The sequence below is a fragment of the Hippocampus comes genome, unplaced genomic scaffold (assembly GCF_001891065.2).
Source record: "Hippocampus comes isolate QL1 unplaced genomic scaffold, H_comes_QL1_v1.1 scaffold406, whole genome shotgun sequence".
In the NCBI taxonomy this organism is placed as follows: Eukaryota; Metazoa; Chordata; class Actinopteri; order Syngnathiformes; family Syngnathidae; genus Hippocampus; species Hippocampus comes.
Window position 1 is genome coordinate 164,648 of NW_017805934.1, and position 66,740 is coordinate 231,387.

The following is a 66,740-nucleotide window of genomic DNA, read 5'->3' on the forward strand; positions in this document are numbered from 1 at the left end:
TCCTGATCACTTCTTCCTTCTTCCAGCCGGGTGGCAGAGCCGGACAGTCCGACCTCCTCTTCTCCATCAGCACACACTTATCGATCCCAGGATTCAGATCCGTTCAAGTCAACTGATCTCTCAGTGGCCCGGCAGTCAAACTGTGGAGGCAGAACGGCCAACCCGGAGGCGCAGGCGCCTAAGTCTGTCGACAACCTGGTGTGGTTGCGCTATCACCCAGATTAGTTTCTTTATTTATTTATTTTTTTTTAATGTCAGGTGAAATTGATGTAGAATTACCATTGACTTTATTTTCTATCTCCACTTGAGAACGCTTATTGGTGCTGTTCTGAGAGTTCTTGTTATTCCTTGGTGAATCTTTACCCAACAGCCAAGAAATTACTTATTTTATACTTTTATTAATTTCTTTTAACCGAAATAAATGACGTTTATGCATGCGTGGTGGATCTTTTATTTTGAAGGATGCCAACGCCGCTCGCTGGCGACAGATTACCGTAATGCACAGTATTGACAATCGCAGTGCCGGCTCACTTGACTTCGATTTTGCGAGTGCGTGCTGGCTTGACCGCAGTTTCTTACTAGACTATTGGCAATAGTGAACAAAGCAAGCGGCAGAACAACTGCGCGAGTAGAATGGATGATTCGTAGGGGGGGGGGGGCTGTGGCGTTAATGCAAAATGACATTTCATGAGGCTATTAATACGAAAGCATTCACAACCCTGGACTTTGTATGCACATATCCGGGGCAAAGATAACGTATTACTTCATTTAGACAAATGGTAATTCTCATCACTAAATTTTAGACTGGTCTATAAGTAATCATGGAATTAAAATACATACATTTAGTATGGGGGTCCATATAGCAGAGTCCAATGGTGCCTGGACAAGAAGACAGAGTGAGCACACTTTCCATTTTTTCTACATCTCTGCTTTAAACCCGTGACATCATGGGAGAGGTTAAAGGAGCCTCCAGCGGCCATGAACCTTGACAGGACTGTCCCATCAGCCTTCTGCATGGTCGTTGAGAAATGCTGTCAAATATCCATCTATTCATCCATTTCTAATCCGTTTATACTCTGAACTGGTTGCCAGCCAATCGCAGGGCACACATAGACGAACACCCATTCGCACACACAATCACACTTGACATGCAAACTTCACACAGGAAGGCCGGAGCCGGAATTGAACCCTGCACCTCTGCACTGTGAGGCGGACATGCTAACCACTAACGATAAGCGGATTGGAAAATGAATGAATGGATGGATTCAAGATGCAGAAGACAAAAACAAAACAAAACAAATTTCCACTTAAGAATGGTCAACTGTAGTTGAGTAGATTTCTCAGGTGGCTGTACCCAACTATTTTTCTGACATTTTACCTTTACATTTCAAAACAGGCATCTGTACTTTTCTACTCTGTACAACACAATCCGGCTGGTACTATTTTTTATTTTCTTCTCTGGTAACATTGTTTGCATTGTTTGAAATGTAGTTTATGGTCAATGTACGCTTTAGCCTTCAATATTTGTTTTAAGACATTCCGCCCTTTTAACCTCTTGTTGGCCCGAGTTAGGTCTGATACGTTCCCGACACAAAGTCTGTACTTTATGAAGTAGTCAAATCAGAACTTAGATTTTTACATAGGTCTTTACATAAGCATCAGTGTGAATATTTTTGAAAGTTCTACATCTTACCACTTGGCTGCAAACTTTTGATCATAAAACAAGCAGATATTTTATGCATATCCATATCATGCATTTTATATGTAGGTCATGGTAAAATGTGTAAAATACTATTGTATTTCTATTTCTCCCTCAACTTTTATTTTCCTGCCTCAACGTCACAAAAGTGTTTTTTAATCATTATTATTTTTAAGAAGAAGAGCCAGGGGCACTTAAATTACACTTCTTGTTATTAGACTTTGAAACCGCACAGTACTGCTTCGTTAATTGGTTTTGGGGGACGAAATCTGGATTTTTTTTTAACGTCAGAATGTTTGTTTTTTTTTAACGTCAGAAAATTGCACATGCGCTTTAAAAAGATGAATTACGTCACGGACACACCAAGCAACGCATTCCGCTCAAATCTAACCAATCGATGAGGCAAAGGGGTGGGGGAAAAAAAAGAGACTGACGAGACAACTGCTGAGCCAATAGGAGACGTTACTGTACTTCATCAACCGTCTTCATTGGTTGAAAGTGCTCCCGGCGCCTCCTCCGAGCAGCGAGAAGTAAGATTTTTTTTTTCCCTTTCTGTTGCTAATGCTTAAAAAGTGAAAGGAGGCCTGATACAGTTGAGCGTAAGTTTTCTTCTTACCCGATGTAATGTAACGTTTAATTGAGCGTAATACTTTATTACATTAACATGCAGCACGAGTTTTGCACGTCCTTTCGGTGTTACCTAAGCGATCATTAGCAAAACAACTTTGCAGGCATATGACCAGAAGTAGAATAAACACTTATCTAATCGATAAAACAAAGTAAAACGCTATACACTGGACTGCCGAGACAGTACAAGTACATTTCATGATTTCAGATGCAGTGTTCAACACGTTGTCCATTCAAACGGTTTGCCCACGTCCCCCGTTCCCCATTCTCCGCACAAAATTTGAATCCATTGTCGTCACCGCAGTTTACGAAGGTCACCGCCGCGTTTACCAGTTGTCCAGATGGTGCAATAAAATGAGATTTGAAAAAGATGTGTTTATTTTGTAATGTGGTGGAGGGGTTTGCCAAGCAACTGGAACATCTCTTCCGATACGGATGTTTACTTTAGTGAAGTCTTCAAGCAAGCAGTATGTCAATGACTCTTGCCAGCCTTTTGAGGATATCGTTCCCAACCAACCTTGAGCGTTTTACACAGCTCGTCGTGTGCATTTTTCCATTGTGTTTTTGGTTTAGTCACTTATAAATCTTAACCTTGGAGATTGTTGTTGCTTTTTTTTTTCCAGCATGGACTCCACCAGACCTTTAAGTGACATCATCTCTCCAGAGTCGACAGTGACAACACTGCTGTCAAGTTCTGGCCACTTCAGGAGCAGCCTAAGGTCTCCCGGGTTCAACACAACCTTCAGATACAGAGATAAGGTCGATTCAGCCTCTTCAGTTATATCGTACTCAAACATGATTTTTTTTTTTAAAATCCATTTTCATAACATAATCCAGCCAAAGATAGCCATTCGTCACCACAGTAATGGAAAAGTGAACAATTTGTAGACCATGGACCAGGTGTTATGACCCTTTTGACAATTTGTGGAATCGAAAAGGACTGCTATTAAAATAACAATGTATAATACTGGTGATATAATTAGGAATAGCCGTGTAGCAGCGGGTAGAGTAACAAACAATACCCAAACAAATGAAATACAACCACATCTACAGAACGTTGAACATCAAATAATACAACACATAAAATAAAACCAGATGTATACAGCACGCTATACGAACTGAATTGACTCGGAGTAACTTTTCAACTTGTGATTTCCAAAGGAATACGAGTCAGCCTCTGCAGCGTTGGATGCCTACATCGCAGACTTTGACAGAAGACGAAACGTCGAGTCACCGGGAAGTCTGGTTCTGCCACAGAGTCCGTTGTCCACCCCGAGAAGACCGCCAATGAGCTCACGCAGAAACAAATGGGGTAGGTCAACACCGTGTCGTCTGCTAGATTCTGATGTATTTGTTGAGACAAAGTTATTCGGACACGTGGCCATTCCGCCCCCACCATATTGGGTCGTCCTTGCTTGGCAGTTAGAAGAGATGCAACATTTTTGAGTGGGGTTGTGGGAATGTATTTCTCTTGATCCTTTAGGAACCCTTTTCAAGATTAGAGGACCAGATTAGGATCTCTGTTTTCGTAAAGTTTGATGGGGCAGGGCTTTAAAGTTCTTCCAAACTCGTCCAAACGTACCTGATTAGACCTTCCATTGTGCACTGTGACACAATTATACTGGATTGGAAAAGGACCATCTTCAAACTGCTACCACAAATTCGGAAGGTTCAAACCGTCCAAACTACGCTCCACGGGCCACATTGGGCATGGGAAAAATGGATGACTGGATGGATTTTCCCGGTTCACAGGATATGTTTTGTGTTTCGACTTGTAGTTCTCCGGGAAGCTTTAACCGACAGAGAGGTGGATTTCCTGACCCTCCCCGTCAGTTCCCTCCGTCACCGCGACAACCGCGATAGACTTTCGATGACGACCGACGAACTGCTGTCCATCCCCCGCGATGGCTCCATGCCTGTCACCCACACAACCGCCTTTATCCAAGGTTTTCAAAATACATACCCGACATCACTTGCAATGTGATGCGTGCGGGAAACATTTGAACCTCATCAGCGCGATTGTATTTAGCAATCTAACCTAAAGTGTGGTCGCCTCCTTGTTTGTTTGCCGCTGCAGGTCGCTCGTTTCGGTCTTCGGCCTCTCAAAGCCGTGGCTCGTCCAAACCGGGGTACAGAACAGGGGATAACGTATCCCACCCACATTTAAGAAGCAATTGCCGCAGCTGCAGGTTGGGGCTGTTGTCTTCCTTATTTCATCATTCCGTGTGTCGTTTGGGATTTTGACGGATGTGCATCATCCCCCCTCAGGTGGAACGTAGAACCCGAAGTCTCCACTTTGAAACAGGATGTCCCCTTTGTCAGATGCTTAACAGTAATTGCCCTTCACTATTTTTTTCTCTTGGAGTCTCGGTACACTACTTGAGGCGCATATTCTAACGTGAGCTTGTCTTCTTCTGCGAAGTGTGCCCACAGGGCGGCGAGGGCAGAGCAGGCGTTGCTGTCTTCGTCGCCCCATTTACAACGCGGGGACGATGAGAACAAGGCAGATCTGGGCCGCTCTGGGATCAGCAGCGTGCCTGCCTGGATCCAAGATTGTGACCTTGTAGGGCCACTACCCCCATCAGAGGTCTACTTTTCTGACAAGCCTGGTAGAGCATCATTCACTCTGTTAACTAAGATCTGAGAAGTTTTTATACAGCGCCCATCATTCCCTCACTATTGTGCAAACCCAAAGTCTTGCCATGTTTTTTTTTTTTTTTAGCTTAAGTTTTTGTCCTTTTTTTTTGTTGTTGTTGTTGTTCTTAAAGGTGGTGTACCTCCAGTAGCATCAATAAGCACTGCACCCTCTCGGTTTGCAAACACAAAGGATGATGCTGGCAGGACACCTGATCAGGTATAAGATCAAAATGCCTTTTCTTGATCGATTGTTGCATTGCATTAGATTTTCCTGGACTGCTCAGGGTTCTGTCAGATCATGTTTGTGCATTCGATTCTATTGCATACTGAGTTGGGACACTTTGCACATGTGATCACTTTAAGGAATGACTAATTAAAAAAACAAAAACATTTCATGGATTGAGCTTCGACTTCAAGAAATGAAAGAAAAAAATTGAATGATGGGTGATTTTATTTGTTTATTGTTTGTAAAAAAAAAAAAATCAGGGTGACACCCAGCAGTGTCTAAAAGATCTGAGGATCCAGTTTGCCGAACAGATATCTTTGCTGGCTTCAGAGAGAAAAAGCTCCGACTTCTCAGAATCTCTTGTGAGAGGTAAATCATAGAAAATGATATGGTGACGCTTAACCGCCCCGCCATCTGTGCTGACTCCTCTTTCTGTGCTCCTTATGTCAGACCAGCGGCTCGAGTCACTGATCCAGAAAGCGGATGAAGTGCTGAGCTCGCTTTCGCACAGTTTTGCAAGAAGAGAAAGTCTTGCAGATTCAGGTAATCTCGGTATTTCGTAGGGGTGCCCAACCCTTTTTTGACCCAAGATCTACTTTTCAAGCAGCCAACCTTCCGTGATCGCACGCACGCCACGATGAGCAACAGCCAGAACGTCCCCGAACATGACTAAATCGGGAAAATAAAGTAGATACAATAGTTTATGTTGACTCATTTTCATATGCATGTTTCCTTTGCTCACATAGAATTGAATATTGAAGAAATGAAGCTCTGTTCAACTTTACGAGGTCCTCCTGCCCCTATGTAAGAATGCCTACATTCACACTTTTGCTTTGATTTGCTTTCATTGATGAACAATCAATACCGTCCTGCATCTCTAATGGTTTTATTGATGGCGCAGAGAATCGGAGGGAGCGGCAGACGTCATCAAGGGGGCTCTGCCAGAGGAAAGCGAGCAGGTAGGGCTGACCGGTGATTCCGGAAAACCCTCACGACGCTCATCCTTGAGTGGTTTGAGAGAATTAACACAACAGACCAAACGAGAGTCTTGGTTGGAGAACGCGCGTATGTAAGGATGGAAACATTTGAACCAGCCCTTGAAACCCTCAGATGTGCAAAAGACAAAGGGACACATTTGACCGTAAAGCTGTATTTCGTCGGGCTTTTGGCTCTTCAATAACCTTGCCGCACGATGGTTGATATTGTCCTGCAAGGATTCCCTCTGCATACCTTGTCTCCTTTTGACTCAGGATTTCAGTTGCGACGGGAGCAGCGTCTGCAAGCAACCCGGCCCATTGGAGGCTCTGAAACAGATGATGTTTCGACTGCAGGCCGTGGAGGCGGAGCTTCACCGACAACAGCATTTACCCATCGCGGCGCCTTGCAGGAAAGACACTCAAAGGGTAAGCTTTTTGTTGACTCTCCCCATAAAAGCTCAAAATTCCTCCGTTTGCGGCCAGCTTGATGAAGCGCACTTTCGTTGACTTTCGAAACCTCAAAACGAAGCCAAGCTTGGACCGCATTAACATGAAGAGTGTAAAGAATGTGATTCCCTAATGGGACACTCGGGAGGCTTCTTTTCTCTTCCACTCTATTCCATAGCTTATTTGTTTTGCAGAGGCCCAAAAGTGAAGCGGAACAGGATTTATCTGCTGCACCGTCACTACAAAGGTAACGTAACTGACCGCGTCAATCATCAATCTCCCACATTTAGTCATTAAACATCCCTACAATGACAAACGACAGATTTGGATGGGCGATAGTAAAATGAAAAAAAGCGAAATAATTATTTCAAGGCATCATCAAACATCTTATTTTGGTAACATAATTGCCATATTCAATAATGGCTTATCTGGTCGTTGAAGGCAATGGGCTGATACCTGAATTGCGAATAGTACGTCTGTCATTGTGGATTTCTTCTGCAAACACGAAAGAGGTCCTTTCAAGCATGGCAACACCACCGCAGCAATTTTTGGGAGTATGAAATGTGCATTGCTCCTTTCACGGTTCCACACTGCTCTCGGCCAACTGAAAAATGACCGTCGTGTTCGCTGGCAAGACGCTCTCGACATTCTTGAGTGAATGTGCGACATGTTCTTGCCCGTCCAATTATTGTGGCCAATGATTTGTCGTATGATTCTAATAGAACCATTTTCATTTCCCTCACACGCCAGTCAAAGCGTGCTAAATAACATAGCGATTTAACAACCGCTTAGCATATTTTAGCCTTGTGCACCACTGTGACCTAATCCAGACAAGTTATAATATTATGTCGGCATATTTTCATTTCGGTACGAGCCTGCAGTGCTGCAAATTTATGTCGAACTCCCCAAGCGAAACGTGAAATGTTAATTGCGCCCTCTACAGAAAATGATTGAGCCCATACATGTTGTATGTAACTGATAAATGCAGTATTATAAAGCCCATTAATTGAAAAACAGTTTCCATCCGCAGGGCCCTTCATCACCTCAATCGCCTGAAGCTGCTGTTGGAGGAACCGAGAGAAAAACATGAGGAAGAGGAGGATATAGACGAAGGACAGTACTCTTCTTCATCTGCAGGATTCCCGTTCAATATGGAAACCGTGTCAGACGGAGACGTTTTGAATCAGTGTCACCGGTAGCGCAGGGTTCCCACTGTCGTCGCAAGAGTTTCAGTTCTGTGAAGCTGGTCGTTGCCAAGAAGAGCAGATGCTGAAATATATTTGGAATTTGTTTCAGATAGAAGTCTAATAGAGCAGTGGTACGCAACCACCGGTTCGCAAACCGATACCGGACCTTGGCCCATTTGGGACCGGGACACACAAAGACAGACCTGCGAACTGTGAGCAAATTTAAACCATCTGACGTGTCGGAAATGCGCGCGACTCTAGCCAATCGGAGCCCCCCTTCTAACTTTGGTTTGCTCGCCAAAAAAAGAAAACAGGAAACAGAACTTAATCGTAACAAATTGAGCAAACGTACACAGCTCAAGGCGCAGCTGCTGGGCAGCCGTGACTTCCGAAGATGAAGCTATTTTGACAAAGAGAAGTTCCTCGTCAAAAGGATGTCGTCAAAAACAAGACACGACAAGAAACCCGTTGACTCATTTGAACAAGTAGCAAAAATGCGAGCGGAGTTTGCGCAGCCTGCCCAAGTAAACATGAGCGGCGTAGTTGCTAATAGCGAGCCGCAGCAGCCACCGGATGGAAGCCGCAATCGCTAGTCATCTATTCATCAGTCCCATTTGCAAAAAGCAATGATGCTAACGCCGTATGAAGGATCATAAGTTTAAAATGATTATTTTTACATTATAATGCGGAATTCCTGATCGGTCCGTTTCTTCGTAGCTCACTGTGTTCTGTTATTTGATTCTACATTTGTTGTGCAGCAGAATAACACTGTTTGAAATGAATGAATGTTCATAAAATATTGAATCACTCGAGAATTGTCTTTGTTGGGCCTTAAAACAAAACATTTAAAAGCAATGAAGAAAAAAAAAAGCTTGCCGGTCCGGGAAAAGCATGTACTTGTCTCAACTGGTCTGTGGCACAAAAAAAGGTTTTCAATGTACTCTAAAGGGGAGTATGGAAATTTTTTGTATAATTGGAGGTTAAAATCCATCAAATAGCATTTGACTGCCCAGTATTATGCGAAACTTGATTTTGATCAGCACAACGTCCTGTTCCCCTTGACTGTCTTACATCCATACGTTAATGAGCCCATTACTCCCTGCAGACATGACCGTTTTTCCCGTGTGGTCAAAGGTGACGCTCTGCACACTGTCCCTTTGTCCGGACAGGCTGCTGACTTTGCATGAATCCACATCCACCAGTCTAACCAAACTATCGCTGCTTGCGATTGCCAGCATCTTCCTCGATGGATTGAACGCCACCTGATTGGCACTCAGGGGCCCGGCGTCGATCGTGCGAAGGGGCGAGGCGGGCCTCCGGATGTCCCACAGGTTGACGATGCCGCGGGTGTCGCAGGAAGCGACAACTTCCTCGCCAAGGCCCAAGGTGGCGTGATTGCAGGGATGCTGGTGTCCGACGAAGGATGCGGTGCACACTCCGAGTCTGATGTCCCACAGGGCGAGAGTTTTATCTGCCGAACAAGTGAGGAGAGTGTTGGAGAAGGACTGGAAGCAGACGCTGTTGACGGAGGCGGTGTGGCGACGCATTGTCAGCCGGCAGCGCTGGCTATTCAGGTCCCACAGTTTGGCGGTTTTATCGGAGGAGCAGGATGCCAGGAAGTGACCGCACGAATGGAAGGAGCACCCCCAGGTGGGTTGGCTATGACCGGAGAATGTCAACACACAACGTCCGCAAAACAAATCCCAGAGCTTAACCTGCAGAAAAAAAAAATGTAAAGGTCAAACGTTAAAGACGAAATAAGCACAGAAGGCTTCGGCCTGATCAAGAAAGAGCAAACAGGTGAGTTTGTCAGTGAATATGGGAGCACTCTCTCTCTCTCTCTCTCTCTCTCTCTCTCTCTCTCTCTCTCTCTCTCTCTCTCTCTATATATATATATATATAAAAAAAAAGCTAAATGTCAGTGACAACCTGGTGGAGCCAACTAAATGAAACGTTAGTCCAGTGTAAAGAACGTTCTAATGAGCGTCTCGTTGACAAGGCGACAAGTAACCGTCAACTGACTGTGGTGTCTCCACTGGTTGTTGCCAGTTTCGTTCCTTCTGGGTGAAAACTGCAGCTGGACAGCCAATCGGAGTGACCTTCACCTGTCAGGACCATCTGGCCCACCTGATGACACAAATAGTACAACAGCAAGTGAGCGTATGCCAACGATTTGATTCAATTATGATCGGATCACGTCTAAAATGTCACTTTACACTGATTATTGTGACAATATTTCTGACTGTGTTCTGTAGACAAGTGGGACCACATAGAATACCCGTCCATCCTTATCTTAAACACCTACTAATACCATAATTTAATGTTAGTCATGATCAGTGACACTATGGCAGTCAAATATTAAGGGGTGGGGAGTAGATCCATGCTGTGCGGAGAGGCATGTGTGTTCCTACCTTCTCCCTGCTGGCTGGCAGTGCCCACAGCCTCCAACTGCAGTCATCACTGGCACTGGCGAGGATTTTTTTCCCGGGAAGTTGGCTGATGCAGCTAATGGGAAGAGCGTGGGCTTTGATGGAATAGAACAGATTGAATGAATTCAGGCTTTTCTGTTCTCCGGGATTTCCCTGAGCGCGCTGAAGGTTCACTGGCCTGCTGCAGACGGGAAACTCGGTGTCCTTTGGGTGTCTGGGGAGGGTTGGCAGTTGGGCGCTGCTCTTCTTGGTGCGTCTCTCCATCTTGGTTCGGGTTTTGTCCAGAAGCAGACCGGCGTTCAGGTTGTTCTGTATCCGTTCACTTTCCAAACCGAGAAGCATCTTCTGTCTCAGGGCTGCCTCATATTTGTCATCCAGCTGCCTCAGCGCCGGCTCATAGGCCGCCAGGCGTTTCTTCAGCCGCTTAATGTCCTCCATCAGACGGCTTTTGTCAGCGACGAGTTTCTGGCAGTGCAGCCGGTGCAGATCTCGGTCCCTCTGCAGCCTCACGAGGCTGTCCCCCGCAGACAGCACCTCCTCTTTGAAATGGTTCGTCTCTGTGTAGACCTTCTGCAGTTCAGACTGAAGGAGTTGTTTGTGCGTGAGGGCATCGGGGATGACAAGGGCGCCCGGTGGTGGGGGAGCTGTCAACAAGGGCTCTGTCAGGAGTTTCTGAGCTGAGCTGTACCACTCGACCTCAAAACAGTCCAGAGTCCGGCTCAGGCCAATTTTCTGCAGGAAGTTCCTGATAAAGTCGTCGACCGCCTCTGGGATGTTGGTGTGTTCTTCTTTGAAGGTTCCAAAAAGAGGAGCGGAAGTGGAGGCAACAGACATCTTCGTCGTCTCCATAAAGTTCACCTCTGAAATGCTCTGCTTGCCCCTGACTGGAGAAAGCTCACTGGTCCCCTCCATTTCCCTTTCTTTGGCCTTTGCCGACGTTCTTGTTGTGTGGTTGCTAAAGTAACTACACTCAGCAACTGATTGGAAGGAGCGCAAGTATATTCTGTGCCTTTGTTACAATAGCATCGTTTAACTTATTGAATATTCCTTATAACAATATATTTTTATTCGTGACTAGAAATAAGGTATAATAAATGCAGATTTTTTATTCCCGATGATACAACTCGGTGACGTAGTAGAGCGCTTGTTACTGACGTCACCCCACGATGTATCGTGAGGAGTTGCACCCATTTCACATTGACGTTCGCGAAGGTTGAAACGCTAATACCGATGTTTTAGAGAAGTGAATTAATAGAGAAATGAATTTGGGCTATAATTTGAACAAAAAGGTTTGTGTCAAAATAATCACATTTAAAGCATAATCGCGAACGGCGTCATTTTCCCTTATTTACGTAGCTACTAGTAACTGTATAAGTTGTAGATGCGTCACGTTTTTATTGTATTTGTTGAACATATTTTTGAGTGGGTTGAAATGTTTTGATATGTGTACCACCAGGGGGCAACGTTGGGTAAAAGGCTAGTGTGTGACGTCACGGGGAAATGTCACATGACTGTCAGGAGACAAAAACAGGAAGCGTTTGCTCCGTGGATGCGATAAATGTCTGGAGTATAATTTCACAACATGTGAAACAAAGCTGCGAGGTATACTGGAAAGTAATTGCACTTAACTCTTGTTCATTCCGGTTTCACGTTTTTCACCATTGGTTTGCACGGTGGCGTACGTTGCTCCTGTCAAGAGGAACTACTGAAGTCTTCCTTGCGCTAAAAGGTATCTTCCAATATTAGTTAAAACGTGCACACAATTCGGCGTGCAAATACGACAACTGTAACAACAACAACGCGTAACGCTCTTGGGTTATGACGTGTTTGGCGATGTTCACATTCACATCATGACTATGTCAAATTGTGCATTGATGTCGGAAAGTCACGCAACAGTCGATACGTACATAAATAGTGTGCTAAACAAATCATGCTAATGGCTCGTTGTGACGACCCTGACAGAGAAAAGCCGAAAGTCATGTCTTCTTGGCGAAACAATCCACAGTTGAACATTTTAAAATTGTATTAAGGATCTTCAATAATGAAACAAACTGGACGGCTTCAGTTTCACACAAGGGTGTCATAGTGGAAGACGAATTATATCTACACAAAATACAAATGCAATAATGTACAATATTATTACAATAAGTTGTGTGTGTGCCTGCACGCACAGTTTATGTTCAAGTGTTTATGGAATTTATGTGTGACGTTTGTCACTTTGACTTCTTCTACTTTCCACATTCGCAAAAACGTGCATCTTAGGCCAATCAAAGACTGTAGTAAGTCGTTCCTTGGTGTGAATGTCAGCACCCTGCGCTTGACTGCCGACCGATTTTAAACCACCTCCTCTTGCCTGATGTTAGCAGGGATAGGCTCCATTTACACGTGACCCGAAGAGGACAAGCAGTCACGAAACAGATACTGTAGTTATTTATTCATTCATTCACTCCTTCATTGCACTTGATCTAGGGCGGCAGATCATCATGGGTTCCGCGGTGGAGAGAACAGATGAACATGTGCGGGAATATCTGCTCTATCGTGGCTTCACCAACACTCTGAAAAACTTGGACAGTGAAATAAAAGCTGACAAGGACAAAGGGTTCAGGGTATGACTTTGTCTTCTCACTTCAACTCTGCGCGTGTGTTTAGTATTTCATGTTGTGACAAATCACAATATGCAGTCGTAGACTCAGAATTCTACGATTATTGATCAATGATTTTTTTTTTGGCTTTTTTTTTTTTTTTTAAATCCGAGATGCAAGTAAACTTTTCTAGAATCATTTTTTTCTCGCTGATTCTGAATCTGGCCTCATTTGTCGGGTTTTCCTAATATTTGTGGTACTCAAGGAAGAGTGACACTTCGGGGTGTGCTTCCAAGTGTACAAAATCCTTTCCTTTCAGGTGGACAAGATCATTGATCAGCTGCTGCAGTTCATCCACGGCTTTGACCTGTCTGGCCTGAAGGACTACTGGCTCTACTTGGACCGGCGCCTTTTCTGCAGACTGGAGGATGTTTACCGATCCACTGTCAACAAACTAAGAGCAAGCCTGTACAGATACTACGTTATCAACACCATCCAGGTAAGGCAAATGCAAAGAATACGTTTTGATGGTATTCCGAGGTCTTGGATTAACAGTTTCTCTCATTTTTTCACTGGCCAGAAAGGAAACTTGGAGAAGACTCAGGAGTTTTTCCAGAAGCAGGCTATCGAGCTGCAGGGTCAAGCTGAGTGGCGAGACTGGTTCATCTTGCCGTTTATTCCTGCACCCGAACAGAACCCGGCTTTTGCTCCGTATTTCTCCCGCCAGTGGTCCGACACCTTCCTGGTTTCCCTGCACAACTTCCTTTCGGTGCTCTTCCAGTGTATGCATATCCTTCCGTCAAATCCAGACATTTTAGAGGAAACAAATTGCTGGCAGCGAGATCTTCTGCATCTGCTGTGCTCGAAACCATCAACAGTCGCAGTACGTTCATTTTAAAAAAGAGAAAGCTGGCTAGTGTATCACAGGCACTCAACTCAATTCAATTCAATTTCGAGAGCTCTTCACAAAACAAAACAACCACCGCTGTACACAAAGTGCTGTACATATATGCAACAACAATCAATCAATTCACAACGAAGACCGTAGAAAGCACAAAAACAGTCAAATTAAAAATCAAGGCTCATGCTGAGTCAAAAGTCAAAGAATAAAAATGAGTTTCAAGACGAGTTTTAAAGATGGGCCGCGAGGGGGCTTACCAAATGTTCAGTGGGAGGTCGTTGTTTTTTTTTTTAGTCCTTAACCGGGGTTCACCCCAACCAGTATTGCTGAGTTTTGATGCCGAAGTCCAGAAGACAACAAGCCTCACCGAGGAGAATGAGCAGCTTCGTCAGCTGGTGAGTGCGTGGCCTTGAATGAATGCGTCCATTTTTTCAGTCAACTTGTATCCGTCCATCCGTCTTTGAATCCGCTTCTCCTCGCGGGGCTCGCGGGCATATTGGAGCCTATCCCAGCGCTCTTTGGGCGGTAGGCGAGGGACACCCTGAACAGGTTGCCAACCAATCGTAAGGCCTGCGACTCTCCTGAAGATAAGCGGATTAGAAAACGGATGGATGGAGCAAAAATAAATCAATAAAAATTACATGTATTTCTTTTATGTGTATTTTGAAAACCTGAGAGCATTTGTTGAGACACTTGGGAACGATTTTAAATTCTGGGTAATGGATGTTTCCTTTTAAATATGAACTAAAATTGGCCACATCATCCATGTTTGAAGAATTCTTGTTGTTTGTCTCACCTCATCTTGTCCAGGTCTTTGCCTTGCAAACAGAGAGTCGAGACCAGAAGGCTGGAGATGAGGCGGTCCATCACAAGCTGCCGTTGTATGTTCAGAACATGGACCGGCTGGGAGATACTGAGCTGTGAGGCACTCGCGTCACTTTTCTCGTGTATGACTCCAAAACCGGCTGCCATTTTTTTCAACTTTCGCCTTCTCGACACGTTGCCCAAAATGTTTCAACTCTGAACAAACAAAAGTCACAACTAATGAGCATGCATTTAGGTTGTCAATGGTTAGGTGAACGTTCCGACTCGGTTTTAAATTGGTTGAAGTACTCCAAGGGAAAAATGGCAGCCGTCTTTAACATGAATGCTAATCGTCAACCAAACCTGCAATTCAAATGTGAGTGCTTTGAACAAACGCCTGCTTCTGAGTCACTTCATGATATTTTATGAGGAGTTTGTTTGATAATATTTTAGATGCGTGATGTTGTTAAATGTATTTATTTGAAGTGATTGATTTGTGAGCGCGCCGTAGCGGAAGTTGCAAGTCATCAGCCGTACCAAATCTGCATTCGCACTTTTTCGCCGCAGAAAACACGTTGAGTGAAGTTTGTCTTTTTGTCTGATCGTTTACTTCAGGAATACTTCCAAAATGTTTTAATCCACTAAGTTATTTACTAAGTTCAAGGACCAATCCAAATCACATGCTGTTTACACTTTGCTGTGATGCGGTTGATGTTGCCAAATAAACAGTTCATTTAATGAATTATTGGTTTTTTTGTGGGGGTGGGGGTGGGGGGGTTCAGTCAATTCGTTTAAAAAACAGCATCATTATGGATCACTAAAGTGACTGATAGATTTTAGTCATTAATATTTATTTTCTTTTTTTTTTTTTTTTACAAAGTAGTAGTACCCAATGGTGGCTTTTTTTTTTTTTTTTTTGGACAAGGCACAATGAAAAAAGGAGTCCATGTTTGCAGTGCTCCCTGCTGCCGTTCTCCTCTGCCTTGTTTGTAACTGCTCTCAGAGAAGGACCCCAAAAAATAATAATAATCATTGGAGTCAATTCACTTCAAAGAGGCGGCACGTTTACGCAACTCTGCAAACAGCCAATCATGCTGTGCCCTGTTTCGACGTCCCCCTCAAAGAAGAGAAGAGGTGCTCATTACCAGTGACAAAACCGTGGTCAATGTCAAACTGCCTCATCGGCCCATGCCAAGTGACAATGTGCGTGGCATCGACCATCACTGTCATGTTCTCACACAAAATTAACAGAATTTTCAGATCACAAAGCAACATTAAAGAATAGAAAGCGCCTATTCTTAAACGACACAAGCAAACTTCAGGTAAATCAATTGGCTCCCCTTAGAAGTCTGAAGGATTCATCCCTTGGATCTTTTTTTTTTTTTTTTTTCTCCTACACCCAAAATGGTGACCTATTCTTCTGCTCTCAGCGACTTAGTGTCAAGCCAACGGGCTGTCAGTGTTGTCACCACACCATCCAGGAACTTCTTCTCAACATTCCTACCGCAAGGTCGGCGCACCCCTGGAGGGAAAGCGCATCAGGGAACTTCGGTATCTTCACCAAGCCAGGCGGCCGTCGGCAGAAAGGACCAACCAACGAGTCAGGTGACAATGTCAAATACTTTGGACGCCGTTGCCACCATTTTACAGGTGCGGGATTTGAGTTCTTGGATGTCATCATGTCATACGAAGAATGACTTTTGCAATTTTCTCGACCCTTTCCGTACCACCTATTTTCCAGTCTTCAAAGACCAAGGATGCAGTCCAACTCAAAGAAGCGAAAGCAGCCTGCAGTCAAGTATCAACCAGTGAAAGTTCTCAATCCCAACATGCAAACCAGCCACCGCATTCACGGCACAAGAAAATTCAAGTTCACGAGAAGGAGCGGAAGGAGCTTTTCTCAAAAGCATCGCCGCAGGTACCTGACAGTTGAACGGGCAAGTTTCAAATCCTTGCTCTGCTCACAAACAAAATCCCACTTGAATGATGCGATGGGTTCCGTACGTGGTCATTGCAGACCAACCATTTGAATGTTTCTCTTCAGTTCCAAGAGAAAAAGGGGGAGGTGGCAGAGGCGGAGCCTCCAAATGAGACCTCAGTCGAAGCTCCCGACTCTTCCCCTTCATACGGCAGGAGCGGAGGAGGAGGCGCAGAAGAAGGCGTGGGGCTCGCCGCAGAACAGCCATTTATCAAACTCAGCCAGGAGGAATATGGGGAACATCATTCCTCCATCATGCACTGCAGGTAGACATTCGGCAAAACGCTCGCTTGCATCCCAAAGGAATTTGGACGTGGTGACCACGACCTCATTTGCCACGCGACTTTGATAACTTGCCCTTTCAAAACTCTCGTTTCGTTTAGGGTCGATTGCTCTGGTCGCAGAGTCGCCAGTTTAGATGTGGACGGTGTCATTAAGGTAAATCTGGGTCGGCCATCTTCAGGGCGTATCAAATAACGGTCGCGCCTTATTAAACTCACGGTAACGCTGGCGCTTTCTGTGTCACACTTCAGGTGTGGTCCTTCAATCCAATCATGCAGACCAAAGCAACCATCATGTCCAAGTCTCCTCTGCTGTCCCTCGAGTGGGCCACCAAGCCCGACCGATTGGTAGGAGAAGACAATTGACAGAAACACTGCAAATAATCCCGACTACCAACATTTCAAAATGGGAAATAACCCTCACTTGATCAATCAGAATTGTCTCGTGGCCTATATGAGAGTGACGTCATTCACTAAAATCAATTCATCGCTATTTGTGTGTGCGTGTTGAGTTGTTACTCGGCAGTGGTGTTGGCACAGTCCGCCTGTACGATACAGAAGCCAAGAAGAATCTGTATGAGATGAACATTGATGAAACTCATCCACGGTAAGCCCCTCCGCCTTTTTCATTTGAGGATATCCAGTCAAACACTGTACAACGTTGTCTCTGCGATGCCAGTGAACACATTCTGACACCATAACCCCCCCCTCCCCCCCCTCTTTCCCCTCAGCATCTTGTCATTGGCCTGCAGCCCCAGCGGTTCGTCCTTTGTCTGTTCAGCTGCGGCCGTCCACAGAAGTGGACTGGCCGAGCCTGCTCATCGTCTCCCCACGCAGGTGTCCGGGCAGCTGCTGCTTTGGGACACCAAGACAGTCAAACAGCAGGTACGGCTTCAAATCAATGAATGAAGAGAGACCGAAACGGCTCCGTCACGCGTCGTCCCATCATCGCTTCGTCTTCGTCGTACACTGTGGCATGATTATTTGACTGGGTCATCCGATACGAGAATGATCATCTGTCATGTCAAATGAGGGCAGAATGCTACATTCCAATATGAAGCGTGCAATCCCAGGAGCAGACAAACCCGTGTTGGGATTGAATGCAGTAAGTCGCCTTTTTGGTCTCATTCGTGGTTACATCTGCACTTTTCTTGGTGTGCACGCTGCGCACAAAATGTACATCCAGCCATCCATTTTCTAATCCGCTTGTGCTCACGAGGGTCACGGGTGTTGCCGGAGCCTCAAAATCAGCGACTTGTGTCTTTGGCTTAGCTCCAGTTCTCTTTGGAACCTGAACCAGTCGCCATTAACTGCACGGCCTTCAACCACAATGGGAATTTGTTGGTCACCGGAGCCGCAGACGGAGTCATCAGACTCTTCGGTTTGTATTTTCATATATTTTTTTGAATGCACATTTTGTTGATTAGCACTGCAAACGTAATTATCTATTAGTCTCGCTGATTCTTACCGAAAAAGCTGAGCAATTTGTGTAGAACAAGACACGTCAATTTGCCGCGTGGGCAGCTAAGAGTCGAGACTATCTGAATTCTCTCGCTTTCCCTCCGCAGACATGCAGCAGTATGAGAGCGCCATGAGCTGGAGGGCACACGATGGAGAGGTTTATAGTGTGGAATTCAGCTACGACGAAAACACCGTCTTTAGCGTCGGAGAAGATGGCAAGGTGCGCCTGGTTCGCCACCCGAAATGTGCATCCGGTTTCTCAGTTACGCCTACTTTGAAATGCAAGTGTCTTGAGATTGTTTACGTTTGTTTCTTCAGTTCATCCAGTGGAACATCCACCGGTGTGGCGTCAAGCAGTCAGAGCAGGTTTTACCTCAAGATGCCACTGGGCCCTTTGTCCTCTCCGGGTACAGCGGCTATAAACAGGTATACGGGAACAGATCCAAAAAGCCCACCCAGTTTAGCGTGCTTTGCCGTGAGTCGTGACTTTCGTGCATCGACTGTAATTAATGCAGGTTGTTGTTAGTCATCCACTTGAGTGCTTTGAAAAACAGCTTGAAGCACAAACAGAAACGAGAAGCTTCAAGGAAGACATTGTGAAGAACCGTGCGCCTTGGGGCCTCTCCATCTCAAATTCCCAACCCCAGTATGTCCCTGTGGGGAATACAAATAAATATCCATAATTTTATTTTATTTTTTTCAGGTCCAGGTTCCCCGAGGTCGTCTCTTCACCTTTGATTCAGAAGGACAACATGTGCTGACCTGTTCAAGCTCTGGCGGGATCATTTACAAAGTAAAGACATCTACTTTCATGCACCAGCAATATTTTACATCGTGTTTCCTTTTCATTTTTTTATGACTGTATTTTCGCAACCATAACGCGCCTTGTATTAAAAGGCGCAGCATCAGCTACGGGTGCTATTTCTGTATTGCGAACCATGGAGACGCCGATGTTGAATTGTCTCACAGCTGCCGGATTCCCATGTTCCTCCCCGTAGCTGATAGCGGCGTGCCGGCAGGAAATGCCCCCAGTCAGTCAAGCGGAGCGCTCATCAAAGTCACACATTATCATGCGCACATTTTGGAGAAAATGGAAGACTTCTTAAGCGCGCCTTGCGGTCGTGAAAATGCGGCAGTTGTTTTTCTTTACATTTCTTTGACGATTGGAACTGAGCATAAAAAACTGATGTTCAACAGGGGAAATCTAATCAAGTGTCTCCTGGTTCTCTTTCGTGTGTGTGCCCCTCCCCCTCGTCCAGCTGACGAATGGAGATCCTGCGCTGGAGAGCTTGCTGTCCCTGGGTGGACACAAAGCACCGGTGGTGACCGTCGACTGGTGGTCGGCGTTGGACTGCGGTACCTGCCTCACTGCCTCCATGGACGGAAAGATCAAACTGAGCACGCTCCTTGCACAGAAGTCCTGACTGCAAACTTGAGTGTTGCCCATTTGCGGGGGGGGCCTTGGTTATACAACATAACAGTATGAGGAATTGACTTCAAGGATTATTCATTTCCTTACAGAGATTATTATCCAGTTGAACGGCGATGTCAACAGTTTCATGATGTGATGCAAACCTGTTCAACGTTCATGTCAGTACAATATTAAAGGCCTCATGGAGATTTGAGAAGACGACACTTGTCCAAGTGTATTTTTCAGTGTAATGCAGAAATGCACTACTGTACTTCCCAGAAAGTCAGCGATATTGGACTCTGCGGTGAAATTTCAGGATGAACCTTGAAATGCATCTTTACAGGTTAGCTTAATTTTAGCTTTTCTAAGCCTTTGAAGGCACCCGGGGCACCGGATCCAGTGTGTATCAATTACACTAAAGTAACTGATTTTGAAATCTCGAATTTGTTTTTCCACATGCAGTAATCCAGTTGCCGGCTCCTTGTTGCGATGTGACAATCTTCCGCCCGGGGCGCTGTAACGCCCGTCTCTATTTTGCAGCGAAGAAGAAGTGTGATCACAACAATAACAGTGCTAGCAGCAAGGGAATGTGACGCGCTCAGACTTAATCCAGCTGTAAGTCATACCGACTGACAGCTGCTCTTTGCAAGTAACGCGATACACATTATTGTGCAGTTTACGAATTCAGATGCAGTGTAGCTTCTCAGCGCGGCTCTACGCTTCCATATCGACGCGCGGGTGATAGGTTAGCCTGTTCGAACTCTATCGTACTCGTCTTTTTTGTTTAATGTCCCTGGTTTCCGTTCCCGAGTGCAAACATGGAGAGCCTTTACAAGCGCAAAATGTTCGCTTCGATGCGCAAAACCAAGACGGGCCTGTCCAAGAAGAGGCAGATCGGTCTGCCTGCCTCCATCCTGGACGACAGTGACGAGGGCTCCTTCTCCTCGTCCTCGTCGTCCGGGTCCCAGTCCGACTTCCATAGCTCCCCGGAGGAGGACAGTGACCAGGAGGAGTGGAAAAGGAGTGACTCCGGAGCCACATCCAGCGACGACAGCCGCTCCGTGACCCGCCGAAAGCGCTCTTTTCTGGGAGGCGACGAAACCTCCTCGTCTTCGAGCACCGCGAAGGAGCGGGACGATGACGATGAAGACGACGACGACGATGATGATGACGACGACGACGACGATGACGGGGGAAAGAAGGAGCTTACGAGTCAGCCGAAGAGAATGGTGCAGCCCAGGAAGAGGTGCAGGGTTCAGCGACAGGATGATTCGGATTCGGACCGTGCAGATGAGAAGCGGAGAGAAGAGGAGGAGAAGGCGAAGAGGAGACAGAGACACAACAAGCTGCTGGCGCTGTCGCGCAGGATGAAGGCCCGCGTTCCGAGCCGGAGGAGGAGCCGCGTCAAACAGGTATCGCACCTGTGGAACGTCTTTACATACGTTGACATTTGCGCTGCCCAGTTAAGCCAAAACCGTCTTTGCTCTTTGCCGCTTTAACCCAATGGAAAGCCGTTTGAGCAATCATTCGATGTTCTCGTCATCCATCCCAAACGACGCGTTTCACCACCTCGGAGAATACTTGGCTGTCCGAGTTCCACCATTAATGATTGCCATTCAAATACAACAGACTTTTGCAAATGCTCCAACAACAGTGCGAGCAGACACGTCAGCCCCAAGCATCCGCAAATTGTGGCATAGCCTATTTTCGTTCCCGGTTGGAAGATATTTTTGCAAGAAAATGTGCCGTCTTGTCACAACATCGGTCAGTCAAGCAAACCCCTCATCAAAGTCACACAACAGATTTTGGAACTCGGTGCATACACAAGGCGCCCTGTCCATTTTGGAGAAAACGTAAGACTTTTATGTGTGCATTTTGGTCACTAGTAGTCGGGGAAAAGATTACTGTTAAGACAGTCGTTCCACAAATGCCTCCGCTTTGTTCTACAGTTGTAGTGTACTAAATGGTCTTACTAGAGACGACAAAGTACCCTAAGATGAATCCCGAGGACGTCGACTAAATGCTCAAATGGCTTTCCGTATTACGACAGCAGCAAACAAACCTGGTCCTATTCTTTTCAGCATGAGGAAGAATCAAAAGAAGCGGAGGATGGGGCTCATGGGGATAAAGATGGAGGAAATAATGGCAAGGCCGAGGCTTCAGGTGGAGATGGAGAAGAGAAGGGAGGAGAAGAGGAGCGGAAGGAGGAGAAAGAGCAAGAGGACGAGGCGGTGAAGGAATAGCTTCACCATGTGCAGCAAAGCGTACGAGATGTGGACTTTCAATGTGGAAATCTTGCAGTCTTATTTTCAATTTGAAGTGGAACTCTGTACAGTGTTTTGTCTTTTCCTGCAGCACTTGTAAACAGGAACAGGAATGATCTGCTGCTCTTGAGACTGGCGTTGATAATAATCGCCGGAAAGGCGCACAGAGATTTGGGAGAACGGTCGCATCCGTGACACCGCTCATCCTGCAATAGCAGTGGATCCTGAAACGGGGCTGCAAGAGCATGGCTCTGCGCGTGTGTGTGCGTGTGTGTGCGTGTGTGTTTGGATCAGTTCTGTCACATCCTCAATGTGAAGCCAGAAAAGGTTTGCAGTCATTTTTCTTTTATTTTTTTCCAATCTTTCACTACTCAATATCAAGACACCAAATTAGGATTTTTCTGTAAATAAGAATTTGTCAAGGGACAACTGTTCCTTTGACCTGATTTAGAAGACGAAAAAGGGTGTTTGATCGCATGACACGGGAAATATCATTTTGCGCCTGAAAAGTCAAGTTCAGCGGACGTATTATGCAAACGTTCAAAGTGCATCGTTGTTTTGGGCAAAATAGGCATTTTTTTTCTTTATAACTTTTTTATTATTTTTTTTTAAACATTGTCGACTCCTTGTTTGGCCGCAAGTGCTGAAATGACAGTGATTTGCATTCTGTCTGCTTTTACCACCCGAGACAAGCCAGAGCTGCGCTGGGACTGCTTTTCAGAGTTTTGTCAATATTTGAATTTTGGCAACCTTCATTTTTAGTAATTCCCCCTGGCTTTTCTTCAGAGTTTAAATAGAAATCAGCTGAGCTTTGATTTCTAGAGTATGATACGCAGGTTTGCAAAATGCTTACGATCAACTGCTTGTCAATAATTCTTTAAATAGCTGCTATCATATTTAACCTCCTTTGAGACGCATCCATTTCATTTTGGTTCATCCCCGCACTTAGCTTGTTCATGCATTACAAAAGCATTGTTGGCCGCACAAAGCTTTGCCGGGTTTTGTGGCTGCGCGACTTAAGGGCTGCCGCTTGCCTAAAAGTTAAATGGCTGTCAATCAGCTTCCACGTTAATGAATCAGTAGCTGCCAGTGGTACCGATCTCAGAACTGCATCTGAGGATTTTCACGGGACGTCTACCTGAGGGAAGTGGACTGCGGCGTTGCGTTGTATTAAACTCTGCAAATGTCTGTTTAAAAAAAAGAGATTAATTTCTTTTACTGGGTCAAAACTAAGATAATATTCCATGTGCCCATGATCATGATGCAGAAAAAGTCAATCACAGAGCTTCTCTGCAATTATCTTTGTTTATGTATGTGTGTGTGTGCGTGTGAATGTGAATGAGCGGCGAACCTGACACTTGACTCCATTACTTGGACATGTTCCTTGAATCTGTGTGTTAAAAAAAAAAAAAAAAGACAAGGCCCGCAATGTCTTTTTTCACAGGCATATGTATCATGAATTTACATTTGGCTCTGTAGCTTTTTTGCAGAGTCCTTCAAGGGGCATCCTTTTTCAACATTTCATCTGTTTGAATCAATCGGAATGAACTATTTTTTTTAATATATATTTTTGACAATAATCGTTATTTGACACCAAATGCTTTGGTTTGTGAGGCCAACATATTGTCACTTGTCACAGATACTTAAAGTAGTTGTACTTGAGGAGAAAATTTAATTTAGTAAAAATGATCTGGTCAAAATTTGAAAAAAGTGGCTTTTTGAATTTTTGTTTTGAATATTAATTTTACAGAGCGGTTGCTGGGTACATTTTGATTCAGTGTTGCTACTATTCTTCCCTCCCACCGTTTGTGCTAATGTATATGTATGCTTAAAGGAAAGAATCAATACTTTATATAATAAGAAATGCTTTTCTTTCTTTTCATTTTAGGTTGAGATTGCTTTACTTTATTTTACCCACTGTGCATTTAAATCAAGTTTGGATTAATCTGCACAGTTGAGAATACATAACGGTGTGAGATAAACTGGACTAAATGTTTTTGTTTCATCAAGCAGCATCAACGTTTTTCAGTCCTAAATTTTTGAGGCCTTGAGTCTTTTATTCATTGTCACATGTACTATCAGTGCAGTGTATATGTTTTCTGAGTGTTTCTGGTGGCTTTACTTCTGTATAAAACTTTGAAAACCAGCCTGCTTTCTAAAAAAAACAGCTTCATGATTAATACAATTTTTGGTTGATGACCAAAACTGTGTTTGTAGTGTTTACCATATTCTCACACACTACCATAAAGTATCATGTTAAGCATTTAAAAAGAAAATTTGACTGCCTGTTTCACATTAAGTCCACATATTTTATTTATACAGCACTTTTGACAGCGAGGACTCGCAAGATAGTTGAAATGCAGGCATGCATATCTAAAATACAGAATCACAACATTTTACACTTAGTACAATGAAATCAAATTAACAACAATCTCGTCTTACTGGATACGCTGTCTAAATGTGTTTAAAAGAGACATAGCGAGAGACTGGGCAGGAATGAAGATGTATGCTACTCAGTTTAAAGGCAATTCATTGGATATCAGAGAATCACGTATTAGCCAATCGACTCCCGAAACCTTTTCACGTGACTCAAACGTAATCACGCCCTGGCCGCCATCATTGTTAGTGGCACTGAAGCTCGTGTGGTGGGGGAAAAAAAAAAAGCTGGCACTGTAGCGCGTGTTTGTGAATCGTGGACACGCAGTCCGAGTGTCACTGAGAGTTGCCGAGACAGCAGCTATGGTTCAGACTTGCTCGGCTTACGGCTGTAAAAACCGTTATCACAAAGATAAAGACATCTCCTTCCACAAGTGAGTTCACTTTAAATGTGTGTTGATCATTAGCATTAGCTGTTCAGACATGATGGGGAAAAGCCTTGGTTGTGAACTATATACCGTACATCATGACAGGGCAGCTTTTCCTCACAATACACGCGATTACTTCTATTTCAACGTCACGGACGTTTTTCTCCCACATGGCTCCAGACAAGTAAATGTCGTTCTCGTAACTTACCTGTATTTTGTTGTTCGACTTCATACATCCACTGAATCACGGTTATTGCAATTGAATGCAATACTCTTTAACTACTCCCGTTCTAAAAAAAACAACATGACGTCATTGTCTTCGTGGGAAATGGATGTTAAAGATAGAACAGAGATATAGATGAACACGGTTACATTCTTGCTTAATCATTTTTGCACCAACCAAGTGAAATCACCTACAGCACACCCGATGATCTGTCACTGTACAGTGGTTGAGAATCGGTACGCTGTGGAGTTTGTTTACAGTCCTTCATAAACGTGTCCGATCAAATCAGTACGGTTAGACTTTCGTGGAGACGCGATGTCTTAAGTTGTTGGTAGTAAATATTTATTTCACCTCATTGAGTCAAGCAACGTCAAACAGAACATGAGCAATTGCTAATTGCGTTTTCACTCACATGTATGGCAGCCAAAATATTAGAAACACCTTCTTACATCATGCTGTGATGGTCTGCCGCAACTTAAATCGCATTAATGCCTTTCGTCAATGTGTCAAAGGAAACTATGTCTGAAAACGTTTTGTAAAAAAAAAAAAAACAGTCAAAATTGAGTTGTACCTCATTCAGCTGTGTTATTGTCATTGTTCGATCAGGTTTCCCCTTGCACGTCCGGACATCTGTGGTAAATGGGTGGCAGCAATGAGGAGGAACAATTTCAAGCCAACCAAGTACAGCAATATCTGTTCACAGCACTTCACTAAAGAGTGCTTCAAGAGAGAGTGCAACAACCGGGTCCTGAAGGAGAACGCCGTGCCTTCGCTTTTTGACTTCAACGCTGACATCAAGGTAAAGCAGGTCAGAAAAATTCAGTGTGCTTCTCTCTATCTAGCTCTCTGTCTTTCTGAAAGAAAAATAAAGAAAAAAATTGTGTGAAATCGGGATGTGTTCAAAAATCGGGCCCGATCACGTCATTTTCAGTTGATCAGAATTTTTTTTTTAAAGGTCCACAAAGCAACACAATAATTCAGAGGTACTGAGAAACTGCAAAAAAAATTATAAAAACAAATGTATATACATTTTATACAATGCAACATTGCAACACAGCCGGGAACAGCGGAAATAAACACAGCCAGTGAGGAAACATTCTGGTAGTTTTCACAGGAAGCTAACGCGAAACTCCCATAAAAACAGCGACTGCGTCACATGACCAAACTCAGAAAACAGTCGGCGTGACCGAAGCCCAGCAGGTCCTGCTGATAGATGATACCGGCAAAAATCCAGAATCTTTTTCTTCTATCTGACAGTCAGAATGTCTGGAAGATCCCTTCCCCTCCGAGATCCACTTTCCCCTCTCCTTTCCCCTGACCTCTGACCCCGTCATGGAGGAGGTGGAGTCCGAGCCTGTAAGGAGTCCACCTGATATCCCCGGTGACACAGTGATGGTCTCCTGCGACCATAATTACACAGCGGAAGACTCCGCGCGGCAGAAGAAGCGCATCCAGCAGTTGGAGGAGCAGCTGGAGCTACTGAGGAAGAAGCTGAAAACGACACAGCAGAAGTGTCGCCGTCAGGAGAGACAGCTCAAAAGTCTGAGGGTCTCTTGCAAGACCGGCAGGACAGCGCGCGACGCACCGACTGCGTTCAGCGAGGGCTACGTCATTTTACCAAAACACATCTACCACACGCTCAAAGGCATCGAGTAACAGGACGAAGGCCACAAGTTGACTAAACTGTACTGTTGATCTTGAACGGTTGGTGGAGCTGTTGAATAAAGCAGCGAGGCGCCGTGCTGTCGGCGGAACCAACGTGGAACATCAAACGGAGTGGGTCAGCGTCGCACCATGATTCGGTTTTTCCAAACGTGTTCCAGAGTGACTGTTTATGTCACCGTGGCATTGCTTGGCAACCAGCAGTTTTGCACATTCGGAAAAGCTTGGCAATTAGTTAATGACGGTTGTGATCTGCTTTTGTAAAACGTGTTAACAAATGCCATGTCGCGTGTTAATTAGAGGGATATGTTGGAGCACTGGACAGAGTCAGGATCGCCCTCCCCCGGGCCTTTCTCTCATCACGCCATATTTGTACGCAACATATCTGTGAGAAGCTTCCAATTGCACACTTCAGTGCCTGCTGATGTGATGAGCATTTACCCTGAATATTGTGGTGTGGATTTTGGTGCTACCTTTACTTACTTTGTTTTGGGGGATTTTGCATTTCTACAAAAGAAAATAGGTGACTAAGGACTTATTAGGGGAAAAAAAACATGTAATCAAAAATAAAATGGAAAAAGAAAACAGTTTTTCTGACAAAATGTCATTCATTCCATTCAGCCGTGAATGGTGAACCACCTCCTTCATTATTTTCAAAGATGACTTGTTTACGTATTTGTCACAAAGGTACCGAACCATGGGGCTCCCATTGTGGAGTTAAAAAAAAAAAAAGACTGGCAAACATGTTTGAACGTACTTGCGAGTATGTTCGAATGTACCTGGAGGCTAAATGCTACAAATGTAGCATGCACGCTTTATACCAGGAGGTCTTGATTGGCGCATGCGCGTGGCGTTATGGGAACATTACTGAGTGTCAATCATGCACTGCGCACGTGATAAAACCATTAAAATACGTTGAAACAACGTTTACTTAATTAATTCACAAAATTGAAATTGCAAACGATTGTCTCGTTAAAATAATTTTTCATCTGATGTGTGACAACACACGAAGAGGCGTTTGTGGTCCGTCAGGTACTTTTTAATTGATTTCAATGTATTTTTTTTTTAAACAAACAAAAGTAGCTTCAGTTGCAATGACACAACTGGACAGCAGGTAGCGTTGCAGACTAGGTGAGGAAATTCTGCCTCGCCACTGATCTTTGGCTTACGAGACGTTAACGTGCAAAAAGCGCGCAGGCACTAAACATGAATTTCGCAGCAATCGGGATGTACGGCCTTAAAAGACAATGTGGGTTTGAGAAAAAAAAAAACAACTTGTATTTCTGGTTATCTTAGAAGACGTTTTGCGTCTCATCCAACCGGCGAAGCTGATGAAACGGAATGAGAGATGTCATTTACGATATCATTTCTCTGATGCGTTTATATTTTGCTGTCATGACATCCAGAGCCTCAAGTGAGACGTTCCGCTCTGGTGTTTTTTTTTCAGCTGAGCTACAGGTTAGATGTCAGACTTCACCTCCTCTGTGACCTCCCCTCAGGTGAACTGACCTTTCATGGGAGGAATCTGATCCAGGTGAACTGGTCTAGTCAAAACACAATGCGTTGAGTCGCCTCCCCTCCCCTTCACCATCCCGACGGTGTAGCATCAAGGTTATCGGGTCGGAGCTGCAGGCCGGCTGCTCAGATGAGACAGCACCTGGTGGACGCCGTGCTCCCGGCGTCTCGGCTCTCGCTCGCCCCTGAAAACAATGGTGTATTTTTAATGCGGAGTAAAAAATTTTAAAAAAGTGATTCTATCCCAGCTGTCTTTGGGCAGTAGACGGGAGACGCCCTGGACCGATTGCCAGCCAATCGCAGAGCACACAGAGATGGAACAAGCATCCATCAACCTGCCCTGCATGTTTTTTTGGAATGTGGGAGGACACTAGAGTACCGATAGTCAACGATTGTGTCCTATCACAATATTTCGAACCCAAGGATTCCGTTGCATAGATTGTGTGTTCATGCCTCGTACGGTAAACGAAGAAATACTTGTTCACATGCAAGTCATCACGATTGTTTGTATTGTGCAAATAATATCATTTTTTTTTCAAACAAGCCACTTAACATCCCTAAGTAGTGCATTTAAAGAGGAAAGCAACGTTCAGACATTAGGCCCAGTATCCCCTCTTGTATCGCATCTTTTCTTCTATTCAGATTGCGCTGATGCAAATCGGATGCCGATGAATCTGTTCATCCTCTGACCCAGATAGAAACCGCACAGCTTCACTTTTCATTTTCTTCACTTTGGACTCCCAGTATTCTGCCTGCAGCGCAGAGCCAACGCTTGCTCCTAAGTGGAGGTTAGCAAACAAATGACGATGTATATAAATAAAAACGCAGCCATTATCTCAAATGTGCCCGCCGGCTTTTATCAGATCTATAACACTGTCTGATCTCGCTGCCAATAATCGGCTACTTCCACAGAAACAGCAGCTTGTTGGTTCAAACCTCAGGCAGAAAAAAACGAGTTCAGAGGGCGAATGAGGCACGAAGGGTTACTGCTGAGGTGCCGTTGAGCAGTGCACGTGCGCGCAGTACTCATGCACTCATTTGTGCATCCTCACCAAAAAAGGAGCTCATTTATTTTCTGTATCATTTTTCTTTTAGAATTTCTCATGCTTATACACTTCATTCAACATAATTCATCTGTATGCATCATGCAGTCCTTGCGAACAACCTAATTCCTGGTAGGGCAAGACAGCGTATTATTGTTTTGAGAATACTGAATGTGTCATGAGTTGTTGAATTAAGTTCTTGAGACGCATCATTCATGTGGACTAAATGACGATTCATGTGGAAACTGCTCATTTCCTCAAACTACTAATTTGTGCGCACTAATTACTATTTTGTGCGCGTCAATTATTACTCGGTGCACACGAAATCGTTACAGTGTGAACATGAAGTAGCGCCGATCCATTATTGGACAAGAGGGTAAACAAATCGAGCGCACCTTCACTGACTCTTCTCACTCACCTCATTGGTGGCTTCAAACCCCCACAATTGATTGCATCTGACGTTTTTATTCGATACCAACATCGAGTAGAGACAAAAAGTTTTCATTTCGTATACGTGGGCGATCCCTCCCAGAGCGTTGCAGTTGCTGAACGATCAAATGGATTCCGCCGTCCAAGTCGTACCGCCGCCGGTCAAGCAAGCTGGCTCTCAACAGCCTATTCAAAATGTCTCACGGCGATCATGATTCCATGCGATGCTAAGCTTTTCGTGATGTCTAAAATAAAATTCAATCACGCTGTCCCCGTCCATATTGTAGCTTACCTTTGACCTTTCAACTTTGAAAGAAGCCGCGTTCGATTTGCTTATGCGAGTGAACCGTAGGAAGACGCGGCAACTTCGTGAGCACGGACAACTTTGTCAGCCATGTTTGAAAAGTACCTGCGAGAGTTTAGCTTTGTATGAAAAATACCTTTTGGGGAGTTTTTTTTCTTTCTTTAAAATGCATCCTTAGGTTCGGGACGTTCAAGAAAAGTCAGAAACAGTCAATAAGAATTGAGCTCACAGCGTTCCTATGTCTGGAATTCGTACAAAGCTTTCTCTTGAGAAATCTCTCAAACTCAGCCGGAATGAACACTAAACGCCATTCCATGCGGATACACCAGATGACTTTTGAGTTTTTGGTGAGCTCTGTCAACAAATTTCTGACTGTTGACATCACCCTGACGCAGGCAGGGTGGAGGCCCTGTGACATCACTCCTCTGGGGTTAAAGAGCGTCACCGTGACACGCCGTAACCATAACAACGTGGTTTTTCTGCATTTACACAGCTGAGGTGTGTGTTGTCGGTTTGAGTCACGTCTGACACTTTAATTCCTTCCTTTCCTGTCCCGAAAGTTTGTGAGAAAAGCAGGCTGCCAGACTTTTGACATACGCTCGCCGACAATCGTGTTTACCGAGCACCCAAAGGATGCAAGTACTGCTTCATGACCAAATAACATGAATTGCTTCATAGTGACCTCAAGGTGTGATATGCTTGATAAATATGCAAAGAAATCAGGAAGGGGGCAAAGACTTGCTCATGGCACTGGATGCATTTGGATGGGATGCAAATGGACGGGCAGTGCGAGAATATGAATCAACAGGTCGATGTTGTCTGTACGCGAATGACCAGATTGCTTTTCATGATGTGGATCGACAGATGCTCTTTGCGATGGATCGGCATCGCAAATGAATTTGAACTGAACTTTCATGTTGACATGGCGTTCCGATTTGAATGGACCGCTTTTCAAATGATGCATGGACGACGCTTCCACTGAAGAGAGATTGCAAAGCTATCTTTTTTGTTGTTGTTGTTTTTTGTTTTGCAGGTCTCGAAAGTGTTTGAACCCCAGAGTGGGATAACATCGGGTTTTTTTTTTTCGAAATCTGTGAAAAAAAAAGCTTTGCAGCTAAAGTGACCGTCACATGTAATACAAAAAAAAAAACCCCAACAGCTTCCTGTTCAACAATTTGACTTGTTGAACAAGCCACCAAACAAACAGCGTGCATCCCAAATGTAGGTTCGTTAAAATATGATCTCCCCGCGGACCTAAGTCGTCGATTAAAATATTCACTTCCTTTAGAGCCAAGTGTGTTGACTTTTGCTCCTGTTAATTCAACACGATGTGACAGTCCTGTTTGGACTTATGTTTTGTGATTCAATATTTGAATAGTTTCCCTTGTTTGTGTGTTCTTACTTCCTGTTTGTCAATCATCCAATCAGCTGTCAGCGTACCCTTTTGTGAACTATACTCAGCTGCGTGCGCGTGAGCCTCTGCTCACCTGTCGGCTGCTGTTGCGACACGAAAATGCCGTCAGAAGCAGTGCGGCGCAAACGTGAAACTCAAACTTTGTCACCAAAATGTTCTGTCCAACGATACGCGAGCGACATATCAAAGACGCAGAACAGCGGCCCTCGAGGACCGGCTTCGGACGCCCCTCTGCCATTCTATTGATCGTAGAAGAGAAAAAACACGCACGGGGCTCCCCTCGTATTTTATTTTTCCTATTAAAAGCAAAAAAAGATTTTTGTATCTTCATCTGCTCAAAAAAATTAAAAAAAAAAAAAAAAAGTTAACTGCTGTGTTTTCTCTGCGGACCATCAGACTGCGAGTGTGGTCACGCTCCAATTCACCAAAGCGCTTTCCCTTCATTTGCACAACGGCTCAATTGACAAATTTTCGATTTTAATTTCAAAGCAGCCAAAATGAAATGATATCATGTTGGAACCACAAGTCGAGTCATTTTGCAATCCTTGGACAAGAATGGCGAAACCCCTTCAAAAGTCAAGTCCAACATAGGGGACGTATTACCCCCCCTGCTCTGTTTGTCTCTTAATATCAGGATTCATGTAAATTTGTACCTACCAAATTCATGAATTATTCATGCGCTTGTGTGTGCGTTGCGCGCGCGCGTGCGCACGTGTGCGTAAGCCTTGTGGCTAATAATAATCTGAAAGTACAGACAGTGGAACAAATCAACACTGAGAGTATGTCGCCGTCGCACACACGCATGGATGTCAGTCAGTCTGTCGTTTTGGATTTGTCACATTGAGTTGAGAGACGAAAATACTCAAATAAAATTTGGTGTGGGGTGATTGTGATGATTCCAAACTGATGAGGAAAGCATCCACCGCCGGCCAGGTATGATTGTAGTTGAAGTAGTGCTAGCACCAGGGCAATTCTGAAGCGAGCATAATAATCCATCCTGTTAAAGATTAAAATAATAGGCAGCACCGTCAAGTCAGGGTTTGCACTTTTGCCTCCCAGTCCAGAGTTTGAATCTCAGCTCAGGCCTATCCTGATTCTTCTTCTTCTTCTTCTTCGTCTTCGTCTTAGCATGATGACGACAAGAACCAGAAGCAGAGGCCCAACATTTGTCCTCTTTCTGTGCGGTCCGCTCCGGTTCACTTGACTTCCTTAATTTGTCTCCATCAATTTGAGCAGTCAGTAGTTTTGGGCATTTAGCCCGATGATTTTTTTTTTTTTTTTTTTTTTTTAGCTAAATACCATTTTCTGCCCGGACTGAGTAATTGCTGCCCAGCAGTCCAAGCAGACATATGATGACATTTGATCTCCTTGTCTCAGTGTGATCTTCTCTTATGAAATGAAATGACATAATAAGGGGCTGGGGGGGAGAACCTCTAAAAATGAAATACAAGTATACAGAAGTCATTCTATTGGACTGTATATCAAACAAAGCCATTCTGTATACGACATTGTCATTCTATCGTGCGTTGGGGGGTTGGGGGTGGGGGGGGGATGAACCGTGAAAGTGAAATGAACTGAAAGAACAATATTAAAAGCTGAAAAGCTCCTGAAGATTCTGATGATAAAACATGTCAGACATGATTCAAAAATGAGCTGCGGCCGCGACTGGATAAAATTAGTTCACGGCTCTATGAATGGGCCACTACACACGCACGCACACACGCACACACACACACACACACACACACACACACACACACACACACACTCCCGCACACACACACACACACACACTCCCGCACACAGTCATGCACCGCTAGCCTCATCCTGAACATGACTCTGATCAGATGTGATCAGTTTCCGCTCAGCTTGCTCTCGCACAGCGTGAACGCAAAGAGGCAGCAGCATAAATTTCCTCGTCGTGCCTTTCTCTGTAATTTCATGCAGCAGAGCAGCTGCGGGGGGGTTGGGGGGGTCTTTCTTCCGCCGTGGCGTGGCCGCGCTCCCAATATCTGACCGTGCCGGCAGTCCTAAAGCCGAGCAGGTCGCAAGAAACAACATCACGAGTCCTTTTCCAAAATGAAGCTTCAGCCGAGCCAAAGTGACATCACTGAACTGCTCGAATAAATAACGGCCCCTCGAAGGGTGACGTCTACGCTCTGGTTGTGCCGCATTAGTATGGCCTTTGTGTCTCGGTGAACGGGGCTTTGTTTCTTTCCGGTGTCTCTGTAGTTTGTCCTTCGGTTGTCTCACTTACTAGACAAACCTGAAAGAAAGAAAGCACGGCAAAAACTTGTTCCTGTTTTGCTAACTTAGATAATGAGTGGGGACAAAAATGATTGCGACGGTTTGCCCGAGCACAATTCACCCCACCCAGAGTGACAACATGTCTGGTGAAGCCAACAAGAACATTTGGTTTTATTTCTGTCATTGGCGCCGTCAGTGTTTGGTCCAACCCAAAGTGTTTTTCGTCGGTGAATTGCACATGAAACAAACTTGGAATGAGAATCATCATCATCATCGTCATAAAAAAAAAAAAACGACACATGGCAACAGCTAACAGCTTCCGGTGATGCAGATCCTGTGCCACCGTAGGTCACAGGTGACCTTGTTTTATTTGTTTCAATCCTTTTATTTGTGAAAGTGACGCTGATGGGATGCTTCGGGTGCAGCACGTACCAAGACAAAAAAAGCGATGGGTCGCGATGGGCGTATTGGGCACCCCTGGCATAGACAATCCCGGTCGTCGGGTGTCCCGCTTGGTCGCCACAGCCGTCCGGCTCTGCGTAACGGCGCCGAGGCCCCTCGAAAGTATTCTCGGCGCTTTGACACGTTTAACTTTCTTCTGTCGCCTCCTCCCAAGACGCCGCAGCTGGTGTTTGGCAGCGCTGTTTGGATTTAGTTAGCGTCTCCAGATTGATCGCACCGGTTTGTATTTAACCTACTTAGGCAGGGAGTGAACGAGCTAAGCTGAGCCCCCTGCAGGATTTAACATTTCCAACTGTCAGGACGAATTAACCGGCACTAATACCGCTTTCATCCCTCACTGGGTTCCTTCACTAGGGTGACTCACGGCTCAGTAACGCCGAACAGGAGGATGTTGGAGCCTTTCTGAGAGGGATTCTTTAAAACATCCACGCTGATTTCGGTCTGATCTGCTCCCGGTGCCTTCGGGAAGAAAACAAATCAGCAGGGGGGGGCGGTTTGTAGTACAATAAGTGAGGAAAAGCCAATCGATCGGCGGTCGACCGCTCGATATTACCACATTTGATCATTTTTAAAGACAATTTTGACAAGCCCGGAATCTCCGCACGGATGCTTTAAATGAAATCGGATTGATGAATGGATTCTTACGGGTACAAAATAAGACAAAAATGAAAGAAAAAAAATATTTGAACCCCCCCTTCTCAAATTCTTTTTTTTTTTTTTTTTTTTTTTTTTTTTGGTATCGTTTCCCAACTTGCCCACAAAGAAAACAGTACTTGCCCCTTGAACTTAATCATTGGTCAGGCCACTCTCAACAACTAAAATCAAACTTTTTTTTTATTTTTTAAATGACCAACAATGAATCTCTCACCTCACGTTGGCGACCCCGGTGAGGAGAAAGCGTTTCAAATGGCAGATGGAGGGAAGACGGAACTTCAAAGTGGACCGTGACAAAAAAATGTTTGACACCCCCGATTGAAGCAATCACTCTGATCTGCATTGACCTTTGGTCACTGAATACAGAAAAAAAATCCATCCATTCGGTTCAATGAAACACTTGTCTTGTTTGGATTGAACTTCTTGTTTGCAGAAGCACATATGCAAAATTAGCAGCCTGAGCATTGATGGGAATTATTTTGTTTAGTTTTTTTCCGTGGCACATTTGACTGGTCAGATTCATGTGGAACAAAGAGCTTCTCTAATTTAACTCGCAACAAAGCTGCGCATATCTTTGGACCTCCATGTTTAATATTTATGAAACCTCACCGAAAAAGCCTTCAAGGAATGTTAACCGTTTGGTCAACTTGAATTAGAATCAGAGTGAAATGGCATCATGTTCTTCATTATTCCGTCTTGTATTGTACTGTGCAAAAGTATCCCAGAGGAACGCCAAATATTGAGATGAGGAAAAAAAAAAAGCTCAAGAACTACCGTTTCGTCACTGCCGTTGCAACTATCACGTCCTTAAGATAGTGTACAATTCAAATACGAGCCTCTCTTTTTCCTCCAAAGCCATGAAAAAAAAAAAAAAGCTCCAAAAAACACCTCCATGAATTATAGATGAGCGTGACAAGGATTAATTATAGCGCGGTTAAACCTGTAGTTAATATGCTGCGCTCAGACCGACACTAATGCTCATGACAGACTTACAGGAACCTTGGATACGCACACGGGAGAGTCTCAAAATAGTTGCCGTTTTCTCCGCAGGGGATGCGATTTTTATCAGCGCTGTTAATCAATCATCATCGCAACGTTTGGGCCTCCGATCACTTTCACCGCAATTCAACCAATTCAATTGACTTTCCCACTCGAGAGAGAACCACAAAGATATCCCGGTGAGGAATTCAAGCAGGATTTGAGTTCCGGTGGGAGCCAATCAGAGTGGCCTTTTATCCCGCTCAAAAATCACTCTTTTTATTGACATCGAATAGAGTTCAATGCCAATCGGAAGTTGCGTTCATGTCACCGAAATATACGCAAGGCACTAGTTTAAGGTATGGGTGACGACTGCAACTTGTTCCACTGCCGATGATGTACAGCAGAGGTGTCACTTTGGTTGTGACAGTGAAACCAAATAAATGTTTCATGATCTCATCATATCATTCATGCCATCCATCCATCATCTGAACTGCTTTATCCTCACGAGGGTGGCGGGCGTGCTGGAGCCTTTCCCTGCTGTCTTTTTTTAGCAAGTTGACACACGTGATTTGCTTTCGCAGGTCACACAAAAGGATGTGCTGGGCCAAATGTGGCCCCCGGTCCTTGAGTTTGACACCTGTGATGTACAGTATTCATGTGTGTAAGCATATCGTTCGAAACAAGCAATCATATCCACAGAGAGTAGATTCCCCCCCCCACCCCCAAAAAAAATCCCAGACGTAAAACCAGTTTATTTTTTGTTGTTCTTTTTCAACGAATAATCCATGAAGAAAGTTTTTTGCTCTCTGTGCAAATGGGGGCAGTGTTTTCGAAAGTTTCCTTGGGCTTCGAGCGACAGGAAACTCATTGATGGAGAAAAGCTACGCTTGGTCCAAGAACATCCCGTCACGCATATGGCTGGGCGCTTTAAATAACACACTGTAATTTTAAAATAAATAAATACATCAATAAAACCTTCCTACAATCGGAATATTGAGTCGGTGCAATTGCAGTGACCTCCGCCTAATGTGATGTCATACGCGTCGCCTTCTATAAGTTCCCTGGAAGGCAGGTCGATTCTTCCCTGCGGTGTGAGCTTATTGGCACCTCTCCATCAGAGGAAAAGGCCAAAACCCGTTCGCCTGCTGAAATATCATCTGAACCTGATGATTTATGCGATGGAACGGCCGCCTTTTAGACTCTTGCTTGTCGGGCTGCGCTACTCAGAAATGGGCCAATCCGGAATAACAAATACGCCTTTGAATGTAAACATCATAGTTTTGTGAGTTATGATCCGACGTGCGGCGTTAGCATCATTGCTATTTGCAAATTTGACTGATCAAAAGATGACACCACGGATTGCTGCTTTCATCATCCGCTAGTAGTTAGCCACTAAACTGCTGTAGATGGAGGAGTTCGTTGTTTTCGAATGGATGGCTCTACTTTACGCAACGGCAAAAGGAGAGATGGAGTCCGTTTGAACGCAGCTTAATTCAAAGGACGTCCGCCCCGCAATTCGATCGAAAACACTCTGTTCTCGGCAAATGAATCACTTCCTGCTTTCCCTGACTTCAACAGCCAATCAGAAGCTGCCGACAGAAAAACATGTCTAAGCTATTATTGAACAACAGAATATAATTTAGCTCATTTTAACATGAAATACCGGGAATATGATGCTCAAACATAAAATAATAATTAAAAATATAACATAAGGTTACACTGCTAATGTTGACGTGGGCAGGCTGTGCAAAGTCTGCTCGCATTTTCACACTTTGCACTTGGGTGCTATTTGTTCAAATGATTCCTCCTGTGTCGTACATCTTAGTTGGCGGCCATTTTATTGGAAATAGTTACGACGAACAACCGCTGTGACGTGCAGACTCGTTATGTCCCTTGAGGTGAGACTGTATTGATGCCGTTGTTGAATATGATTGATGGAATATGACGTGGTTGTTCAAATTCAAATCCCATACTAAGTTTCTGAGAGAGATTCTCAAGGTGACCCTTCCCGTTTGTGTGGACCAGAGATAAATATTTCAGTTTGGTCGTAGTTTAGCGCAATCAAATAGTTTATTTCGCATTTTTCCGTCCATTTTTGTCATCTGCAGGTGAGATTCTCCGAGGCGGTGGCTTGAAATAAAACGTCACTTTAGATCTCATTATTTTTTCAAAGGATTCGAGGACAGAGGCAATTACGTTTGCCCGAGGGTGAAGTCTGCTCACATTCTCCAACATGGATGCCCGGCGTTTTTGGAAGCGGCATGTCTGCTTCGTGCAGGTGCCCGGAGGTCAGAGCTAAAACAAGATTGGACCACAACTCAGTATAATCCGGGCTGACGTCCCGGCGGACAAATATGCTTCCCAGACAAAAGAACGAGCTTCTGTTGTTGGTTGGGGAAGAAAGAACTAAAGCGAATGCCTGCAGGATGTGATTCATATAGGCAGAGGGAGGAAAGCAAAGCTGACTATGTGGAGGAGTTGGGGCAACAGCAGTGTTGCAGTCCAGTCAACTCCTCACCTCCTCCTTGGTCTCCAGATGAAGAGATGACATTCGAAAACCAACACGTCTCTTGGTCACTGGTGGGTATTTTTTTTTAATTATTTTTTTTTTTTTTTTCATCACCAAAAAAAAAAAAAAAAGTGAGGGTTTTTTTTTTCTGCCCAAAACGAACACAGGCGCACGCAGATCAGATCACACGTCTGAACATCATAGCATATTAGATGCGGCGTTCCATCAGGGGCCTTCCGAGCCTTCTCTGCAGGCGCAAGCGCTGATCTCAAACGCAGACCGATATTTGCAACTTGAATGAAATGGAAATCATTTATTTCCAACAGTCATTTGTCTTCATTTCCTTGCTTTTTTTTTTTTTTTTTTTTTTTTTTTCCAATCCGATTTCAGCTTTAATGTGTTGCCATGCGCATCTTATTTCTTCCAACATCTTCAGGACCTCGAGTGCAGGCGTCGACCACACACCCACTGCAGAAAGCGCCGTTCTTCTTTGAGCCGGACCCTGTGATGAGTGAGTTTACCCGTCCTCTCATCGGTTCGCCGACATTCACTCCTAGTTGGTTGGGCTCAATGTGCGGCTGCAGCGTTGATTATTTCGAGTGTTGACAAAAATTGATTGTGAAGTCATACATTGTCCTGGAGAAGGTTTGGACTTCTTGAGGTGATGTATTGGAAAATTACGGAGCACCAGACATGACATGATGGGGGGGGAAAGAAAAAAAAAAAGACTTTGTGAACACACTGTAACTATTATGTACGCACGAGGAACTACTTTGTGCGCACGAGATCGTTGTTTTTCAACGAAAACACTTTGAACCACGATGGGCATCAAACATACGTTTGTTCACGATTGGGCTAAATACGACTAGAATGCGGGTCTATGCTCGAGCCTCGCAAAATTACAATCATCCAATCAGAAGAAGAAAAAACACTGAGTCAGAGTCTCACTTTCCTGACATTTAAATCAGGTACACACACACACACACACACTCGGAGTGCTTGGCCGTTTCTGATGACTCAGTACGTGTGTGGGCGGAGCATCTGAGTCACTCTTCAACAAGTACCACGCCAGTATAACATTCCTCCATCCCTGAGCACCTTCATCACTGCTTCTGACCGTCAAGCCGTTTCAGCTTCAGTCATGTTTTTTTTTTTCTTTGGGACGGTGTTGTTTTAAAGCAAAACCGTAGTGGTGTCCGCGTAATCTATTTATTATTATTGAGTGGTGAGGGAAATATAACGCTCTCCACAGTTAGCATATGGTAAATCCGTTTGATAGGCCAAAATATAGGATGGCATTAAAACGTGGCCATGTGGAAATAAAAATAAATCTTGTTTGAGTGACTAATTATTTCATCTTGTGAAGATATTCAGCTGTGTTTCATATCCTTGTGACATTTTTTTTTTTTTTTTTGCTTTTGCTTCACCGTAGCAACATCAAACCCAAACACAGCTGAAAACAGTTTATTCTGTGTGCGCGCATAGCACGGGTATGGTTGTGCAATATGTCGTCTGTCTTATAGTAAGCCAATAAACCTCCACGAGTGAGGCATCGAAGATCGAAGATAAAAAGTCAACCGGGTTTCACGAGCTCATCCGTCATGCCGCCGACGGCTCTTTGAGCACAGTGGAAATTGAGTGTCGCTAAACTTGGACCTTCATGATAGCATGTGTGTTCCTTTTTTTGTGAGCACTCGTGTGAGTTTTCAATTCTTATTTGGAGTGGACCCCGTTCCATCTTCAAAGAAGGAGCGCTGGCATGCCGCGCTCATATTTTCGTCCGTATAATGTCGCACTTCAGTGGAATTTTGAAAGAGTGCAATTAAGACCCCGATGTATGAGCACTCACTTTCCGCCTTCAATTTCTTTGGTCATTTTTGCCACTCGTGTCACATCTTGTCTCCAATTTCCTTTTGCAGTATTTGGCGCTGAGCTGTCCATGTCCAACTCGACTCGGTCCTCATGCAAGCGCGCCGGAAGTTCCGAGAGACCGATGGAGACGCTCTCATCTTTGGACAAAGGAGGTGAATGTGACTCTGCTGCCGGTCGGCGGCTGTCAGACAACTCGAGTCTATCCTCGCTGACGTGCACCATGTCGTATCGTTTCCCCCTAGAGACGCGCTCCCATCAAGATAACCGCTATCACCTCGGCGTGACATCACAGCTTTGGGCAGTGGCAGTGGTTGGGGGGCGCTCGGTGACGCCTCAGGTAGGTCTCATGAATATTTAATGTGGCAGAAAGATCGACTGAAGGAAGATGTCGAGTTCCCTCTCGGGAAGAGTGCGGGGAGTACGGAGACCTGAGGTCAGCAGCAAATCAGGGCCTGAAATTAATCTCATTTACATAATGCTCCCTTTGCTTGTTGTTATGGGATTCTGCTCACAGTTCAATAGATTGGCAAATAGCTTCGCTCCCAAAGTTGTGATGGGATTCTGTTCACAGTTCAATAGATTGGCAAATAATGTGTGTGTGTGTGTGTGTGTGTGTGTGTGTGTGTGTGTGTGTGTGTGTGTGTGTGTGTGTGTGTGTGTGTGTGTGTGTGTGTGTGTGTGTGTGTAGCTCTTTGTGGCCAAAATTTTCTGCAGCTACTTTCATATTGCTGTTCCCGCTTGGCTGTTTTATTCTTTTGTGGCCAAAATTTTTTCATATTGCTGTTCCCGCTTGGCTGTTTTATTCTTGTCTTGAAATCAATTTTGGAGGGACGTCCAGTTCTTGGAGGCGTCGTCGTCATCGTAATATTTTCTCCGCTTGATGATGACTGTCTTCACGTTGGTCCACGATCCATATTTAATGAGCTGGAAATTGTTTTCGGCCCTCTCCCCACTGATACCTTTTGAACAACGATCTATCTCTGTGGAAGCTCTCCGTTAAAAATGGCTCGTGCTGTTCGATGTGACAACAAAAATTAGTGAGCGTCGAACTGAAAGCTTTTCAACTGCGGACATATTAACATGCAACACATGTTCACTGTCAACACATATTAATTTTAAAATGCAATTATTTGTACGGACAAAATCCCCAAAGTTTGGTGTTTGCTTGTTTGAGCTTACGCACTGGCGTCTGTCTGTGTGTGTGTGTGTGTGTGTGTGTGTGTGTGTGTGTTGAGGTGTGGGTGGAGGGGGTATTAGTCACCAGAAATGGCACATAGCCTCTCTCTCTCTCTCTCTCTCTCTCTCAGTAAGTGGGTCACTCCATCTGGAGCAGAATATGGAAAAAGTGCAAAACAATCTCAATCGAACTGTTGGACACAGAAATTCTTGGCTGGTTTCCCATGTTTTGGAGATGGCTGTAGATTGGAGAAACAACTTTGCTCCGGACTTCAAGTTGCCTGCATACACATCCGAGCCCCATTGTCGGTCCCCTTGTTCCAAAGAGAAAAAGACACACTCTGGTCACGCAAGTCACTTGAAAGTCACAAAAGAAATCAAAACAAGGGACAAGAAGCGTGACCGCGAGAGAGCTGGAACAATCCGAGCGGAGTGGAGGACGCTGCGAGGTGGCATCTAGATACTCGAGCAAGGACATCAGCAATTCAGGAGCACCGCGCAGACGTAGAATCCGTTCCCACGATGGGATGGAGAACTCCAGCCGACGGTGCTGAAAACCACCAGAGGCCAGTCCGAGTTCATTTCGAACCCTGATGGCGTCACTTGCCACCTGCCAGCATACAACGGCAAAGCAACATTTTGCTGTGCCCACTGATGGACGGGGAAGGAGGGGCTTCCTCGGGAAATAGTCTGCTCATTTTCTGACTCTCGTTCATTGACACGGTGTTTCAATAACGACAGTTTTGTGGTCCGGCACGATCCAGTGATAAGCGGGAACTCGCTTTGGAGGGATGCTTGACACTCGGCAACAGCTGTCATCATCATCAGCATCATCATCAGCAGCAGCAGAGGCAGAAGCACGTCAATAGCCGGTGAAATGCGCTTTCATTTTTGAGTCACGCTGACTCATAGCTAATCATCAGGAAGGATGTCATTAACACATCGCAGGAAAACTCCAGCGGACGTTTTCACTCGAAAATGGAATGGAGAAATGATTTCAAAAGCGGCACCCACTCTTACGCCCGACACTCATTTTCAGCGGCGGAGCTCGAAATGTTACAGTGGAGTGACCAGCGTTGCGGGAACCGTTTCATGGGAAAATTAAGGTCCTTATAATGAAGTTGGCGTCGCAAAGGTGTTCGTTGGAAGCAAAATTGGAAATTTATTCAAATCACAAATTGGCCGGCCCGATCAACCCGGTCTCCCGTTATCTGAAAAATTCCCTTTTCAGAAGAGTTGTCATTCCAACCGGTTCCCCTCCGCCAACTGAGTCTTCCCCTCCCGCCCCCTCCCGCCCCCCCCTCTGGCAACGCCACCTCCAAGCTGGAGTCTTATATAAATAACTTGTAATCCCTTCCCTGCCTTTTTGTTGTGCATTTGGGCCGCTGCGCGTGACACAGACACACGACAAGGCACATGCTGCCAACATGGCATTGGCATTTTCAAATGAAGGATTTTTGCCACCGCTTCATCAATCAATTCCGATGAACAATAGGTGTGATTCGGAAGCTATATATAGTCCATACCTGCTATAGCCACGCCCACAAGCAGTCACAGGCCACTGAAAAATGGACGGCGGGCCACAAAATGGCCCCCGTAGTTTGGACGCCCCTTGATTTCGAGTCTTCAAAACACACGAGCAGGCTAAAGTGACGAAGCCCCCCCACCATCGCCCCCTCTGAATGAATCAGAGCCGGACAACTTGTAGACTCTGGCTAAGAGGAGGACAAACAACAAAGCGGGGAGCCATCTCGGACCACTCCGCTCACCTTCTCGATGATGAGCTGGCAGGCGGGCGGCTCCTCGAGCAAACGCATCATAGCAACGCGGGGTGACGACGAAGCTCTTCATGCACCATCAGGCTTTCTAATGGCCGCGTGGGCCGCAATTTCTCATGGCACCCCCGTCACCGCCAAACGCAATCAAATGACTGACGTCCATATTCCATGGCTGATTTGAGTTGTTGTTTCCAACAATTTTTGGACCAAGTTACTGAATTTACCAAGATATGTATGGATGTATTTGAAAGATCGTGAATGAACAAGTCCAACATTGGTCCTATTTGTTTCAAAACCAAAATTGGAGTGATATTGAAAGCAGGTCCATCTCGCCAGGAACGTCCCCCACCAGACCAAAAGATAAAAAGTGGCGACGGATCGTCAGACTTTATTTTTGACATCGAGTGGCAAGAAAACGTTTTCAACTTTGAGCAGCAAACACGTAAATCATCCCAAAATGTACATTTGAAAATTGGACTTTCAACCAGAGTCGGTTTGTATACATGTAATGTGAAAAAAATAAACATAAAACACACACACACACAAACCAAACACGGTAACGAAACAGAATAGCGAATCCCATCAACAAATTGGTCAACGTAAATGTCTTTTTCAGTCCACGTTTTTAAATGATAAATTCAGAAGTACAGCAACGGTCTCATGAAAAAAGCGTTTGAGCAAGTTGCTCAGTAATTACAGCACTGATTTGAATGAAGTGTTCATACTTACACGTACGTACGTCCTCACGCTGGTTGATTGAATTATTCGAAAACGGTTCCAAAGATTTTTTTTTTTTAAAGTCAATTTAACGTGGGAAAAAAGTTACACTTAAAGCGTGATGAGATGCGATCATAATTACAAAATAATAATAATAATAATAATAAATAATAGTTCAGCTGTTGAAAGTGTTTCAAAGTTGTGTCAAATCCTGCAGAAGAGTCTCTTGAAATCATATCAAACGGCAGAGAAAGGCAAAGCGTCCCATTGAACGTTCTTCGCGGCCGGCAACCCGGCGTGAGCTCTGAAGAAGCTTTTCACGCTCAGCGGTGTTTGATGAGTGTCTCAGTTCGAATGTCATCGGACCACCTCTTAGTTTCCACTGGGCCTTAACTGACCCCCGAGCCCCTTTCAGCAGGCTCCCCTTTTTGGACGGCGCCAAGCGCCAGTGACGTTTTCAAAAGCGTTTGGTTTATCTCCGTTCCCCGTACCGCCGACGTTCCTCCTCTTCCCTCAGCAGCTGGAGTCCTCGCTGGCGGCGCCGCAGCCCCTCCCTCCCGATTTGCCGGGAGAGCCGACGGCAATCTGGCAGCCGTTGGTGACGTGACTCATGACCTTCTGTTTGAGCTGAGAGACCTGCTCCCGCAGCATGGAAGCGGTGGAGGCCAGGTCCGAGTTCTGACTCTTCAGGATCTTCACCTTCTCCTCCAGTCGCGAGATTCGCTCCAGTTTGCGCTTGCGGCATTTGGAGGCGGCGATGCGGTTGCGCAGCTTCTTGCGCTCGGCTTTGATCCTCTCTTGCGTCTCCAGGTCGATGGGGGAGAGGGAAGGAGGGGACGTCGGGTCTCCGGGTAGGTGGGGGACTTCGGGAACAGTCTGAGGGGCATCCAGACCTCTGGTGTGCGGCTGAGGGGCTCCGCCCACTGCATTGTGACCGGAGCTACCACCGTACGTCATCGGCGCTGCGGAATACGCCAGCTGTCCCTGGTTGTAGCTGCCGAGGTTGGTGTAGATGGGCACGTCGCTCGTGGACATCAAGTTCCTCTGGTAGGATGCTTGTAGGGAGACGTTGGAGGAGGAGGATGGCGACATGTGGCCTCCCACCAGCTGGTTCTGCTTGTGAAGGTCGGCGAGCGCTTTGACGAAGCCGTCGGCGAAGCCTTCTTGCTCGTTGGTGGCCTGGTTCCGATAGATGAACGGGTTGGCCGGGTTGGACAGGGGGCCGCTGGTGACCAATCCCTGGTTGGACTGGATGATCAGATGCTCCAGGTCAGGGGAGGCCAGCTTCAGCATGTTCATATCGGCCGAAGATGCCGACGGCGTCGCCAGGGAGCCGCTGTTGGCGAGTCCGAGGTTGTTGGGGTTGGTACCTCTTGCTCCCGCCACGCCGCTGCCGGTGAAATGATGGCTCGCCACCGACACCGACATGGCCTTCTTACACATCAGCATCTTGTTCCCGGCGTAACGCTCGTATTCCGGAAACTGGCTGAAGCTGTGGATGGCGGGGGAGTCGTCATGGTAGAAAGGAGTCTCCATCTTGGCTGTCATTGATGAGGAATTTTCTTGGAGGTAATCTTCATAATCAGATTAACCTCAATAACACGAGAGATTGAAATGTTCCTCTGACGTCAGTGGGCGGAGGATGAAGAACAAGACCGAGGGGCCACAAAGAGAATGTCGAATCCGAGTCCCGGCAGGGGAACGAGCTGGTCCGCAAGTACAAACGAGACAGAGAGCAAAAAGGTAACGGGTTAAAAAGGATACACGACAATAAATCCAAATATGCGGGAATTTTTCATCCCTCTACATTTGTGTGGACAGACGTCACTGACGTTTTCAGTGAGGGAGGACCTCAAACTGCGCTCTGTATTGAGGTCAAGTCTCTCGCTCATCTATGACTGACACCAAACTGTTTTTTTTTTTCTTTTAGAGTCGGAACAGAGATCGATAAGGTGGCCGCTGCAACGCAGGGGGACCGGAGACAAGGACAAGACTCAAAACTGAACTCCAGACTCGGAGGGAAGAGCACCACCCTGTAGGTGAGTACTAGTGACGCACTGAGGAGCCTTGTGAAAGACATATGAGTGAATTTAGGTTGAAGCAGCGATCTAAATTTATGGATAGACAATTTCACTGGGGGAGAGCCTGCTTCAGTGTGCCCCGTGATTGGCTGGCAACCAGTTTCGGGGTGTACAATAACAACTCCACGCTCACTTTACAAAAAAAAGGACACCATTTGGGACTTTGGGAATTAGGACAGCATAATCAAGCAAATCCTTCTTTACGAGTTGTGGCTTGCTGGGTGACCTGACACCGATACACCAAATCCACAATGAAAAAAAAGCCCGTCAATTCATACATTACCTACAAAAACTCCCGGGGGGGGGGGGGGGGGGGGGGGCCTGCCACAGGACCCCTTGGTCAATTTCTACTGCTGTGAGAGCATGCTGTCATATCGTGTGCCGGTTGATCGCCGTACTGCTACCGGCCAGTTGACGCCTGGTGCAACAAACACAAATCTTGTCATGAAAATGCAATAGATGTCAAGAAAAGCAGCAACACCTAACCCCGTAGTGCAACTCTTGAAGTTGATACGCACAGATGACAGGACTTTTTCTTTCTTTGATCCTGGGCCAATGGGAATATTTAGATCGTGTTCCCAACAGAAAAACAATCATCTCGACAAAAGGAGAAATAAGCTGAGCACTTTTGCGTTTTTTGTCTGTCCATATGTGCGCTAGGCGGCTACTATGCTAATCCAGCGTGGTCTGAAATACGCAAACTAGCCCAAACCACTCTCGTAACGGTGCAACGGCTGCGATGCACCAGGGCCCAGACGCTATTAGGGACCGATGAAGGAAGGGAGGGGGTGCAGGGGGGGGGGGGCAGCTGTCTGGAATTCTCACAGACCCCCGATTTTGGTCAACAGAATAGCTCGGGGCATTTCAGTCACATTGAGTGGCTCATTTGGGAGGAGGAAATGATCATTTATCCAATCACCTGTCAGTCTCGAGGACTCGGGGTGCTGTGACACGGCGCGCGCGCAAAAAAACAAGCGAGCTCGTCGTCTGAGATCAACTTTTTTTTTTTCTTTTTTTCCAGTCGACTAACCGTGGACGTTATTTTGGGGTAGTGGGAGGAAGCCCAGAGAAAAGCAACTCTTCAAGCACCAGGAGAACCTGCCAACTTCCTCACAGAGACCAAAGCTAACATTCGGACACTGAGCCTCATGATTGTGAGGCACACACGACTTCACTCCACTTGGTCACTGTATGCTCAAGTCACCCCAAAAAAAAAAAAAAAATGTGATAAGAGTTTGCCCCGGCAACTACCGTTAGTCATGGCTTCAATTATCTGATGACACCAGCAAGACTCACCAGCTACAATCCCAAAACAGCGATTGCAATGCTGATTGCCTTTTAGGCATCAACTCTATCTCACTTTGAACTGCTAAAACCTTTGCCTGTCCAATTTAAAGACAGCACACTGTTTTCCATGGCTTTCTTTTGCTTTTTTTTTTTTTTTTTTTAATGGTGTAGTTCTGATGATGTCTTGTCATAATTATGAACGACAAAAGCCTTATAAAAGTCAAAAATGGTTTTAATATCAAAACTTTGATGACACTTCAGAAAGTATTGCATCATTTAGTAGGATGATCACCCTAATTTTAATCTGACGAGATTAGGTTACTTTTGACTGCAACGTCCACTTAACCTACACTTGGACTCATGAATCGCCTTTCTGCTTCCAGATCACTGCACAGAAGGTCACCCACCCACAAAAAAAAAACAAAAAAAAAACGGGTACGCAAGTCGTGTCCCATCCGCATCGGAGCCTAAGTCCGGAGAAATAAACACATGCCAGAGCTGGTCAAGTTTTCCCTCCTGCCATCAACTTAAACAATCAGCATTTTTTCCCCCCTATCCGAGCATGCCTGATCCTCGTCCAGATCAACCAACGACGTCTACTCTGAAACTCACGCATGCAAAACAGCAGGTCGGCTTGTGGATATGGAGGATAAAAATCGTGGATACTCACACAGAAGAAGGCAGAGCGATGTCGAAGCATCTGAGAGCAGACAGAGTGAGTCAGTCGGCACGCGCGCATCGACGCGCGCGCGCGCAAACGCACCAACGAACTCCTCGCTCTCCGACCATCAAGTGACTCACGCGCTGACGTTTTTGTTCTGCTTTTTCTCACTGCCACGTTTGTATTGGTAGTCATTAATCTTAATGGCGGTCGGACAAATCAACGTTTAATGGGAATACCCGGAAAAAAAAAAAACACACTTCAATCACAGCAAATTTTCATGCGCGCACTAATTCAACTCGAGACGTGAATTAAATATATGGTTGTAGCTATGAAATACAGAGAATAATTCCCGGAAATGGTGGTCAGAATTTATCAAATGAGCTAATTGTAAAAGTCAAAAACACAAGATGAAGCCGAGCGCGCGCATACGTACCGAGAGAGAGAGAGAGAGAGAGAGAGAGAGAGAGAGAGAGAGAGCGAGAGAGAGAGCGAGAGAGAGAGCGAGATAGAGAGCGAGATAGAGAGAGAGAGAGACGAATAATTAGGATATGAATAATCAGTAGCATATATTGAACATATCAAATTCACCCACTAATAAAAATGTACCATTTAGTTGCAATATTAAATCGAACAAAGTATCAACTTTATTGTTTATGTCGTACACCGACGCAATCTAATGGGATCCAAAACAATAGCAGAATAATACAGATCATATTATTGACCACGTTGACCCTCTTTATTTTCATTTAGTGCTTCTGTTTCGAAATATTCTAATCTAAGTGATATAAAGTGCTTTCACTTTGCGACCTTTCGGGAATAAATTGATCAATAGGTTTATTGCCAGAAAAACGAAATTGTTATTAAATTACATTTCAGACATTTTTAGTCAAAACTGAACATTGCCATCTTTATAAGTAAACTCCTTTTTTTCCCCGGATTTTATTATTCCAAGTGTTCTGGTACAGGATCCGATTTTTTGGGGAGCCAATAAACGCGCCAACCTGCGTCACAGTCCTTCTGGCGTCCTCCAGTGGCGATTGTGTTCATTGCAGTCAAATAATCTGTGTGTCACAAGTGATTTGGGGGCGTTTATCTATTTTGCATAAAGCATGAATTCATATTAAATTTCATTCAACTTTATCCTATATTGTTCAAATTGTCAAGACAAGGGGTGGGTGTCAATCGGCAGCACATTCTCCCAGCAGTGGTGTGGTTTTTACTTCCACGCGGGGGCGTGCCAGTCACGTGTGAGTTGCTGCACCGAATGCATGCTGCCATCTGGTGGGCAGAAAATGTCCCTGCAACATGTATCTTCTGTTTTGTGTTCGTCACAAACTATTCTGGGAATTGGAACATGTCGCGAGAAGAGAAACAGGTGAGGGCGAACCAATCAGCGAGCAAGATGGTAAAAGGAGGGCGGCGAGGCTGAGAGCAGGTTGCGTGCGATTCATGACGATGGGACACCATGACGGGTAATTCAGTGACAGGACATATTTTGATCATTTCCATCGTTTTATTTACAAATCCAACCAGACATTCCTCATTGAATATTTTGTCATCCCTGTACACATTTACAAATCTGGCGTGAGTGCATTCAGACGTTATTTTACAAATGTACAAGTCTGATGATGCGCGTATTCGTTTCATCTTCTCTTCCTTTGTCATATTCCCCCCCACACGTTTTAAAAATGCCTCTGCTATGATACGTTTTGCGAAATATGAAAACAGCACTCATGAAGAACCGCAGCCTGACGACAATGAGAGGTATGATGGGTGGAATCAAACTCACGAGGCTCACGTGATCGAAACGATCGAGATATCCTCCTTCCCTCGAGGTATGTCGGAACGAGGTTCCACTTTCATTGCTTTCTCGACCGACTTAAGCGCGTTTTACAAACTTGAAGAATTTCAAAGTGGCCTTTTCACCCTTACGTTTTTCTGCATGCGACCTTCAAACAAAAAAAAAGCCCTGATCTACACGTACAGTATTAAAGCAGCCGAGATGATGATCAGATCAGTCAGTTCATTCTTTTTTTTTTTTTTTCCTTCCATTTCGATGTAAGACGCCATATTCGAGCTGCTTCTGCAGCCTCCTTTCATGCTGATAATTTCACGTCCTCACGTTTCTTGGTCATCTTCCAGCTGAGAGTCCATTTTGTCTTGAGCGGGCCGTCGTCTTCGTCCACGAGTCCTTTGACTCGCCGGTGCTCTGCGGAGAAAGACGCCACTTCATCCCGGCGCGGCTTTCTCCGGTAACAGATCCTCCAAGATTCCCGCCACGCCTTCAGCTCCTCTTGACCTCCATCGGCGCGGTTGGCTTCATCCTCTCCGTCGCTTCTCCTGTGAGCCACCGCCACCATCCAGGACCGCGTCCACGAGGACAAGGCGGCGTCGGCTTTGTGGAACTGCAGGTGAAGCGGCACCTTTGCTTTGCATTGGATTGACTTCCCGGACTTGTTTTCCTGCTCTTCGTTGGCGTTGTCTTCCTTCTTAAGTGCTGCGTCTTCGTGCGTCTTCACCGTGACCTCCTTCGCTCTTTGGTCTTCGCCGAGAGATTCCTCCTCAGCGTCATCAGCGTCTTCGATATCTCTTGTGAAATCTTTCTCCTCAACCTCCTCCTCAGTCTCTTCGTCCTCCTCCTCGATCTCGTCTTCCCCTTCCGCTTGTCCTTCCTCCTCCTCCCGAAGGTAAGCCGCCTCGTCTCCATCTCCCTGGTCGGTCCCACCTCGCCTCTTTGGCACGTCCCGCGTTTGCGTCGATGCTCGGTCTTTCCCTTCATCCGTTTCCTCCTCGTCTTTCTCCCTTTTGTTTGTAATCATTCTGAAGATCTCTTTGAGCTGCAGTGAGATGTTGCTGTACGCTTGCGCTTCCTGGACTGCATTTCCTCGCTCCTCCTTTTCTTCCCTCGCGTCCACGTTGTCACGACGCCGTTGGTTCACTTTCTCCTCCTTTTCATCGTCGGTCACCCCGCTGTCTCCATCTTCATCCTCCTCGTCCTCCTCCTGATTGTGAACGTCAATGTGATGATTCTGCAGTTTCGTCTCGCGCGTTTCGACGTCTTCTTCGAGCTCTTCGTCATCCTCATCCAATTCCTGATTTTCCTCATCTTCATTTTCTGGATCGTCTTCGTCCTCCTCACACGTCGGCTCAATTTCAAAATTTGCCCCGTTGGTTGTTTCTGTCTTTCGGTTGATGTCCTCTTCGTTGTATTCAAGCTCGGTGTCCTCCGCTTCCTCTTCCTCATCCACGCCTTCATCCTCCTCTTTATCATCTTCGCTGGCTTCATCCCGCGTTGCCTCCTCGTCTGATCCGTCGCTCTCGTCATCATTGTCCACCCCTTCATCCTCTTCTTCCGTGTCCGTAAGTAATTCCGAAACCTCCGTGTCATTGTCCGGGTCATCCTCTTCTGGTGGGTTCCATCTTTTCAGAGTCCTCCAAGAATCCCGCCACTCGGTGGTATCGACATTCGCGTCATTAAATTCTGACGTGAGGACGGAGTTGAGAATCTTCCGTCTCCTTGTCATCAAGTTGCTGTGCCTTTGATGGGATTGGAGTGAAGACTTCCGCCACCTGGGGGACACAATATCCTGTAACTTAGCACGACGTGGTTTCATACTTTAAAAAGAGCAAGTGATGTCGCCCTGTTAGTCTGTCGTTCTGTCATAAAGATGAGTGTGGAGTCCAGCAAGGAACAGCGGATAGGGTAAGATAACGTTACGATCTGAGTTTATTTTTGCCATCCTCAAATGTTACAAATTTACAATGCTGCGGAGAGGGCAAACTGTCGACATGGACCATAAGGAATTCGGTGGGCGCATAGAATTCAGGCAGAAATAGATCTGGCAGCGTTCGCTCTCTGCTGGCTTAAGTACGGACAGAAGCGCGGAGCGACTTGATTTCACAACCTAAATGTGCGGACGTCAGCTTTGCATACGATGCGTAACGACAACCCACCTTAGCTGCAGCCTGAAAGGCCAACAGGAACTCCAGATCTTTTCATGATCTTCTTCTTCCTCCCGGACAGCTGCGGAGATCAGCCAGGACTTGTTCCACCCGGGCAGCAGCACATCATTTAGCTTCACCGTTTCGAACATGAGCTCAAACCACGTACAGTCTTCGGCTCTAACGGTGGCTTTTGAAAGCCTCCACGAATCCTCCCACCCTGGAGGCTCGTCCTATTTGAGACAGAAGTCGGATGGTACGCATGTAAATCATTTGTGAATTCAGTGTCATCAATGGAAATTGGGGTCCCGGTTCCCACCTGCTCCAGCAGTTGCCGCACGTGGTCAACCTTGTTCGAGAAATGTTGTTGGAAAGCAGGCCATTCACCATCCCACTCTTGCTTCTCTTGTCTGAAGGCAAAGTTCATAATTTTCCAGGTGCCGGCCCATACGGGAAGTTGATAGATTCCTATTTCCGGTTTGGGGACCACAACTCTGTCGAACAAAATATCCCATTGGAATCGTTGCTGCCCCCGACACGCTGACGGGGTCGCAGCCTTGACCTGGAACACACAGAGCAGTCGTTACCTGAACCAAGAACAAACCTTCAGTTCGGTTTTGTGATGTAATACCCGGACCAGAACAGACATTTTCAAATACTTTTGACTCAATGTTATATTTAAAAAAAAAATCTGCCTGTTTCTTTTTCGGCCACTTGATGAGGTCCTGTATAATTCTCGGTGTCTTATCAAGTGCTGTTCATCGCATAAATGTCATCCAAACGTATTCTTAAGTTTTTACATGTCATGTTCACAGACAAACTAGTTTGGAAAAAAAAAAAACCCAAACACTTTTTCTTCCATTTACCTGCTTCCAGGATCGTCTCCAGTCAAGAGTCGAAATGCACTCAGGCTGGGATGGCCGTTGCACAGGTTTGTACTTGTCGTCTCTGACCGCCTCTATCGTTGTAAATCCTTGAATTTTGTTTTTTGCCTCGTTGGCTTTCAGAAAAAGATACTTTGGCGGTTTCAGACTCATCCAGGACTCTTTCCAGTGCAACCGGAAGACGTCCACTTCAACTTTACGCTTCACTATGAGAGGTTGGGGCGACGCCCTCCTCGGAGGACGGGGTGGCGCTTTACTTTTGGGTTGGGGAGGTGGGGGAGGTACGATTTTGAATTTGATTTTCGGCTTGTTTTTTTCTGCTTCCTCCGAAGTGACCCTCTGAAAGTCGGACGGTTCGCCTTTGCTCGTATCCCCGTTGGCCGCCAGAGCCCAGTGATAGTTCCACTTCGAGTAAAGCCTGCAGGTAAAGAAAAAAAAAGGAGAGAATTTCTTGTTTGTCAACGCTGGGTGTATTTTTAGCAAGAGGAGCATGCTTTTATTTTTTATTTTTTTTTTACTTTTATTCCTTGAAGTTTCTTTGAAAGCATGCTAAAAGCTTCTAACTAGTTTTTGTGAGGGAGCCTCAAAGCATGTGCGTCAAGTGTGTTTGTGATTGATTTCGCTTGTTCATGACGTGCTCACAATTTGAGGGAACTTTTCTCCCTCAACTGCCCCTCTTGTTTGCACTGGTCGGCGATGGTCTGCGCTCTCTTCTCCCATTGGTCTCGGAGCCGCCCATTGCCGAAAGACCTCTGCTCGCCTTTGTTTGACAACATCCTGCGTCCAAAAAGAAACTCTTGTCAACAGTCGATCTGACGAACGGTCATCAAAGCGATACAATCCAAAACCAATCATTTGCGTTGTCATTACAAATCATTTCAAGCCGGGATTTATCTACTGTCGATATTTTCGCCAAAAGGCATCATGGCCATGAATATGCATGCCTATAGCATCTCATGTATTTAAAAAAAATAAAACAAACGATATGTGTTAGTTGCACACATGCAACCGAAAATCAAGTACCCCCCCACTGCAGAAAGAGATTATTACCACATGGTCTAATATTAAGTGTCAGGGTCAAGTATTTGATTGCCTTGCCATGGATGGCACATTGATGTATGACTTGGCAAACTGTGACATGAGATCCCCTCTCTCTATCTCTTTCTCGCTCGCTCGCTCTTTCTCAAACACACACACACACACACACACACACACACACACACACACACACACACACACACACACACGGTTGTCACAAGCAACTGATATCAACAAACAACGAGAAAGCACCACTTGAGATGCTTTCCTAGCTTGGCGTTGGAATGACATAAAGATCTGATATTATTTTGATATCGTTCTTTGCTTGGCACAGATAAACACTAAAGAGAAATGTACACCGGTGACCTCATTTAGTTTTCGATGTAGATGTTTATCTTTTAGCAATTTTGCTCATGTTTAGAGAGGAATTGCGCTACATGCACTTCATGAAGTAAGGAAAAAAAAAAGTCATTCATGTCTCTGAACTCGACTAAATTATCACACGTCAGGAAAAAAAAAAATACGTGATGACTTAAAGCACATGCATGTTGGCGTGAATACATTTGAAACCTTGTTTGGCGGTTTTGGAAACAGGAAGATGAATTGAAACCAGGATGGCCGGCGAATAAGAATTTGGAAGAACGTCATTGAGAATTGGAGACATGTTAGTGAGGCGTAAATTAAAGAGCGGAGCCTTTGATCCTGGGCTGTCAGCAGGATGAACCTCAGGGCTCAACGGTGTCTCACGGTGAGAAGAGAAGCTGACGAATGCAATAACCATTATCTAAAATTAGGGAATGATCTTCGATCACCACGGGCAGCGCCGCTGTTCTGAGGTCACCCCACTGAAACCGTTTGAAAATGCAGTTACGGCGACCTCGGTATGTTAAGACCATGCGGTCACTCCTTAAAATAGGTTCCGATGTTTTTATCTTGGTCTTCCCCGTCGTTTCGGCATTTCAGAAGAGGCAAAGAGCGGATCTGAGAAAGATGTTTGGGGTTATATCAAGCTGAAGTCAGAAATGCCAGATCTTCTGCAAATCCATGTAGCCTGGCCAACATGCGGAACTCACACAAGAACGGCAGCGCACTCGAACATTGTATCAACTGATTTTTTTCATGGATTTATCACTCATACTGTCCATCCATCATGTGAACCGCTTTAACCTCACAAGGGCGTGCCGGAGCCTATCCCAGCCGTCTTCGTGAAGTCGGCTGGGGACACCCTGAACTGGTCGCCAAATGCTTCCAATATCTAATCATTTATTCCAGATGAGAATTTGAAATTTTGGTGCAGATTTTCGGAAGCGTCACGGAAGTTGACATGTTTGCTTGGCTTTGGCGGCTCACAACAAGCGATGTGGCTTAGCATACTATTGCAGTTTGCTCCAAATTGGTGTGCGGTATCACTATATCACCTCTGTGTGTTGTTTGGTGATTTATTCCGTTTTTTTTAAATGATCATAGCAGGCCAAAAACAAACTGCTGTGAGTAAAATTAGTAAGACACCAGCAAATGATATGAGCTTATTTTGTCCGACAGCCACGTTTTATTTATTTTGACGGGAAAACTTTGATGTCTTATTTGCACTCGCGTCACATACCGTGTAAAATAACCCACACTAACTACAAACTTGGGAGGGGGCAACAACGACAGCAGACTCCTGGCTTACCTGATGTCTTTTGTCCAGACCGAGGGTTTCCCTTTTGGGGTTTGTTTGCAAGCCTTGCTTTAGTCAGCAGAACTCTCCGTAAAGGTCCCAAATCCGCGATGTAGCCAAGGCGTCGGTCTGTCGCTACAGTAGTTCAGGGCCTGTGGGCCACATGCTGGTCTTCAGTCAGTCGGTCGGTCTCGGTCTCTTTCGCTGTCAGCTTCAACGAGCCCAGACGTAGTCTGCGCAGGGTTTTAGCTGTGTGGAAAGCAAGTCTCCCTCCTTGCTATTTTTACTTTGTATGTGAGTAGATTCTGAGCCGCGGCTCTAAATTTAGTGGCGCTACGCAATGCGAAACACGGGGAGCCCGGCTTAGTGTTGGGATGCAGACAAGAGATATCAAATCAGTGAAACGCGAAAAAAAAGGTGCATCTCACCCCCCGCGCACCCACACACAAAAGCAAAATGGTCGCCACAAATCATTTGACACACTCATGAAAAATGTACGTGCTGAATACTTGACTGCGATGCTTTTGCAAATTTTCCGTTTGAAGAGCAAACTTTCATAAGTTAGATTGACACGCAAAATAGTTCTGCTCATATGGTTGAACTTGTGTTGGATTTTGTGGTGAGTGACGATTATTCCAGGATGCTGTGGCATAAAAACTGAAAGCGGTTTCAGCAAGTTCAACAAGGCCAAGACATTTTGTGGAGGAATGTTGAATGGGTTGAATGGTTAGCATGACACCAGTTTAACAAAGTGCTGATCTTTGATGGTATGTCGCCTTTCAAGATGTGAAAAATAAAAATGAGCCAGTGTATATCTCACCGGAATGATAAGGGTGCCCAGCGCAGGTTCGGTATGCAAGAATGTTGCGGGCTGGAACCCTGAAGCAGGTCAGAGGCGCTGATGGAGGAGTTTTTTTTTTCTTCTTCTCTCCTTGTGGGGGAATTAGTCAAAGGGCCAATAAAAGTGGGCGCCGCCAGTTGCCGATGGCTGCTCACCAACCAATTCACGGTCCCCAGACAACAATTGCGTGCTAAAAAAATACTTTATTCATCATCGGCAACAGAAAGTCCTCCCAGCAACATTCCAGTAGGTCGACCATTGAACCCGGAAACGTTCTCATGATTGACTTGTTTTCGAGATTGGGTTTTGAGCTGAAGTTGAGCCGACTATTGTGGTGCCTCAAGCTCAGTAAGTAAATGCATAACGGTGCTGTGCAGTGATAAGCGAGATGGACAAGAGACGGACAATGACAAGAGAGCAAACCGGTCAGGTAGCCCGGCCAGCGATATCTTTGTATTGAGCGGCACTGATTACGGAATAGTCTCAACTTCATTCAGAGGGTGGGGGCAGAGCTGGCCGGAACCGCCTCCATTCTGGCTCGATCATGCCTTGATGCCCGGAGATTCTCATCCCCCCCTGGAAGAGAAATTGTAAGGTTGCCCCTCTGCAACGTGTCGGTCAAGATCCGGTCTCTGGGTTGCCTCCGATGGCATCTCCATCATGGCCTCGGTGAAGTGTTGCCCTCCGTTTGCCGCCACCATGTCATCGATCTTCTCAATCAGGTGCACCACCTGAGCTCTGTTGCGCATTTTCTTATTGTTAAAGACGTGGTAGCGGCCCCAACATCTGTTGATCACCTCTTGGAGCTTCGGATTGGCGTTTTTAACGTACTGCTGGATGGTTCTTCCTTTCAGCTCGTCACCGTGGGTGAAAAGAACAATCATGTAGCGGTAAGCCCCCGGGCCAAATAGTTTCTCCAGAGCACGCACGCTTTTTTCTTCTTCTTCCGTAAACCTGCCGACCTGAAAGACCAGCAGGAAGGCGTGGGGGCCGGGAGAGGTCACCTGGATGCATTTTGCAATCTCTTTTCGGATTTTTTCCGGATATTTAGCCGTATCCAAAATCCCGGGGGTGTCGACGACTTGAATGTTTCTCCGGCACCTGACTCTTTCTGTCTCACAGTGCGCTGTCACTGACTGTACGCTGGTTACAGACGAAAACGTTTTTCTTCCGACGATGGTGTTACCGGCGGCGCTCTTTCCAACTCCGGTCTTGCCAATCATCACGATTCTCAGGGGATCACCTGATGACGTAAAAGTACTTTGATCAATTGCAGAGTTAGACGATCGGAAATGTGAGAAGCGTGCAGAAAGTCATGGAAATTCCGAACTTCACCTTTCGAGATCGAGTGCGGCGCGCCCATCTTGCACGGAGTCGCTGATGATATTGCAAATCGAAACAGCCCACTTTCAGATGTGAGTGTACATCCTTCTTTGTGCTCCACCCCCTGGGTGGACTGTTGTCATATTCAGTCTGACATGACAAGATTTCGTCAAGTGAATGAAACTTGCTGGACTAAACTGACTTCCGCGGCCGTCTTACAAAATAACTCACAAGTATGGCACTCGGTCGACACTTTTCGCATGAAAAACTGAAGCGCAACCCTACGGGGCGACTGGAACAGTCTGCTTTACTCGGACGGATTTCTTTACCTTGATAAAACCTGCTCAGCTTGCTCTTCTGCGACCAGCATAAAAACAATATCGCATATCCATCACGTAAAGAACAATGACATTCAGGAGAGATGAATAGTTTGTCGTGTCTGCAAGTGCTTGCCAGAGCAGCATTCATGTTTTTTCCCCCCCACATGTTTTTTAGGAGATCTCGTTGTGCTGATAGACAAAGAAACATTCACAGTCACACCTCGGGACAATTTCGAGTGTTCCATGAACCTGCCAGGCATGTGTTTGGAATGTGGGAGCAAACTGGACTACCCACTCAGGCACGGGAAGAACATGCAGACTCTACACATGAAGGCCGGAGCCAGAATTGAACCCTGCACTGTAAGGTGCATGTTCTCCCCGTGCCTGCGTGGGTTTTCTCCGGGTATTCCGGTTTCCTCCCACATTTCCCAGAACATGCGTGGCAGGTTCATGGAACACTCGAAATAGTCCATAGAGGTGTGAGTGTGAGAGCAGATGGTTTGTCTCTGTGTGCCCTGCGATTGGCCGGCAAAGAGTTCAGGGTGTGCCCCGCCTACTGGGAGAGGCTCCAGCATGGCCGCGACACTTGTGAGGAGAAGCGGATGAGAAAATGGATGGAAAAAGTGCCGAACACAGGAATAGGCAGTTGAATCGAGTTGTCAACTCGATCACTTTATTTACCGGCATTGATTTTTAAAACTTGAAGTCGACTAATCACGAATCATTCGCTCATCTGCTGCAATAGCCACACGATGAAGCGTAGCAGCAGTATGTCAAGGCAACAAAATGACACACGGCAAAATGACGCCTCATCTCTGTCACAAAAATGTCATGTACACCAAAGCCCAGACGAAAAACTGTGTGCTCAAGAAAACTTTATTCATCATAGATAAGAGAAAGTCCTCCAAGCAACATTCCAGTCGGCCAACCGTTTAACCAGAAAATGTTTCCATGACTGAGTTGTTTTTGAGATTGAGGCTATATGAATCAGGATGTATTGTATTGTATTGAGGTTTCGGAACACACGTCTGTCAGTTTCCCAAGGCTTTGATTTAGCCGCCTACTCTGGTGTCTCAATCAAAGTAAGTAAACGTATAACTGTGCTGTACATAGATGAGCGAGAATGGATAAGAGATGAAGAATAAAATGTGGTGGGAGGAACAAAAAAAACTTTAAAAAGTAAATAAGCAAACAAACTGACCAAACCGGTCAGATAGCCCAACCGGTGATTCCAGCTCTGATTATAGAACAGTATCAACTTCATTCAGAGGGTGGGGGCCGAGGGACCGGAACCGCCACTGCTTCGTCCTTGGTCGATTATGGCTTGATGCTCATAGATTCTCTGGAACAATTCCCCCCTGAAAGAGAAATTGTAAGGTTGCCCCTCTGCAACATATCTGTCAAGACTCATTGTCTCTTGCGGTTCCACCACCATGGCCTCGGTGAAATGTTGCCCCCCGTTTGCCGCCACCATGTCATCGATCTTCTCAATCAGGTGCACCACCTGAGCTCTGTTGCGCATTTTCTTATTGTTAAAGACGTGGTAGCGGCCCCAACATCTGTTGATCACCTCTTGGAGCTTCGGATTGGCATTTCTAACATACTCCTGGATGGTTCTTCCTTTGAGCTCGTCACCATGGGTAAAAAGAACAAACATGTAGCGGGAAGCCTGCGGGCCAAATAGTTTCCCCAGAGCACGCACGCTTTTTTCTTCTTCTTCTGTAAACCTTCCTACCCGCAAGACCAGCAGGAAGGCGTGGGGTCCGGGAGAAGACATCTGGATGCATTTTGCGATTTCTTTCTTGATTCTTTCAGGGTCTGCAGCCGTATCCAAAATCCCGGGGGTATCGACGACCTGAATCTTTCTCCGACACTTGGCTCTTTCTGTCTCACAGTGCTCAGACACCGACTGTGAACTTGTTGCTGACAAAAACACTTTTTTTCCCACGATGGTGTTACCGGCGGCACTCTTTCCAACTCCGGTCTTGCCAATGATCACAATTCTCAGCGGAGCACCTGATGACAGACATATCCAGCACTTCAATCAGTTGCAGGGCAAGACTATCGGAAATGTGAGAAGATTATCAAAAGTCATGAAAATTCTGAACTTCACCTTTAGGGATTGAGTGCAGAGCGCCCATCTTGCACTGACTCTCGGATGATATTGCGAATAAACACAGCTGACTTTCGGATTTGGTGTACGTCCTATTTCGGTGCCCCACCCACTGGATGGATTGTTGTCATATTCAGTCTGACATGACAAGATTTCATCACGTGAATGAAACTTGCCGGACTAAACTGACTTCCGCGGCCATCTTACAAAATAAATAACAAGAATGGTACTCAGTCGACACTTTCACACGTGAAAAGCCAGATACAAAGTGCTGTACATGAAGCAAAAAGAATTGATACGACAACAAAATATAAAACAACCAATTAATAACAAATTATATAGAGTTCGCGTTTTGAAAATTTACAAGAGGAATTATGTCAGAAATGTGCAAATCATTTTATCAATGGATTTATTGGGTTTACAGCAAAAAACGACAATAATTTAAAACAGCCTGATGAGAAAACTCGCGCCTTTACCAATGCAAAACTGTGAAAACATTGCCGTCTACAGGCGAGAAAGTGCAATTGCAGTATTTGAATAGACGGGGAACGACGGCGGAGCAAACTTGAGGGTCACCATCATTCATTAAGAGATGGATGGATGGATGGATGGATGGATCGACCGAGGGAAAGCAAAAAAAAATGCTGAAAATGCTGACGTGAAACTAAATACAGGCGAGTTGTGTGAAGGCTGAGGACCTCACAAATGTTACTCGACGCCATTAACTTTATATTTTATTGTCCACACTTTTTCTTTTTGCTACTTCGCAGTACTTTGCAGCGCTGCCTAGGATTATGTGGCAGTACGGCATAAAGACAACTACAGTACAGTATATGTTTTGGTACCGTTCGGTAAATGGTTCTTGCGCGTTCGGTAAATGGTTCTTGCGCATGCGCTTTATATTTTGTGCCCTCGTACTTTCCGTTGTTTGCTATTAAATATGGCCGATCTGTTGCGCATGCGCACCGCAAAAAAACGCGCAGGACCCTCGGATGGTGCCTTGACAGGCACCGGTAGTCGTGGAGATGGCTACGCTCGCGGAACTCTGCCGTGGAGGTGGCGGTGGGTCCGCAGTGCGGTCCTGGTGGTGGCTCTCCGCGCTACTGTTGCTCACGTCGTCGCTGCCGGTGGCCCGGGCGCTGGTGGAGGGTCTGTACTGCGGCACCGAGGTCTGCTATGACGTGCTCGGGGTCACTCGGGAGGCCTCCAAAGCGGAGATCGCTCGGGCTTACCGGCAGCTGGCTCGCCGGTACCACCCGGACAGGTTCAGACCTGGAGATCTGGGGTTGGAGGGAGAGACTGCGGAGTCAGCCCAGCAAAAGTTCCTGCTCGTTGCCACGGCGTACGAGACTCTAAAGGTCGGCTCACTTCCGTTACTTGGCCAACACATGTTCAGTCGCGTCGCTTCAGTGGTTGAAATAATAAAGGCTCCCTGAATGCCGGCTCACAGAATGTGCACAGTAGCACTGCTCTGTTTTGGTTGGCAGTCGTTGGCATTGATTTGTACTGGATCTTGTTGGTGTACAAGTTGGCTGCTTATCGTCGGAAAGTGAGAGCAAGAAAGCCTAATGAGATATTTAGCATTCACACAAGGCTTTCGGTAAACTCGTTCCATTTTCGCGTTATCGGAAACGTTTCCAATAGTTCCATAGCGACCGTAAGCAGCTGTGATTTGTTTTGAATACTTGCGCATTCAAAGCAGGCAGATAGTCACGCATAATTTGCAACGAACGACAAAGATGAGTGGTGCCAAAAATACAATCTCGAAGTCAACAGGAAGTTGGCCCGAGACGTGTGTTCCTTCGGCAAACACAACCTTCAGGATCAGCAAGACCGACCTGGGTTCAGTTCAGTGCCTGCCAGTGGAAAAGTGCCACATGGGCAGACGAGTCCAGCTCATGTGGCTGGGACCTGAACAATGACACGACTGCACGCACGCTATTTAAAATATATTTCCCAAATAATTTTACAAATAAAACAGGAGAAATAATAAAACTATGGGAATTGGATGGTCTTCCTCCCTTTGTTTTTATTTGCATTGATTAAATTATTCTAAATTGACCAACAAAAGTTTTGTTGTAACAAACATCAAAGTGACTTTGAAACATCGTAAATATGTGTCCGAGTTACATTATAGACACTGCGGATGAAGCAGTTGCCATTTTACCGATGCGGGACTGACTTTGCTGATGTTTGGCCTGCTCTATTATCAAAGTAATTATAACAATTATGAACAAATACCAGTTATTATTTCTTTTTTTTTGTGCTGCTCTACTTTATCGCACGCACGAGACTGGATGGCAAACCTACTTCCTGTTTACAGTCTTGTGACTAATGAGAAAATAGATTATTGTCATGTGGTTTGTTGTGGCATTTGGAGATCTCGCGTGCATGAAAATTCATTTCAGTTCTTGCTGTTTACAGTAACCGACTTTGCCTAAATTGTGTGCAGGATGAGGACACACGAAGGGACTACGACTACATGCTGGACCACCCCGAGGAGTACTACCAGCACTACTACACCTACTACCGCCGACAGCTCACTCCCAAAGTGGACGTCAGGATCGTAATCCTCGTTACCATATGTGCCATTTCCGTTTTCCAGGTACCGTGTGAACGATGACTCATGATGGAATTACATTGTCCACTCTGTAAACTGGCCCTCCGGTGAGACACGCAAGCTGACAAAACTCTCTGTCCTTCTCGGCCGTCTCCAGTATTACAGTTGGCACAGTAGCTACAACGAGGCCATTAACTGCCTGGCGAATGTCCCCAAGTATCGGATCCAGGCCACGCTGATCGCCAAGGAGCAGGGCCTCCTGAACCGCACCAAGGAGAAGGGCAAGAACCGGCGCTCCAAAGAGGAGATCCGGGAGCAGGAGGAGGAGGTGATCCGTGACATCATCAAAACGAAGATCGACATCAAAGGCGGCTACCAGAAACCCAACCTGTCCGACATCCTGCTGTGTCAGATTGTGTTGTTCCCCTGCTACCTCATCAACTACGTCGCCTGGTATGTCTCCTGGGTGTACCACTTCACCATCTGCAGGGAGGAGTACGGCGACCAGGAGAAGCTTTACATCATCAGGTCAGCTCTTCGCGGAAGGGCAATACCGATGTTCTGTCGATGAGCAAGACCGTCACCTTCTCTTTGTACCTGTGTGTCTCCTTTTTGAAAAACTCAGGAGGCACATGAAGATCTCCCAGTCTCAATTTGATAGCCTGGATGAGATCACCAGGCAATCTTTCCTGGAAAAACAACTCTGGATCAAAGAAAATTACGAGGTTTGTGACATAAAAATGCTCTACATGATGCCTTTGAGCTCAACTTGTTTGATGCAAGTAAATGCTTCCTTCATGGATTTTACTATGGAGCCCTTCATACTTGCGGTTCAGCACATATGGATTCACGGAGTAGCATTTTTTTTTTTTAATACCCACTTTGCCACCAACAAGCCAGGGACTTATAGAATCCTGGTGATACAAAGTTCCCGTGGCATTTGCATTTCCATCACATCTAAGAGTTCGGGGTATTTGGGTATTTGACACAAATGATACTGTCGACATATGCAGGTGGAGGTGTTGTGTTTGTTTCACTCAAATTGAATCGTGAAACCGTCGAGTGTCAACATTCCTCTTGTGCCTCCTCCAGCTGTACAGAGCAGAACAGGAAGAGGAGATGAAGGTGAAAATGGCCACCGACCCAAAGATGAAGCGGTACAGACGGTGGAGGAAGAACGAAGGACCAGGACGGCTGACCTTCATCGATGACTGATAGCCACAAGTCGCGACGTGCACACGTGCCTCAGTGCCAACATACGTGGATCATGCCAAGGACATGTACGGACTTACACACGGACAAACTGTTTATATTGTGAGAAATATTTTCATAGGAATGAGGCAAGAGCACAATTAAGTGGAATAAACTAAACTGCAAGCCGCAGGAGAAATGTTTACATTTTCTTTCAATACAAGTAATTTAACTTCCATGTTACATGTGCCACACCACCCTTTTTTTTTTTTTGGTCATCCAGCTCAAAAGCAGACATTAGCTAAAATAGATGTCGTAAAGGAAGTTGAAGTCTGACGCAGACTGCACCCTTTCCACCACCTGAACTGTTGAGGATAATGTTTTTAAAATGTAGCAAGTTTGTCTTTGCACGAACATTGTGTCAATTTATTTTTAGCAAGCCCAACACCAAAACAAAAACAAATGGTGGTAACAGCTAAGGCCTTTTCAGATATCATTTACACCAGGGGCCCCCAACCTTTTTTGCCCCACGCGCAAGCCCAACACTAAAACCAAAACAAATGGTGGTAACAGCTAAGGCCTTTTTAGATATCATTTACACAATGAGCCAAAGTCATCTCTGCAAAATTCTCTTCATAGTGAGCGGCAGTTTTTATCACGCAGTCTGCTTGGGAGTGCAGATTCATACCTGGACAGCACTGTAATGTAATCAACATTTCAAGGAATCCTCAGTATTTGTTTCAGATATCACATGCTTCGTTCAGATTTTTTTTAAATGACAATTTGTATGATGTATTTTACATTTTTCAAATAAAGTTTTGATGTGACGTCACATGATTTTAAATAGGCAACACAAATGGCCCACACATCAGAGGTTCGTCGTTTGAATTTTTGTGTGTGTTTTCTCCAGATACGCTGGCTCCCTTCCACGTTCCAAAACATGAATGTCGACCTTATTGAAGACTAATTTGTCCATATGTGTGATTGGCTGTTTGCACGTATCACGTGGACCCACACATTAATAGATTGAAATCGTAATTTGGCGGCCTCCCGAAATGTTACATTTTGCAGTTCTTCGAGACGTTCTTTCCGTATCACGTGACCCAGGAAGCTGAGCTGCCGGTGTTCAATCGTCCACCGAAGCTACAGTTGCCACCGTAAATTTCGGACTCGTCCTTTCGTTTCATAATTGCTTAAAGTGTTGAAGTACAAATCTTTGTTTCATCTACAGCACTTTTTAACAGCCAATTGAGCTGTGGCAGCGACGTCACGTGATCACCGGAGTGCACCACGACGGGCGGCAGAAGATAAATGACTGCCGAAATCCAAGTGGACGGAAAACGGAGCGACTTCATGACACACCGGGAGAACAAGCTAGCCAGTCATGTCGAAGGTAAAACTTTTTCATGATGCTGACGTTTTTTTTTTTTTACCCGTTCCGTTCTCTGTTTACACAAAACAACATGCAATAATTTAATGGGTTTTATGAGTAAAATATATGCACAACGATCTCCTAACCCAGTAAAACAAATGATCGCTGTAAGTCGTTTAATACTTTTGAGGGCTGCCAGCCTTTACGGCGGGTTGCCCCTAACCATCGCCGTCGTGTAGTTTATCTTCATCGGCAGGTGTGTGATTAAAAAGCCAAGTTGTGTTTACATCCTTGTCTATTAGTGCATCCGACCGCAAAGCAAGATATGACCGTTTTAGAAGATAATCGCTTATATAAACGGATCCATGATGACTTTACAGGAGTTCCAACGGGTGCAAATAGTTATTTTGCTGTCCATGAAATTGAGACACGAGGACAACCACTGCGCCGTGGAGTCGAGTGACAACACAACATATGGGAAAGAACACAAACCACAGCTTTTCATGAACAATAAAAATGAACATACATGTTTAATCATACAAAAAACAAACAAACAAACAATACAAGGCAGGATGATAGAAAAAGCCATGTCATTCCGACATCAACAACAATAATCAATAACTGCAAAAAGAAGAACAACAAATTGTTATGGACACAACTTTACGGGCAAATTGTGCCGTTGCCAAAGTCGACTAAAACAGTGCTGAGATGATCATACTTCTCTGTCTTGAAAGACATACTAAATGCGCATAAATGTCTGGGAGAGTCTCTTTTTTTTGGTGCAGTGATGAACAATAGCCGTCATCTATCTGCTTCGACAACTATCTACATCACAGGAAGTACACAAACTGAAGGTTTGACATTTGCATCTCATCTGTACATGCATTCAAACCAAGACCTCCCCCAATGGCTTTCAACATTTGCTTCCTTTGCCTCCCGTGTGATTTCGTCAGTTGCATTTTGGATTGGAAAACAATATCCTTTTTTTAGACCTTCAAATAAATCCCCAAACACCATACATTGAATGTTAGGTTGCCTGGTTTATGAATTACAGATTCAATAGCGCTATGATGTTCATTGTGTCTACGTGTCTGTTTTTAAGACCCGTCACAAGGAAGCAGCGACAGCTCCGACGAAGGCCAAAGTGACAGCGGAAACTGTCAGCTAGGTAAGAGTTTTTTTTTCTTCACCAAGAGACCATTGTCTGGAGAAAAAAAAAAAGAAAACCTACAACCTAAATAACAGATGCAAACAACTATTCAGACTCATTGTTTGAGACTTTCACCTATGCAACATTTTTGGTGGTTGGGAATGATGGACCAAAGTTGAAAAACCGTGGGCCGTGTTGATGGGAAAGCTTCAGTTGTGAGTAAACTCAATCCAATCAAATGTAAAAAAAACAATCGCCGGAGGATCGTCGTGTCACATACATAGAGCAATACAACCAACTAGCTACTGTATCGATGGTGCGGAGCTGGCCAACACAACGTCACGTCAACGTCACTGAAAGTCTTCTTTTCCATGCTACGAATGAAAATAAACTGCGAGACTCGCGTCTCGTTTAACCCGCAGACATGGAGGTGGCAATCCGGTTTTAATGACTCAAAAGACGTCACATTGGTTCCACTCGACTGGGACCTTTTCTTTCCCTCAACGCAACTGTGCCAGAGAGTTTTGGTTGTCTAATCTTCTCAATGCCTTCCTTGGGATTTAAGGTGCAACCAAATTGTTCTTCTTGAATATCAACACCAAAAATGCATTAC

At 45.3% G+C, this 66,740-nt stretch overlaps 10 protein-coding genes across 17 annotated transcripts in view; 6 read left to right on the plus strand and 4 right to left on the minus strand.

Moving 5' to 3' along the window:
• Positions 1 to 2,183: 2,183 nt before the first annotated feature.
• Positions 2,184 to 8,659, plus strand: cunh18orf54 (chromosome unknown C18orf54 homolog). 2 transcript variants are annotated; one of them, XM_019890421.1, is made up of 16 exons: positions 2,184 to 2,298; positions 2,950 to 3,085; positions 3,488 to 3,638; positions 4,105 to 4,272; positions 4,404 to 4,515; positions 4,595 to 4,658; positions 4,749 to 4,935; positions 5,095 to 5,180; positions 5,450 to 5,558; positions 5,640 to 5,732; positions 5,936 to 5,993; positions 6,091 to 6,148; positions 6,440 to 6,592; positions 6,808 to 6,860; positions 7,644 to 7,818; positions 8,316 to 8,659. In XM_019890421.1, the coding sequence occupies exons 2-15, from the start codon at positions 2,951 to 2,953 to the stop codon at positions 7,810 to 7,812; spliced, it is 1,596 nt and encodes a 531-aa protein (XP_019745980.1). In that variant the 5' UTR covers positions 2,184 to 2,298; position 2,950; the 3' UTR covers positions 7,813 to 7,818; positions 8,316 to 8,659. The 2 variants fall into 2 exon arrangements, with proteins under 2 accessions (XP_019745980.1, XP_019745981.1); XM_019890422.1 differs by lacking the exon at positions 8,316 to 8,659 and having other exon boundaries at positions 7,631 to 7,818.
• A 110-nt stretch (positions 8,660 to 8,769) lies between these two features.
• Positions 8,770 to 11,094, minus strand: spag16 (sperm associated antigen 16). Its single transcript, XM_019890411.1, has 3 exons — positions 10,212 to 11,094; positions 9,823 to 9,927; positions 8,770 to 9,515 (listed from the first exon to the last, which is right to left on the minus strand). Exons 1-3 carry the CDS (start codon positions 11,076 to 11,078, stop codon positions 8,868 to 8,870), a joined length of 1,620 nt encoding a protein of 539 aa, XP_019745970.1. The 5' UTR covers positions 11,079 to 11,094; the 3' UTR covers positions 8,770 to 8,867.
• Positions 11,095 to 11,563: 469 nt separating this feature from the next.
• Positions 11,564 to 19,869, plus strand: wdr91 (WD repeat domain 91). 5 transcript variants are annotated; one of them, XM_019890410.1, is made up of 19 exons: positions 11,727 to 11,831; positions 11,927 to 11,958; positions 12,699 to 12,835; positions 13,131 to 13,310; positions 13,392 to 13,599; positions 14,025 to 14,107; positions 14,523 to 14,632; positions 15,947 to 16,166; positions 16,258 to 16,434; positions 16,534 to 16,760; positions 16,878 to 16,932; positions 17,028 to 17,123; positions 17,288 to 17,382; positions 17,507 to 17,660; positions 18,048 to 18,156; positions 18,344 to 18,456; positions 18,555 to 18,662; positions 18,940 to 19,029; positions 19,496 to 19,869. In XM_019890410.1, exons 3-19 carry the CDS (start codon positions 12,713 to 12,715, stop codon positions 19,658 to 19,660), a joined length of 2,313 nt encoding a protein of 770 aa, XP_019745969.1. In that variant the 5' UTR covers positions 11,727 to 11,831; positions 11,927 to 11,958; positions 12,699 to 12,712; the 3' UTR covers positions 19,661 to 19,869. The 5 variants fall into 5 exon arrangements, with proteins under 5 accessions (XP_019745965.1, XP_019745966.1, XP_019745967.1 ...); XM_019890406.1 differs by having other exon boundaries at positions 11,564 to 11,958; XM_019890407.1 differs by having other exon boundaries at positions 11,572 to 11,958; positions 16,561 to 16,760.
• Positions 19,870 to 20,093: 224 nt separating this feature from the next.
• Positions 20,094 to 23,103, plus strand: ccdc82 (coiled-coil domain containing 82). The gene is made up of 2 exons (XM_019890412.1): positions 20,094 to 21,059; positions 21,729 to 23,103. The coding sequence occupies exons 1-2, from the start codon at positions 20,466 to 20,468 to the stop codon at positions 21,888 to 21,890; spliced, it is 756 nt and encodes a 251-aa protein (XP_019745971.1). The 5' UTR covers positions 20,094 to 20,465; the 3' UTR covers positions 21,891 to 23,103.
• A 1,291-nt stretch (positions 23,104 to 24,394) lies between these two features.
• On the plus strand, positions 24,395 to 26,701 carry thap1 (THAP domain containing, apoptosis associated protein 1). 2 transcript variants are annotated; one of them, XM_019890420.1, is made up of 3 exons: positions 24,395 to 24,721; positions 25,545 to 25,737; positions 26,196 to 26,701. In XM_019890420.1, the coding sequence occupies exons 1-3, from the start codon at positions 24,651 to 24,653 to the stop codon at positions 26,592 to 26,594; spliced, it is 663 nt and encodes a 220-aa protein (XP_019745979.1). In that variant the 5' UTR covers positions 24,395 to 24,650; the 3' UTR covers positions 26,595 to 26,701. The 2 variants fall into 2 exon arrangements, with proteins under 2 accessions (XP_019745979.1, XP_019745978.1); XM_019890419.1 differs by having other exon boundaries at positions 24,399 to 24,721; positions 25,545 to 25,746.
• Positions 26,702 to 43,780: 17,079 nt separating this feature from the next.
• On the minus strand, positions 43,781 to 45,343 carry june (JunE proto-oncogene, AP-1 transcription factor subunit). The gene has a single exon (XM_019890400.1). The coding sequence runs from the start codon at positions 45,247 to 45,249 to the stop codon at positions 44,215 to 44,217; it is 1,035 nt and encodes a 344-aa protein (XP_019745959.1). The 5' UTR covers positions 45,250 to 45,343; the 3' UTR covers positions 43,781 to 44,214.
• Positions 45,344 to 49,242: 3,899 nt separating this feature from the next.
• LOC109528094 (cingulin-like) lies at positions 49,243 to 56,185 on the minus strand. 2 transcript variants are annotated; one of them, XM_019890395.1, is made up of 8 exons: positions 56,078 to 56,185; positions 55,270 to 55,468; positions 53,202 to 53,336; positions 52,542 to 52,977; positions 51,995 to 52,237; positions 51,688 to 51,908; positions 50,667 to 51,303; positions 49,243 to 50,633 (listed from the first exon to the last, which is right to left on the minus strand). In XM_019890395.1, exons 3-8 carry the CDS (start codon positions 53,333 to 53,335, stop codon positions 49,830 to 49,832), a joined length of 2,475 nt encoding a protein of 824 aa, XP_019745954.1. In that variant the 5' UTR covers position 53,336; positions 55,270 to 55,468; positions 56,078 to 56,185; the 3' UTR covers positions 49,243 to 49,829. The 2 variants fall into 2 exon arrangements, with proteins under 2 accessions (XP_019745954.1, XP_019745955.1); XM_019890396.1 differs by lacking the exon at positions 55,270 to 55,468.
• A 208-nt stretch (positions 56,186 to 56,393) lies between these two features.
• On the minus strand, positions 56,394 to 59,998 carry LOC109528092 (GTPase IMAP family member 8-like). Its single transcript, XM_019890394.1, has 4 exons — positions 59,855 to 59,998; positions 59,009 to 59,757; positions 57,434 to 57,554; positions 56,394 to 57,341 (listed from the first exon to the last, which is right to left on the minus strand). Exons 1-4 carry the CDS (start codon positions 59,880 to 59,882, stop codon positions 56,665 to 56,667), a joined length of 1,575 nt encoding a protein of 524 aa, XP_019745953.1. The 5' UTR covers positions 59,883 to 59,998; the 3' UTR covers positions 56,394 to 56,664.
• A 765-nt stretch (positions 59,999 to 60,763) lies between these two features.
• Positions 60,764 to 63,888, plus strand: dnajc25 (DnaJ (Hsp40) homolog, subfamily C, member 25). The gene is made up of 5 exons (XM_019890398.1): positions 60,764 to 61,212; positions 62,307 to 62,459; positions 62,572 to 62,942; positions 63,040 to 63,139; positions 63,507 to 63,888. Exons 1-5 carry the CDS (start codon positions 60,880 to 60,882, stop codon positions 63,627 to 63,629), a joined length of 1,080 nt encoding a protein of 359 aa, XP_019745957.1. The 5' UTR covers positions 60,764 to 60,879; the 3' UTR covers positions 63,630 to 63,888.
• A 2,186-nt stretch (positions 63,889 to 66,074) lies between these two features.
• The window catches only part of LOC109528095 (hippocampus abundant transcript 1 protein-like), a 21,372-nt gene continuing 20,706 nt past the window's right edge, over positions 66,075 to 66,740 (plus strand). Inside the window, exon 1 of the mRNA XM_019890397.1 lies at positions 66,075 to 66,145. The gene's annotated coding sequence lies outside the window, so the exon portion shown is untranslated. The remainder of the gene's footprint in view (positions 66,146 to 66,740) is intronic.

Coding starts and splice junctions, on each gene's coding strand:
- LOC109528092 (XM_019890394.1), bottom strand. CDS start 59,882: ATGGGCGCTCTGCACTCAATCCCTAAAG. Junction 57,555..59,008: donor GTCCCTCGGCCCCCACCCTC/TGAATGAAGTTG, acceptor ATATGACAACAG/TCCACCCAGGGGGTGGAGCA. Junction 57,342..57,433: donor GCCGCACTCGATCTCGAAAG/GTGAAGTTCGGA, acceptor TTACGTCATCAG/GTGATCCCCTGAGAATCGTG.
- spag16 (XM_019890411.1), bottom strand. CDS start 11,078: ATGGAGACGACGAAGATGTCTGTTGCCTCCACTTCCGCTCCTCTTTTT. Junction 9,928..10,211: donor TGCCAGCCAGCAGGGAGAAG/GTAGGAACACAC, acceptor TTGTGTCATCAG/GTGGGCCAGATGGTCCTGAC. Junction 9,516..9,822: donor CAACCAGTGGAGACACCACA/GTCAGTTGACGG, acceptor TTTTTTCTGCAG/GTTAAGCTCTGGGATTTGTT.
- ccdc82 (XM_019890412.1), top strand. CDS start 20,466: ATGGAGAGCCTTTACAAGCGCAAAATGTTCGCTTCGATGCGCAAAACC. Junction 21,060..21,728: donor GGAGGAGCCGCGTCAAACAG/GTATCGCACCTG, acceptor TATTCTTTTCAG/CATGAGGAAGAATCAAAAGA.
- thap1 (XM_019890419.1), top strand. CDS start 24,651: ATGGTTCAGACTTGCTCGGCTTACGGCTGTAAAAACCGTTATCACAAA. Junction 24,722..25,544: donor AAAGACATCTCCTTCCACAA/GTGAGTTCACTT, acceptor TTGTTCGATCAG/GTTTCCCCTTGCACGTCCGG. Junction 25,747..26,195: donor CTGACATCAAGGTAAAGCAG/GTCAGAAAAATT, acceptor TCTATCTGACAG/TCAGAATGTCTGGAAGATCC.
- june (XM_019890400.1), bottom strand. CDS start 45,249: ATGACAGCCAAGATGGAGACTCCTTTCTACCATGACGACTCCCCCGCC.
- LOC109528094 (XM_019890396.1), bottom strand. CDS start 53,335: ATGTTGTCAAACAAAGGCGAGCAGAGGTCTTTCGGCAATGGGCGGCTC. Junction 51,909..51,994: donor TGCGGCAACTGCTGGAGCAG/GTGGGAACCGGG, acceptor TGTCTCAAATAG/GACGAGCCTCCAGGGTGGGA. Junction 50,634..50,666: donor AAAAGGAGGAGAAAGTGAAC/CAACGGCGTCGT, acceptor GACGCGAGGGAA/GAAAAGGAGGAGCGAGGAAA.
- dnajc25 (XM_019890398.1), top strand. CDS start 60,880: ATGGCTACGCTCGCGGAACTCTGCCGTGGAGGTGGCGGTGGGTCCGCA. Junction 61,213..62,306: donor CGGCGTACGAGACTCTAAAG/GTCGGCTCACTT, acceptor AATTGTGTGCAG/GATGAGGACACACGAAGGGA. Junction 62,460..62,571: donor GTGCCATTTCCGTTTTCCAG/GTACCGTGTGAA, acceptor GGCCGTCTCCAG/TATTACAGTTGGCACAGTAG.
- cunh18orf54 (XM_019890421.1), top strand. CDS start 2,951: ATGGACTCCACCAGACCTTTAAGTGACATCATCTCTCCAGAGTCGACA. Junction 4,936..5,094: donor CTACTTTTCTGACAAGCCTG/GTAGAGCATCAT, acceptor TTGTTCTTAAAG/GTGGTGTACCTCCAGTAGCA. Junction 5,733..5,935: donor AGAAAGTCTTGCAGATTCAG/GTAATCTCGGTA, acceptor TTGCTCACATAG/AATTGAATATTGAAGAAATG.
- wdr91 (XM_019890406.1), top strand. CDS start 11,730: ATGTCACATGACTGTCAGGAGACAAAAACAGGAAGCGTTTGCTCCGTG. Junction 13,600..14,024: donor GGTGCTCTTCCAGTGTATGC/ATATCCTTCCGT, acceptor ACCGGGGTTCAC/CCCAACCAGTATTGCTGAGT. Junction 18,663..18,939: donor GGTACAGCGGCTATAAACAG/GTATACGGGAAC, acceptor TATTTTTTTCAG/GTCCAGGTTCCCCGAGGTCG.